The 72089-nt window shown below is 43.6% G+C and overlaps 1 long non-coding RNA gene across 1 annotated transcript; it reads left to right on the forward strand.

Moving 5' to 3' along the window:
• The first annotated feature begins 21462 nt into the window (after positions 1 to 21462).
• Positions 21463 to 50315, forward strand: LOC128349281 (uncharacterized). The gene is made up of 3 exons (XR_008318700.1): positions 21463 to 22861; positions 34760 to 34878; positions 47882 to 50315. It is a non-coding gene; the product is annotated as an uncharacterized LOC128349281 (long non-coding RNA).
• Positions 50316 to 72089: the final 21774 nt, after the last annotated feature.

Raw genomic sequence — 72089 nt, forward strand, 5'->3', positions numbered from 1 at the left:
AAAGTAGAAAAGTCAACAACAAACAGCAAGTGCCGCCTTTGTCAAGAAGCAGATGAAACAGTGGACTACCTCATCAGCTGTTGTAAAAAGATCGCACAGACTGACTACAAACAAAGGCATGACAAGGTAGCAGGGATGATACACTAGAACATCTGCAAAAAATACAAGCTACCTGTAGCCAAAAATTGGTGGTACCATAAAACTGAAAAAGTTGTAGAAAATGAAGATGCAAAAATATTATGGGACTTCCGACTACAAACAGACAAACATCTGCCACACAATACACCAGATATAACTGTAGTCGAGAAGAAAGAAAAACAAGTTAAAATATTCAAGATAGCAATACCAGGGGATAGCAGAATAGAAGAAAAAGAAATAGAAAAAAAATCACAAAATACAAAGATTTACAAAGTGAAATTGAAAGGCTGTGGCAGAAAAAGACCAAAATAATCCCAGTGGTAATTAGCGCCCTGGGTTCAGTTCCAAAAGACCTTGAAGAGCACCTCAACACCATAGGGGCCACAGAATTCACCATCAGCCAATTACAAAATGCAACTTTACTGGTAACAGCCTATATTCTGTGATGATATCTATAACAGCAAGAACATTGATAATAAAATTCAGCCATCCCAGGTCCTTGGGAAGGACTCAGTGTCTGGATAAAACAAACCAGTCAATAACACCTGTCTGACTGTATAAATAAATAAATAAATAAATAAATCTTTTGTTAGGTGGCACATAACAAATTGTTTTCTGGGTAGCTCACAACACAACATTAAAACATCCAATAAAAGCACCTAAAACACAACACACACACACACACACACACACACACACACACACACACACACACAACTTGTTTTTAAAAAATCAATTGAAAAATCAATTTTTAAAAGCCTGAGTGAACAGCAAGGTCTTCACCTGGTACCTATGTGTATCAGATTTCCATATGTGATCTGAGTGTCTATGAATTACTGGTTTGGGATGAATATCGGTGATGGACATTTCTCAGAAAGTCTGATGTCTGCAAGATTACTTTGAGTACCACCTAGTCTAGTTCTGTTGTCAGTCGAATGGAATACTTAATGTCCTTCCAGAAAATGCAGCTTACCATGGATAAGGATGGATGCAAGTTTGCTGTTTAGTTTGGCTCTATAGCAGGAGAGCAAAGCAAGCTTTAAAAGCCTCTGCACCGTATAGCAGTGCAAATGTGCAGAAAGGAGGACTTTATATTTCATTTGCAGGAGGAGGGTTCCTTTTCAGAGTGAACGGCAATACAGTGTATATGACAGCCATGTGGTGTCAATTAAGAGCACCCACCTCCCTATCACTTTTAGTTTTATTATTCCTTTTTATGGCCTCTTATAAGTATAGGGAAATGGGTACTCTCAGAACAAATGATTGCCATATGGATAATATAAAGCACCACAGAGTGTCATATCTTACCTTATATATCATTCAAAAGCCACCATGAAACCAAACTATAAAGCTCCCAAAGGTTTCTTTGCATTAGCTGTCAGAAAGCATCCTCTCAATAACTCTAATTTAATGAAAATTATCTTATTTTTGGAAATTCATTTCCTGCTCAGCAATTAGACCTGCAATGCACAGGCACATGACTTCAGAACAACTAGAGTGACTATTAATTGCAGGTTGTTGTTTTTTTAAAAGGATGTCTTTTGGATAAAACTTTAATGCAATATGATTTAAAACTAGCAGCCTAGACCTATTAATGTGACTTAGCTGTGTAGTTCAAATAATAGGCTGTATTACTGCAGTATAGTGGAATGATTTGCCTAGCAACCAGTGCACCCTTCCCCCACCACACACCCCTGTCAGTGTGCTGAGGGAAGCCAGGTACAGGATTGCCCTTTCATTTGCTAGGAAGCCACATGGAGAACACAGATACCCTTATGCAGTACTGCCCAACTGTGTTGGGTAAGCAGGTAACTACTAGAATAAATGAATCAGTGTTTCTTTGGATTTATAATTGCCGCTCTTTTCTTGGAAAGATTTATATGCTTTTTAACAGCTGTGCAACAGGCAGGTATTTGACAGGTGCAGCTTCGCCAAATATGAAAAACGAGAGGTGGGAAAATGTCTTCTGCTGAATACTTGCTTGTCACACAGTCTCCGTAATGCTATGCATCATGTGGGCCAGTGTCTTTATTGCCTCATGACTTCTGGTTATCCATTTGGTATCAGCCATCTCAACTTACTTACTTATTTACTTACTTAATTAACATATTTGTATATTGCCCACTACCGCCCACTCTCTAGGCAGTTTACAGCAGTAAAACCAAACCAAAACAAACTTATAATAGTTTAAGGAGACTAGGGCAGAAATTTCCAACCTGTGTCCTCCTGATGTTGCTCAACGACAACTCCCATCATCCCCAGCCACAATAAATTGTAGCTAGGGATGATGGGAGTTGTAGTTCAGCCACATCCAGAGTACCACAGGTTGGAAACCCCTGTAGTAGGGATTCAAATCCTGGCTCAGCATTGTTGGCAACTGACTAGGTGTCAAGTCTCCATTCCCACCTGTAAGAAGGAAATCCAATGACATTTTGTTGCACTTCATGAAGAAGATTGGGAACAGGATTGTAAGGAGCTAAGGTCCTATTGTGGCTAATAGTGTAAGCTGGGCATTCCTCAAGGGAGATGGAGAGAAACTACCAGGGCAAATTTCTCCTTGGGAGGAACCCCTGAACCGCACAGAAAATTTTTTCCTTGAAGGAACCCTGAAAACTGACATTTGGAGATAATTTCCACTTGGAAGACATTTCTCGACATCCATCTTGCACTGCAGCCACAAATTCATTAAATGGCTTTAGGAAAGCCACTGTTTCTCAGCCATGTTATCTGCAATATGAGGTTAATAGTTACCTGGAGGATTTTTCTGTCAAAATACAGAAAAATGCATTTTAAAATAAGAATAGTAATAATCTGTTTTACAGGACTGTTATGAGGATCACTGACTCGCACACCATGCAGTGTTTTGCAGACTTTTTGGATACCGTGAACACTGCTGCGTCATCTACGTGCAAATTGGGCTAGAGCGCCCTTGCTCAAGTGCTGAAATTGCATGAGAGAGTTGCACAACTGCATAGCCATTGGAAATAATGGCTGTGTGGTCACAAAACTCCCTTTTGCAATTTCAGCATTTGTCCAAGTGCACCTTAGCTAGCATAACTTGCATGTGGTAGATGCAGCAGTGCCCATGATATGCAACCCCCCTGAACAAAACCTGCCAGTGTGGTGTAGTGGTTAGAGTGCTGGACTAGGACCGGGGAGACCCAAGTTCAAATCCCCATTCAGCCATGAGACTTCCTGGGACTTCTCTCTCAGCCTAACTTACTTCACAGGATTGTTGTGAGCAGAAACTTAAGTATGTAGTAAACCGTTCTGGGCTCCTTGGAGGAAGAGCGGGATAGAAGTGTAATAATAGTAATAGTAATAATAATAACACTGTGAGCCAGTGTGATTAAAAATAGTGGCCCACACGATGTGCAAGGCAATGCTGGTTAGCTGGTGCTGCCACACACATGGAAGCCAGCCCCAGCAGTGTTGTGCAAGAATGCAGTGCCTGCACTTCTGCAGTGGAACTTACACTGTTTCCATTGTAAGTCATGCTGTGCAAATGCGGGCATGCTGTTTTCAGTAGTTGTGCAACTGCTGTGCAACACTGCTGGGGCTGGCTTCCTCATGCACAGCAGTGTCAGCCTCTTGGGAACCCTGGTGTTGCTTTGCACATCATGTGGGTCAATATTTTCATAGCAGTCCTGAATAAATTTCATGGAAATACAGCTCTTGCTCTTGAAACCATATAGGCTGCAATTAACAGCAAATTACAGCTTTGCAAAGGCTATGGGGCACCCCACAGAAGGAAGAGCCTAACAAAGGCACAGAATTCCCCGTGCATCTGCCAAGCTCTTGCTCAAAGGAAAAGCAAACCTCCATTCCAAAAGCCACTGTGTATCCTTTAAGACAGCATTTGGAATTACTTCCATTTATCTTTCTATGAAGAATTCTCTGCCTCGTTGTTTATAAAGGGGGATGTGGTGACATGTGCTGTAAACAGACATACATTTTCCAGGGCAGGAAGAAGAAAATACAAAAGGAAATCAGAATCAGAGCAGAACCCCACAAATCATTTTAAGAAGTTAAATGCCTTAGGGTGGATATATTTGGAGACCTCTTGCCAGACAAGCTTTTATTTATGAACTTGCTTATAACTTTTCTATTGAACTCAATTAAGAACCAAACTAAATCTAACACAGAAAATGTGTTATCAGACTCACACTATTTCTATTTTAAAACACAGCTGGGGGTGCTGACTTGGGGTAGTATCACCGGAGGAAAGAGGGGTATAACTCTCTCCCCTGAACAATTTTCCTGAATTAAACAATTTCTCCTCCCCAAAGCTGGCATTTGTCCTGTGGGTAAAAGATATATAGGTGCCTATATTTATGTTCTATAGGGATAGCAGCAGGTTGGATCAGAAGAACAGGGCAGGGGTAAAAGTTAACCCTTCTCCCCCAGTGTTTCTGCACCATTCGAATCCCCCCATACAGCTGTGTTTAAACTAAAACTAAATATATGAGGAGTTCTGATCACAAATCTCTTGCATCGTTATTTCATGACATATCAATGTGCTTGACCAAAAGAAAAACACAGCTACATAAAGACAACCAGATAGAGGCTGCATATGCGTGTCATGGCAAACTGCGAACAGATGAACCTGAGGTTAATTTTTGTAACCACGAATCACATCACAGACTTTCGTCCAACTGTAGCCTGGCAACCTCCGGTTTCAGAGCAGGGGATCCACTCCCTCTTCCCGGTCCGCCAAGGCTGTATCCCAGCAAGCTCTGTAGTGCTTGACTGTTGGCAAGGTATCAGAACATTGGAAGGGTGGCAGCCATTGACCATAATCTTCAAGTGTGATCGCGCCTTTTCTGAATGGAATGCCTGCCCTTAGGAGGGAAAGGGCATTTCAATCCCTGTAAATCACATTGATGTCCTTCTCATGATAGCATTTGCAGCAGCACCTTAATAAGAGCCCTGCAGCAAAACAGATTCACATAGTACAATTACTGGCAATGGGGGGCAGGGATGCAGAGGAACACTATATATATGGGAGGACAGAGGATCCTGGTGTCTGGTCCACTGTGACCAAGGATGCTCTTGTGATGACAGACCTGGCAAAGCAGTCCAGGAACACCCAAGCACACTCCTGCTCCATGCTGACTTGCCGCTTGGGGATTAGCCTTCTCATGAGATGGCCAGTCCACTGGGGAGGACAAGAGACTCTGAACTTCAGGCCTCTATTGGACTGTGCTCTCATGAGGTAGTCCATCCAAATAAAGGCGGAGGCCCTGCTTGTGTGGGACCCCTGTTCACTCTGGTTAAGAATAGAACTTGTACACTGTTACCTCCTCTTATCCAGGCAACACTTTCATACTCCCAAGGAGTAGTGGCCACACCATGTGTCTAGGCGGTACTGTGTGGGGAGACTAGGGAAACACCAGGACAGGGGATAGATCTTCATATTCATTCAAATTTCCTGGGTTTGGATCAGTGTTGTAGTGTATGCAGATTGGCCGCTGTGGGGAATCCTGGGAGAGGGGAGCCCTTATTATCAGCAATTCCAGGAAAGTAGGGTGGCCCTACTGTGCAAAAATGGATATGTGTGCCAACAGATAACCAGACTGGCAGAGGGACTCATTGGACTACTTCTTCATGGCAGTTTCCAAGGTAGAGAAAGGTGTTATGGGGATACCCGTCCCTGTGGCTTGCTTGTGCTGAGCAACTAGGCTGGGCACCAGATGCCTTCCAGCCTCCATGTGTGTCTCCATGGCCTTTGACTCTCATGAAAGAGCAGTACTTAGGGAGAAGGGGCATCATCACACATTATTAATGAAGGAAACCACAGGTTGCTTTTGCCGTGAAACTGCAGTTTCACGCATTCGGACATACGTGAATTCCAACCTCTGCTCCATAAGTTTGGCATAACTTGCAAATGGGGCCAATGGGATATTAACACTACAGAACTTATGAAAAACCAAGAGAGTGAATCAGTAGACTAAAACAGATTCCACCAAAAGCCTCGTGGAAGAGTAGAATTTGTACTGCTTTATTTATTTATTTGATTGATTGATTGACCACCCCTCCAAAAATGGCTTCAGGCAATTTAGGCCCCGAGCCATTTAGGCCTGGAACTCAGCCTGGTGTTCCATAAGTGTGACATCTTTGCTGAAAAAGCCCTGTCTCTGGTCACCAATAAGTGAAACTGAAATAATGTTGGGCCAGAGTGCAGGGTTTGATTAGCTGCTCTTAAGGCTTGGGCAAGGTCATCTGGACTATGAGCTAGGGTTGCCAACATTCAGTTGCCCAAATAAGGAATACAAGTTGGGAGTGTCTTGGGGGTAGGATGCAGGGATAATCAGGAGTCTGAGTAGCAGTGCTGTATGTGGTATCAAATTATATTATTATTAATAATATGCAATCAAATTATAGTAATAATTAAGCTGTAGGCCTACTCACATATTTTCTCCATAGGTAAAAATAACACAACCCTGTAGTTTCATACACAGCTTCTCCAAAAGCAAATCAACATTAGTACATTTGTTTAAAAAAACAAAAACAAATAAAATACAAACCCCATGGTTTCACACAGCTTCTTGATTAGAAACCAACTTGAACATAGTGCTGGTCTTTAGAAGAAGAAGGAGGAGGAGGAGGAGGAGGAGGAGGAGAAGAAAGCTCCATAGTTTACATAATTTCACACACACACATAGAGAAAGGAAGCCCAAGAAATTAGCATTGAGAAAGCCAGGCTGAATGCCCAAGAAATGAGCAAAAATACATCCACAGTGGATGGAATTGGTGCCCTGAACCCTGGATGCCCTGAAGCCTGGCGGGCAGGCAGACACAGACGCTGCTCAGTACTTTGCCTCAGCTAGCACACCGTCCACCCACAAAACAGCTGATTGTTGGGTTCAGAGCAGCCTGGCTGCCCACGAATGGGAGAGCTTCTGATTGGCAGGTGCTGGGCATATTGGTAGAGGAGGCGGTGGTAGAGGACCACAATGTTGGCAGGGGTGAGCTGGGTAGGGAGACTGCATTGAGTGAGCAAATGCTATGGCTACCACTGCTGTCCCCAAAATATGGGGGGTAATGGTGTACTATATCGGACCAACACCTTTTGCTTCAAATACATGGATCCCTGGCTACTCCAGGATGGATGGCAACCCTAATGCAGACAGATGTATGGTATTGATGGATCAGTGCTCCACATTTTAAAATGCATATCATGGAAACACACTTCTTAAAAAACCTTTTAAAAAGTAAGTTAACAAAATGGTGTGTGGGCGAGGAGAAAGAAATGATGTACCACCAATTGTGCCAAAGGGAATTTCCAGTAGTTGCTTCTCACACTGGCATGACCACATTCCATGCAATCATAACAGTATATTGTTGTTGTTATGTGGAGTAAGTATCACATTTCCCCAGATATAATCTATTGCACTTGGATTACTAAAAAAATTTGACTAACCCTACAACAGAAGCATGGAAAGGTCTATGGGCCAGAATTCTACACAACTGTTTATCACAGAGCAGGGCTGAAGCCACCATTGGGCGAACGGGTTCAAAGAAACTGGGCCGCCACCAATCAGGAGCCGCGAGTGTGGCCCCAGACACACACCCCACGTCTGACATCAGATGTGGGGGCATTATTTCGGACCAAACGGTCCTTAAAGGCAAGGAGAACCGCTCCTGGTCTCACTGCCAATGCAGCGGGGCTGATCGATCTCCCAGTGGGGGCCGCACGGCCCCGTTTAGGAGAGCAATTGGCCCGCGCTGCATTGGCAGTGTGGCCATAATGGCTTTCCCTGCCCTTAAGGCAGGGAGAGTCACTCTGGCCCACTTTTCCGAATGCAGCGTGGGCCGATCTTCCTTCCAAACAAGGCCACGTAGCCCCATTTGGGTGGAAAACCACATCCCCCATTTCTGATGTCAGAAGCGGGGGTGTGGCTAGCCAGGCCCCTGCGCTGATGTCAGACATGGGTGGGGCCAGGGGGCCGTGGCGGTGGCTGCACATGGGCCAGCCTCCCTACGCTGCTGTCGCAGAGAAGAGAGAAGCATGCATGCAGCATTACCTTTTGAATGTTTTCCCTGCTGCCACTCACCTAGTGGAATGGATTATACACCTTTTCGTTGAAAACCACTGTTTAGCTTGGTGACTGCTGTAGAGTGTTTCAAAACATCTTCAGTGCTCATAAATTTTTCTCTTACCTGTACTATATGGTTGTGTAGCATTGTAGCTTCTGAGCTGTTCCTCTTGATCGTTTTTTGGTTCAGTCAATGCACACTTCTTGTTCATTTGCGTGTGTGAAATAGCAGCCCTACAGCATGATTGTGTGCATATTATCCATAACCTTTACGCTCCAGACCCTCTAACATCATATTCTAATTGACAAATGACACTTTTAAGCAAGTCTGCCTAGTATTACAGTCTTTCAGGCTGATACCTCTCCCACAATAGCACTCCTAGACCTTGCATTCCTCATGGTGAAGAGAAGTGCACCATCAGGGCACCATTTAGAAAAGACGGGGGCGGTGGTGGCAGTTTTCAGCCTCGACTCTGAATTTCAAGTCACATGTAATTTTTTTGAGAGCCAGTATTTCAGGTTATTATTAGTTGTTGTTTTTTAAAAGTAACTATAGCAAATGCTCTTAAAATGCACGGATGTACATGTTTTCTTTTCTTCTTCTTCTTGAATATATCCAAGGCCTTTACTCTAACTGCAAATCTCCCCTCACTCCCATTAAAAAAGGCCCCTGAAATAGTTCCCGTCTATGTATTTTTAAAAATTGGATTGGACTATCTGTGCATACATGTATGTGTAGGTCATTAGTTTCTTTCTTAGAAATGACGTTCTGCGTAATTTTTTTCCTTCACTTGTAGCAGATTCCTGACTATTTATTTTTGTAGCCGACTTTCAGCAGATTCAACACACTGCATGCTCCCCAAGTGTCAGGCTGTGGGTGGTCTGCTTCATTTTGAGAATCCCTAGCCAAATGCGAATAGAAAACAGCTTTTTGTTCCACAGACATTTGGACTTTAACCTTAACTACTTACCAGGATATAATCATCCACACATTCCCTATTGCCAGTACATAAGCTATTAGGCTGCCTAGTGTTGCAACTGGAAAGAAACAAGCTTCTCTCCAGTGAATAATTTAATTAGCAACATCATAACAAGAAGGTAGCTCATCTTTTTGATTCAAATTTTGATGACTTGCATCATTTGTGTGGTATAGCAGTTACAGATTGTATTGTAATAAGATTGCTATAGGAAGAGCTGTTTCCTTGCAGCTAGAAAGCCAACTCTTGTTCCATTTTACAGCACATCAAGCAAACAGAAAATAGCTTAGGATTTTTTGGAACACGAGGGTATTATGAAACATTTGCAAATTACAATAATGTAGAAGCAATGCATAGGTAAAATTGAATCATGTATGTACTTATTCTGGAACAGTCCCAGGAGGTAAGAGGTAGGGGAGTGCATGAAAGAGATTTTGCATTTCATTTTGAGCTTGAAAAGAAATGCAAAATCCTCTAAATGATTCGTTGAAAAACTCAAAATGTTTCAAGTCTGTTTCGACTGTTTTGGCCATAGGGAACAATGGGGAACTCAAAGCACCCCATTGTTCTCCATGGGTAGTTCCTAGGGATATCATAAGGCTTGAGTGGTATGGCATGATGGGTGCTACCTAACAGCAAAGCTACAAATAATAATAATTTAAAAAGGGCAAGCAGGTGATTTTTTATCTTTTCCCAAGAACCTTCCCCCCAAACCCCCATAGGGTCCTATGGGGAAAGGATAGAAATGGTTAAAAATTGCCCACTTGCCCATTTCTTTATGGGTTGGGTGATAGGTAATAATGCCACACCACATAACCCACTTTGGTGTCCCTAGGAGCTACCCATGGGGAACAATGGGGTGTTTTGGTTTTCATAGGAACATAAGAAGCTGCCATATACTAAGTCAGACCATTGGTCTAGCTAGCTCAGTATTGTCTTCATAAACTGGCAGTGGCTTTTCCAGGGTTGCAGGCAGGAATCTCTCTCAGCCCTATCTTGGAGATGTCATGGAGGGAAATTGGAACCTTCTGCTCTTCTTAGAGCAGCTCCATCCCCTAAGGGGAATATCTTACAGTGCTCACACTTCTAGTCTTCCATTCATATACAACCCTTTCCTGCTTAGCTAAAGGGACATGTCATGCTTGCTACCACAAGACCAGCTCTCCTCTCCAAAGGTAAAGTGTAAAGTTGGTTTTGACTCCTGGTGCCCACAGAGCCCTGTAATTTTCTTTGGTAGAATACAGGAGGGGTTTACCATTGCCTCCTCCTGCGCAGTATGAGATGATACCTTTCAGCATCTTCCTATATTGCTGCTGCCCGATATAGTACCAGAGGAATTCAAACTGGCAACCTTCTGTTTGTTAGTCAAGCATTTCCCCGCTGTGCCACTTAAGGTGACTAAAGTGGCACATTTCCCCATTGTTTCTTATGGTCAGGACAAGCAGAGTGCACAGTTTTGCAATCCTGCTTTGAAAAACACTGCAAGCACACAGTAAAAGGGAATCTCTGTCCCTCTGGACACAGAACACAGATTTTAAAGACAGTCCAAGAATGGCCAAAAAAGAATCACTGACCCAGAATCCACTGCCAGCCACAGTGCCTGAGCTGCAGTAACATCATTGGCACAAGTTGCTCTCTCACACACAATTATGACTCCTTACTTCAGTATTGCAACAGCTGCCACAGCACAGCAGCACCCTTAGCAGCAGCAAGCATAGTCGTCAACTACAGCAACATCTCCAGCCACATTTTGACTGAGTACTGCTTGTAACGCAGAATGTAGATTTCAGCAGTGACTTCAGTACAAGTTATCATAGGCCAGACATGGAGCTCATCTCACAGCAATCACCAAGAAAATATTACACAGAGAGAGAGAAAGAGCTTAGTTGCCGCTGTCGACTTCTCACACAACACTATCTCACAAACAAAACATACCGCAACACAGACAGGCCCACAAGTTCTGCCTTTGTCAATCTAAGATGCAGCAAAAGATCGTCATGGCAGCACTAGCACAGCAAATCTATTATACTTACTCACTGCTGAGGGGAATAAAAAAATCAAATCTTCCTTCCATCCTGCCTGCCACAGAGAGACAAGAGGATGGAGCAGTCATCGCCTGATGGACCAATGGCCCGACCAGAAACAAAGCTTACCATGAGAAGAACTCTTCTTTCTTCTCTTCTTCTCCAGTGTAAGTGTACATCCCTGCTTGCCTGTTTCTGGATAACACCATGGCCTAAGATTGGTGCTGGGCCCTGACACATGGGTAAGGGCACCCAGGGGCGTAACTATAATAGGGCAAGGGGAAACAGTTGTCTGGAGGCTACTGCCTTGGGGGGGCCCCCAGAGGCAAATCACATGACAGACTCCCCCAGCCGTGCACCCGCCCGGGCTTCCTTCAGTTGTATTCATCCTCCGAAATTAATGTGAGAGTTAACACCTGGAGCTACCAGAACAGCATGTCTTCCTCTAGTACCATGAAATGACTTGCATCGTCTACAATTTAAAAATTAAAAATAATTTAGGATGTTCTATTGTGGCACATAGGTTATATATCTATATCTATCTAAATAAATAAATTTTACTATGCTTTTTGTTACCACTATTCAGCCTCATTTAAGATTTCTTTACTTCATGAGCTGAGCTTCAGTGAGAGGGGGCCCACTTTAAAATTTTGTCTCTGGGCCCACTACAACCTTGCTATGCCCCTGGGGGCACCAGTCTATTATCTCATCATTGGCCATGGTAGTGGTGTGTGTGTCTGCGTGTGTCAGCAGCACTAATGGGCAGACTGTGACACATCTGATGAACTAACACATCTGATGAACCCAAGGGTGTCCTGAGCCAACCCACCACTCCAGTCCTCAGCCAGCCTGCAAAAGCAATTGCTTCTTCAGTGGTCAGCGTGGTCTGGAACTCACCCATTCTCTTCTCGAGGAGAAGCATGGTGGGCAAAGCCTGGGTCAGCGTTGCTGTCTCAGAATACAAGCCATTAGTGGCAACAAAGAACAGTACAAGTGCCAAGAAGACCTTGGAAATGAGCACCCATTCCTGGTTGGATAGGTTGCACACTTCCAAGCCATGTCTTTTTGCCATGATGTGGATATCCAGCTCTTGCTCCTGCATGCACTGGAGCAAAAGAAAGGTGGAATTATACAGGACTGGAACATCCTCAGGGAGCACGTGCTCTGCTGTCATGGAAAGAGCTTCTTTCTCAACAAGGGAGGACCTCCTCGCTGCATGGCACTGCTGCAGTGGGGACGACTTGGGGAGTAGGCCCCTCTCGCTTTCACTAATGATGACTCCCAGCATCACCCCTCCCTCTGTTTGGCACTCTGCTCCTGTTTCTGCTTTGCACCCTCCCGGACATCTTGGGGTTTTAAAAATTGAAGCCCTAACTCTGATGGGGGTTGGGGAAGGAAGTGCCTTTAAGGCGGGTATTTTAAAAGGGGGTGTGGAGTTGGGGGTGGACTGTTTATGCTATATGTGCCACATACAGTGCTATCTATAGCACTATAGTGCACACACAGAAGCTAGAAAAATTAAGTCCCCCGAAATAAAGAAGCATGATTTATTTGGGGGAGGTGTTTGCTTTTTGGGGGAAGGTAGTGCATAACAATGGGGTAAGTCATAGGGAAGGGAAGGGAAGGGAAGGGAAGGGGGGTTACTGTGGCCTCTCCTAAATTAATCCACCCCTCCTATCCTACAGTCCTAGTATTTATCTAATCCCTTCCCCAAACCAGGCTCCATTTAGAGATTAAGAACTCTAAATTCTCTAATAACCTGGGCGGGGGGGGGGGGCGCTTACCTTTTGGCAAGCTCTCTTCTCTTCTGCTGGAGTCTGGCCAGGTGCTGCTCCCTGAGGCACTCGGGATGAGACTTAACAGCTGAGGGAAGATCAGCTGGGCACCAGTCAGGCACCTACCCACCCAAAAAAAAATCACAGAAAGAAAAATCTGGCGTGTGTGTGTGGTGGGGGGACACCAGAGAGAGCCTAGGCAGGATAGACACCAGACAGAAGTCACAGCACACAAGCTTGCAATAAATAAAATAAAATAAAATAAAATGCAGTCCAATCCTGGCACACAGCAGCAGCAAAGAGGTGCATCTTGGGGCTGCAATAGAAAAAGAAAAATAAGATAGTCAACACAGCACCCAGTAATTAAAGCCACAGAGGGCTAGCTTGAGAAGAGGAAGAAGAAGAAAACCCACAGAAGAAGGGGGTGGTTGGGATCAAAAGCATCACCCATTTAAACCCAATGGGGCTGCTGATACTATCTATCTATCTATCTATCTATGAATGAATGAATGAGGGCAGTGGGATAAAAATAGTTGTTGGCACTGCAAATGAAAAGGAGAGAAAAGAGAGAGAGACAGTTAAGCCACAGGCACTCTCTGAGGCGCTTCACACGACACTTGTGAAGCACATGAGGGGGTTCTGCGGGGAGAGCGAGCTTAGCTGTAAGAGCTCTCTGCCTTCCCAGGCCCTTAAATACATTTGAAACTCCTCCCTTTGGTTTTGCCCTCCCTCCTGCCCCTAGCCAATGGGGGCACAGTTGACCATGACAACACTTGATTTGTATGCTAACAAGCCAACCAATAAGCAAGGAGATCATGAGCCAAGGATGTTTCATTTCAAGCTCGAAACACTCGAAATGTCTGTTTTGAGTCTGAATCCTTTCAAGCTTGAATTGTTTTACACATCCCTAGTAAAAGGATTACAATTTATGGAGGAAGAAACAGATTCAACATCAGCAGCAACTGGTGCTTCCCTAAAGTGTGATCCCTCCGGTCCCCTTTCCTCACATTACTCCAGCTCCAGCCCTGCCCTCTCACATCCACCAAGTACCCCCCCTTCCCACGTCTTGTCCCAGGCTCCTCCCACAAAAGTGCCCCAACCCTAGGGGTAAAAAAACCCACATTATTTTTGTAATAATGCTTTGTAAACCAAAGTAACATGTGCTTCTCTATGCAACCATTCAGAAGCAGTGTTAATCTGCATTAGTTTGTATATCTTAACAACTGCAAACCAGTACTCCCAAAAGGTGCACTACTTTGCATGCTACCTTCCACGGACCTCCTGAGGTACACACCATACAAAAACCAGATGTGCAGATGGATTCTGTGCATGCACTAGGGCTTCAGCCAAAAAGATGAAAAGCCTTTTGCACATGCAGAATAAACACTTCTATATGCATGCATGTGTTGCCTACTTTTCCCCACACAGAGAATTTAGAGGTGTGCATGGTCTAAAAGAAATTTGGAGCACCACAAAAACAATTCAGAACAGCAGCATTATTCTGCACTAGGGATGTGTGAATTGATTTGAGTACAAACCTATTTGTACCCAAATCTATCTGTTTGGGGCGATTTGTGGACAAAACAAATTGCCCCTGTGCTAGCTGGCCTTATTCGGACCCAAAAGAAATCGGGGTGATTTGATTCGGGTACAAATCTAATTGAAAAAAATGATTCGTGTACATTCCTATTCAGCACTCTGTATACATCCTGTATAGCAGGGATGCACAACTCAAATGTCCTCGTGGGCTGGAACCATCCACAATTTGGTGTTCAGGGGCTGAGGTAAAATTTTTAGCACATTATTACATAAAATTTAAATATTATTAATTACTAGTGGATCTATTCCCCTTGTCAATGGACCCATAGTTTTAACCAAGGATAGTGGCCAGAGAATAGGTCTTGTCCCTGCTAAATCAGCAGGGGCCCCCAAAAGTGCATGCCAGCCCCTAACCAATGCCAAGTCCTCTCCTCTTCCTAAATAGTTGCTGCTTTCAGGTTGCAATGCTAGGAATGCTTTAGCCTCACTGGGCACACCATGGAGCATATATCTGAGAAACCATGCACAGGATGGTGCTATAAGGCAGTTTCCAGCTGCTGTGTTGCTGCAGGATACCTGGGGGCCAATAAAATAGTCTCTGCAGGCTGAATCCAGCCCCTGGGCCTTATGTTGCAGGCCTGCTGTATAGGAACATAACCTTTTCCAGAAAGCTCCCTTACATAAGAAGCAACGTATAGATTAGATAGGGAATGCATCAAAGAGCTACCAGAATTAACTTAATAGATAGCAGGCTTCCATTCTGTGCAAAACCTTTCTGCACTGCTCCGGTGTTTGTTTCTAATATTATTGGGATCACAGAAAGCAAGAATTAATTTCTTCAATAAAATTTGTTGATTGTTGTTTTTTGAATGGTGCTGCTGCCCCCTTTCTTTTGCCAACTGCTTCTGACAGCAAAGTCTTCCATTTGACTCCATCCACTATCTTCAGTCCTGTGTGACTTTTCTAGCATGTTTGTAATACATCAAGGCACTCCCTTTCTTTGTAATCACAAAGCTTCAATTTGTAGATCCCCAAGGAGCCATCAGTGAAGATGAAGGGCATTGGGTTAAATCCTGTCTTACTAGTCAACCTGGTTTGTGTTATAGAAATTTGATGCACATAAAATTTCAATGGAGATTTGTCTAGTGGCATGGCATCAAACAGCCCCCACCAACTGCTTTGCAACAGACTCACCATGCACAATTCACTTAGATCCCTATAAAGCTTCTGTTTCCCTACCTGAAAATATGTATATAACTATACACACTAAACTCACAAATAGGTTTTTAGCCCTCTCTCTGCATTCTCCAAGAACAAGGAAAAGTGACATTTAAGGCGGTGGGGGTGGGGGATGGGGAGATGCCAAATCAGTTGATTAAAAAATAGATATTAATCAATCTCATGGTTTATCCCACAAAATACTTGTGTGAGGGCAGAACAAGACATTGGGTTGCTTGCTGTTGCTGCAGCAGTAACAAAATGAATGAATGAATGAATGAATGAATGAATGAATGAAGGTGAATAATGCTTGAGGACAAAAAGGAAATGTAAGAAGCAGTTGTCAGGCTTAAATTTGTTTTGGACTTCTGGAAGAAAATAGCTTGAAAGCTCAGCAGTGAATGAGTCTCTAAGCTGTTCCTCCCTACAATTCAGACTTAGCAGAGAGAGGCTACTATATCAGCTGACCACAGAGACCATAGTGTGACACAGGAACTATGCACAATCGCTGAATTCAGACATAACAGGAAATCGGAGGTCCCTTCACCTCTGGTTTCTTTGGACACACGTTCAAATTCAGGAAACTGGAATTGAAGGCGAGAAGGGACCTGTGGTTTCCCTGCGTGAACTCCACTCTGAAGCATAGGTTGAGAATGGAGTTTGGGCACCTCCAACTCTGGTTCTGTGGCAGTTAGGGTTTCAGTGCAGGAGGTGTGGCCATATGCAGAAATGGGCCATGTTGCTCCATTTGCAAGGTGCTTCAGTCAGTGCTGGGTTTCCAGCCTGGCTGAGAGTTCCTTTTCTGCTTCGATAGGCAGAGAGATGCATTCCCAGCCAGGCTGGGAACCCAGCTTCTCACAAACAGGACAGGACTGAGACAGCTTGTTTTGGGGCTGCAAACAGCACCCCTCTATGTGATTTGGATGGCTTGCAACCTCCATCTGGATAATTGAGCTCACAGGATCGTGAACTCTGCACATGCCTATATTTGGCAAACTATGTAATTTGGTCGCTTGACACAAACAAACATGGGGCAACACTGCCGAAAGTCAGAAGAGCAAATGACTGTAGGGAGACCCCCATGACCTTTCTTGCAAAAAGGGAGGAAGCTAGCAAGCAGACCCAGGTCAAAGAGTCCTTCACAAGAGAAAAAGCTAACTCCCTTCACAATGGGATTAACCTTGCCAATCACTCCTACAACAATCTAGATAAGCATGGCACAACCCCAGTCTCCTATCACAACGTTAATGAGCTGGCAAGGACCCAGATGTAGGATTGTTAACAGGAAAAGAAAACCTATCTCTCTCCCAAGAAGGACATCCCAGTCTCAGATAAAGGTTTTGAGTTCACCTATCCTGTACTCCATGCACACCTCTTGACCAGCCATTCCATCTGTTGTTTCTTAAAGATCACACCCACTTGATTGATTCATGCAAACATGAATTTATTTGTTACATGCAAGGTTCAGCCCCTGCTGTCAGGGAGTCTGATCTTTGCATTGCCCCAGAGCATGATGTTGCCTATTGGTAATTCTGACACAAGCATATGTTCAGGAGGAGGAAATACAGATGATGAAGAAGGGAAAACACAACAGAGAACTCGGAGAAGGACCCTGGAGAACAGAACACCCCTGTACCTATCCTGGAACTAAACACTATGCTGGTTCCCCTAGCTGGGTGGCAACTCTGCACCACTCACCCTTTTCTTTTCCTGCCTTTCTGCTTTGCCCCTGTGAGGAAATCTACCTGTGTACCCCAACCTGCAAGTGCATCCAATGGACCAATGGATTGGGACTGGTAATACTAACTTTCTATCCCTTCTAAATCTCATCACTCCCTTCTCTCTCTTTTTAAATTCTACATCTGGGTCCTTTCTCACGCAAAGCCTTAAGCGAATTTATTAACAGTTTGGACCTTAAGCGAAAACCCCTCTATGTGAGACTCTAGGTTTTTTTTTGTTTTTTGCTTCTTAAATTTTTATTAGATTTTACAATAACTTTTACATTCCATTGCGTTCATTTCCTAATTCTACACATAAATAGATATTGACTTCCAGCTCACCTATCTACATGGTTCACAATAACTATACATATAATCTACTGCTATAATAGTTCAAAGTATACAAATTGCATTCGATACTACTCGATTTTACCCAACCCGACTTGCTGCTATTATTGTATTTCAAACCCTACTGAAAAGTCCATATTGGGATATGTGAGACTCTAGTTAATACTGTTAGTGAAGATTTTATTGTCTCCTCAGCTTGCCTATCCAATCTCTTTATTTTCCTGTACCCTGATAATCCCTAAATAAATCAGATTGTACCATATTCCTGTCTTCTCATCATTTCCAGATAAAAATTTGCACAAATTGCTACTGTAAGGAACTGTTCCATATAGTCATGCTGATTCCCCATGTTAGATTAAACGCCCGATTGGAGTGTTCAGCCAGCACCTTGGAACAGTTTCATTAACAGGCCATGTGGCTCTGGTTGTGACTGAGATGCAGGGGGTGTGCCTAGGTTGGATGGGGCAGCTCCACAGGGAGTGGTGGCTGGGTTCTTTGGACCCATCTGTGAAATGGTGGCAACGCCCCTAGGTATAGCTTCAGTTTTCCCATCAAAAGCTTAACTTTTGCTCTGGTTTCTTCCGTCATCTGGGCCTGTACACAGTGGCTGAAAGCCAAACTAAATTAATCATGAGTAGTTCTACTGAAATTAATGGGAGAGGTTAATTACACTTTCAGCCAGTGTCCCTTTTAGAAGTATGTGACTTAAAAGACCAAATTCATAGTTTGCTGAAATTAATTATTTATGTGGGCTTTGAACTGTGCACATGCAAGAGAAATGGAAACATTTTGTAATGGCTGTTCTTGCCATTCTTAATAATCTTCTGGTTCTGCTTTAATTAAAATGGTGGCATGGCACTAGAAGTACACATAATCCACATGCAAAATGATGCATATCTGCACATATCAAGGTTACATTCTTTAGAGCTTTGCCTCACACAGTCATAAAGAATGTTTATTTTTCTCCCATATCTCAATGTTGTTAAGGACAGCAAAAACAAATAGGCATCTATGGAGTTAGTAACAGAAACCTGCAATCTAGAAGCTAGAAATCAATTTCTCAAGCAGAGCACTTAAAAGGGACTATTTCATAGGCACATTTGGACTCTTCTGAACTGTCCCATTGTCTGGGCAAAGCGGTACTGGAAAGTGTCACTCACAGCAGCGTAAATCACCTCTGGATAACTCCATTCCCAGTGAGGTTAAGAAAGCTGTTTATTGTTTTCTAGGGAATGCTGCAAGACCTACCATAGCTAAATCAAAGGAAACGCAGGGCATTCAGTTCAATGTTATCGTTAAACAAAAATTCTGTTTAAAGCAGCACTATACATTTGTGACTGCCTTGCAAGAGGCATTTATATACTTGTGGCCTTATTGCACTTAAAACAATATTAAGATTAGTTTACAGAGGCAGTGAAAGCATGTTATGCATATGCCTGTATGTGTCTCATATGTCCCTCATCTGGGTCTATTTTTAAAACGATCCTGCCTTTCATTGTTGACTTTGAAACATTCCATCTGGTTGTGGCTTTCACTCCTTCACGAAAGAGCTTAGATCTTTTTGCTGAAGGCACTGACAAGAATGTTGCACTCAAAGTTAGGAGAGAAAGGAGATGCTGACACCATCCTTTCATCCATTAAAACCTTTCTCTTGTTGCAGAAGACTATGTCCTCCAAGCCCTGGCTAAGCTTCTGACCAGGGAGCTAATTTGCCAACAAGAGCCCCTATAAGCATGCAAGTAAAGTGCACTGAAGATATATGCATGTTCATGAGGAAGTAAGATCCATTGGCTTAGATACTGTACACAGCACCCTACTGATACAGGAGTGCATGCATGCACTGGCTCTGAAAGTGTAGAAAGCTCATCAACACTGCTTGCACATGTGCAGAGCCTGCATGGCTCTAAAGGATCATATCCACTCTGTCGAATTCTTCTCCCGTTGGGAATGATGAGAAGAATGTTCTACAGTGATGACTGACCCAATCCTTAAGAGCCATGGAGACTCCACTTTTGCAAGCAGCATTAATTGGCTTCCCACACTCATGGACCCAGAGTGCACACCCCACACTTCCATTGGTGGGGTGCTGGATGGTACCTAAGCCACTGTGTCCAATGTAATTTATTCCCAGGTCAGTGTGCATGGGATAGGAGGCTTCGACAATGAAATGGACAAGTTGCTAGAAAGTTTAAAGTCCTGTAAAAACTGATTACATCTACAGAATCAAATATGCACAGTCAGAATAACAACTCTTACTACTGACGACAGCTGTTCTAAAGCAAAGCCAGCTACTGACAGCTAGAATATTTCCCCCCGGAAATGAAGGTGTTCATTTGTGCCCTCTTCACAAGGTAGGAATGATGCTACCTATACCCTGAAACTTATATCGTATAGGAGATTTAGCCCCATGCCTCCCATATTTTACTATGTCTATTACATTAGGGCTGATTACATTTTTGGTCAATTAGCTCTTCTGCATTTAATCAGCTAGTTAACCCATTAAAAAGAAATAAATTAACCTAGGCTGTATAGCTGTTAGCTTCTCTGAACCTGGGGGAGTATTTCAGAACTGGCATCACTCATGATATATATCCTAATTAAAAAGAATTCCCAGCAGTCTCTGTGCAAATGGTTTCTGCAGATTTTAGAAGTGCTTCAGGCTGTATCCTGGAGTGTAGACTGTATCCTAGATGTTGCGTTAAGCACATTCTATGCAGTTGTGTGCTAACTGAGCAAAGAGGTGCCTTTTTAAAGTGGTAGTTCTCTTTATTTATCAGGGGGAGAGCAACTGACCCTATCCATCCTCAGCACAGTGATCTCCCCAGTACAGTGATCAGCACAGAGATCTCCAGTGGCTGTTACTGGTATCTATCTTATTTTTCTTTTTAGATTGTGAGCCCTTTGTGGACTGGGAGCCATCTTTATTTATTTTTACTTCTCTTTGTTAACGGCTTTGGAAACTTTTGTTGAAAAGCGGTATATAAAAATTTATTGGATTCGCCATGAACTAGGTTGGTCCATCCAGTTTGATTGCAAACTGGCCTGGCCCTCAGGAAAGGCAGCCAGTCCATGATCAAACCAAATTGAACCTGGTTTGATGCAAACTGGTTCAAACTATTTTTAAGGTTTGAGTGTCTATGGTGGCTGCCATTTTGTCTGCTTGTGTATTTGTTTTTCTGCCTTGCTGATTGGTTTTCTGCTACTGCCTTCTGATTGGCTTGCAATCTCCTTCCCTCTGATCGGCTTATTATCATTCCAAATCAAGTGTTGTCAGGGCAACTCCCCATTTTTTGGAGAGGGGGAAGGGATGAAGGAGGGGGAGCAAAATGGAGAGTGTAAAAGATTATTTTAAGCCCAGGCAGGCAGTGCCTAGCTCAGGATCTGGAGGAAGAGAGCTATCTGCCTTGCTGCTTTGCTGTACCTGCTGTCTTGCTTTTGCTGGGCCTCCTTCCCTGCTGGGTCTCTTACCCTGTTGGACCTGCTGTTCTGCCGGACATGCTGGGCCTGCTTCCTTAGTGGACCTGCTGTCTTGCTGTGCCCTCTGCCCGTTATGCCTGCTGCCTGCTGTGACCGCTGCCTGCTGCTGAATCACTGAGCTGAATAACATTGCAGCAGACACTGCTCTGCTGGTCCTCTACTGGTGGGGAGAGAGAGGGAGGGAGGGAGGGAGGCTTATATGTCCCTCTCTGTTTTATTTTTATTTTGCAATACCAACTGCTTCTCCCCTGGCCCCCAAGTTACCAGCACTCTAGTGAATGAACTGGTTGCTGTCCTGCCTGCCCCGCCCCACTGCTCTTTTCTGATTTGGGGGGTTGGTGGCCGGCCCACCTGCTGGCCCCTATCTGCCCTTCTCCCAGCTGTTGAGTGCCAGAGTGTGCTTGGCTTGGCCAGATTGCCCGGAGAGCCTGGTCAGAAAGACTCCAGCTGAAGATGCTGAAAGAAGAAGATACCAGATTGATGACCCCCAGAGTTCTAAATAGGGCCTAGTTTGGGGGAAGAGATTTATGTAGGTAGGCAGGAAGGTACTAGGCCTGGGTAGAAGAGGTAGGAGCTTGGGCCACATAATCCTCCCTTCCCTTAGACTTACCCCATTGTTGCTTGCTTACCCCCCAGACAAGTCTTCTCCCCAAATAAAGCCTGCTCCTTTATTTGGGGGGGATTTAATTTTTCTAGCTTCCTTTTGTGTGCTACAGTGCTATAGATAGCACTGTGTGTGACATACAAAGCATAATAAGTAGACCACCCCCAGCCTCACACTTCCTAAAGGCATTTCCTTCTCCCACCCAGCAGAGCTTGGGCTTTAATTTAGCACTCACAAGATGTCCCTGAGGATGCAGAGTAGAGCTAGGAGCAGAGTGGCAGGCAGAGGAAGGGGTGATGCTGCTGGTTGCAGCGGGCGAAGGTGGTGAGAGAGGCCTACTCCCCAAGTAGCTGCCGTCCCCCTAGAGATGCGCAGCTCACCTATCTGGCGGTGTCACCTGCTCATGCAACATAGCCACCTGGGTGGCGGAGGTAGATATGAGGGGGGGTCCCCTGTCACTGAAGAAGCTCTTCTCATAGCAGCGGAGGAGGAGGTATCATTGGCTGCTAGCCCAGCAGCCAGATTGCTCTCTCCATCTTCCTCCCCATCCCTGTTGACGGTACCTCACCTGAGGCTGAGGAAGACCAGGGGGAAGTCATTCTGGTTCTTCCTGGGTCTTAGCTCCAGACTGAGGGCAGTGGTGGTGGTGACCACCACTGCCCTATGTTTGTTTGAAGGATCCCTAACAACTGGGCAGTGTGTGGCTCCATTCTGCACCAAACCCATCCATGGAAAGATAGGTGACCACTATTGCAGCCTGACTGAAATAAGCTGGGAAAGGGGAGGAAATTTTACTAAGTTAACCAAATGCTTTATTCTCTCTCTCTCTCTACCCACAGCAAATCAGCTAAATTCCCTATGTATAGCTTGCTTGCTGCTCTTTGGACTAATATGCACAATTATTCTGAACACAGACATGTCATTTCTAATTTGCTTTATAGGAGCCTACTGATGTTTAATGTAGAATGAGAAATTCCAATGGACAAAGTAAAGATTATAAGATGGTAACTATTTATTTGTTTGTTTGTTTTATAAAACACATTTTTATTTCACCCCATATGCAAGTCTCTTGGTGGTTCACAATCTAAAAACACAATGATTAAAACATGAACACAATTAAAACAGTTTAAAGTACAGATAAAAACTCTAAAACCTGAATGTTAAAATTATAAACTAAAAGCCTGACTAAACAGATATGTCTTCAGGTCCTTCTTAAAAACACCCAGAGAAGGGAAGGCTCTAATTTCATTAGAAAGCGTGTTCTAAAGTCCTGGGGAAAACCTAGAAAAGGCCCGGTTTTGAGTCAATATCAACCAAACTGGTGCCAACTGCAAACTGACCTCCGCAGATGATCTTAATAGGTGGTGGGGCTCATGAAGAAGAAGGCATTCTCTTAAATACGTTGGACCTAAGCCATTCAGGGTAAGTAATAACTACCCTGGGGTGTAATAACTAGTGTTGTGCATGAATCAGATTCTGCAATTTGATTTGAGTTTGAATTGAATTGCAGAATCGTCAAATTGATTCATCGAAAACAGCTGGCTTGGTCGACTGTCTCTACAAATTGTCCTCAAATCCCTGAATTGATTTGGGTGATTTGAGTGCTATTTTGAGGCCCATTTTGCTGGAAAACCAGGCTTCAAAATGGTGCTTTTTTCTGGGGACAGCTGGTCTACCAATTGGGATGGGTGGGTAGACCAGCCCTCTGCTCCATATTTCACCTGCCTTGGAGAACTGGTCTATTGGGTAGACCAATCCTCTGAGGTGGGCAGACACACACAAAGTTTGGAGCAGAGGGCTGGTCTACCTGCCAACCCCAATTGGTAGACCAACCCTCTCCTGAAAAATGGCCCTAAAAATGGCACTGTTTTCCCAGGGAGAGCTGGTCTCCCAATTGGGGTCAGCAGGTAGACCAGTCCTCCACTCTGGACGTAACACATCATCCTGCCTCAGAGAATTGGTCTACTGGGTAGACTGGTTCTCAGAGGTGGGCAGATGCACCAAGTCCAGACTGGAGGGCTGGTCTACCCACAAACCCCTCTCGTAGAGCAGCTCTCCCCTGAAAAAGGTGCCATTTTGAGACCTTTCCCCCCAGCAAAAATGGCCTCAAAATGGCGCTCAAATAATCTGAACTTATTCAGGTCAAATCGGGGGTGATTCTCTTTGACCCCAAATTGTGCTATCTATTTTGAGGGCAATTCAATTTGAGGTCAAATCTGTGAATTGCCTCGGATTGAATCTGAATTGATTCGAGGTTGAATTGAATTGCACATCCCTAGTAATAACCAGCACTTTGTATTTCACCCAGGAACTTATTGGCCACCAATGTAGTTCTTTTAAAATGGGTGTAATATGATCTTTTTGGGTAATCCCTGAGACCAACCTGGCTGCTGCATTCTGTACCAACTGCAGTTTCCAGACTATGTACAGTACAAAGGCAGCCCAGTGTAGAGTGCACTGCAGTAGTCAAATCTGGATGTTACCAGCATATGCACCACTGTTTTAAGCTAATTTATCTCCAGAAATGGACATAGCTGGCATATCAACCAAAGTTGATAGAAAACCCTCCTGGCCACTGCCTCAACCTGAGAAATGAGGGAGAGGTTTGGGTACAAAGGTACTCCCTGACTACATACCTGCTCTTTCTGGGGAAGTGTAACTGCATCCAATACAGGCAGATTTAAGCCACTTCCTCAGTTTCAAACTCCCACAATGAGTACCTCCATTTTGCTTGAGTTCAGCTTCAGTTTGTTCTTCCTCATCCATCCCATTACTTCATCCATCTCCAGGCCAGCATTTGGGGAAGTTGGGCCATTTCCTGTTGAAGAAAATGGAGACATGGAGAAATAGATTTGGGTGTCATCAGCATATTGATAACACCCTGCACCAAATCCCCTGATGACCTCTCCTAGCAGTTCCATGTAGATAATAAAAAGCATTGGAGATAGAATGGAGCTCTGTAGGACCCCATACAATACGACTCATTTTGAAGAGCAACAATCCCCAAGTGACACCATCTGGAATCTACCCAAGAGGTGGGATCGGAACAACAGCAAAGCAGTGTCTGACACTCTCAAGCCCTTTAGGCGCTCCAGAAGGTTAGCATGGTCAATGGTATCAAATGCTGCAGAGAGATCCAATAGGATCAACAGAGTCACATTCCTTGTCTGAACTGGTTTGGCACTGAACCATTGCTCGAACCATGGTTCGTGCACAGGCCTACAGAGCATAGATATTCAAATGCACTCTGTGTGGTAATGTCAGATTCAAACTCAAGTCTTTCTCCACTTGCTCTCTAGCCATCTACCTTGCTTTTTCAGCCCCTGTAGTACTTCTGTAAATCAAGGGGCTAATTTAGAATCAATCTGGAGAGGGTGCTTAGGGACAATCATATCTACCACTCTAGCAAGTTCAATATTCCAAGTCTGAACCAGGGCATTGACAGAATCATTGGCAGAATCATCCTTAAAGCCTCCCAAGTCTTCTTGGAAACCTTTGGATCCAATAGCCTTTTCAGGCGGACCATCCTAATAGCTCCTTCACCTCTGTAGAGGAGGGTTGTGGCTGTAAGTCCAACATGAACCAAATGTTGGTCTGTTCATGACAGCGGGGAAATTACAGGGGTCTCCCCCCATGGAACACCATCCTGGTCAGAGCTAAAATCTAAATCAAGGGTGTGACCAGCAACATGTGTTGGTCCCAAGACAACTAAGCCCATAGATGTCATGGGCACTATATGAACTCCTGAGCTGATCCTGACAAGTTGGTTCCAAAGTGAACGTTAAAGTTGCCCAGAACTGTCAGTCTGGGAGATTCCAATGCCAACTCTACAACCAAGTCAGTCAGCTCAGTTAGGGACTTTTCTCTTTCTCCGGTGCCTTCAGGAGCAAGAGTCGGCCATCCACACCCTGACAAGGAGTTGTGGCTTCCACATGTGTGACCTGTCCAACATGGACTGGAAGCTTCTTTACAGATGTAGACAAACTGAGGTTCATGCACTGGGTTGGCACTGAACTGCTTCAGACGAGGTCCGAACCAGTTCAGTGCCACAGGAAGCAGGGAATGTGATCCTTTAAAAACAGGAGAGAAAGTCCTTACTTGCTCTCTGCTGCTGCATGTAACTTCCTGCCATGTGTGGCACCTGGGATGCACATGGTGTCCATGCATGTGCGGGCACTATTTGTGTGGTCAGAAACACCATGATGACCATGCAGATGGCGCCCATACATGGTCTGGTATCCCCAAGCACTGAGCCTGTGCACGAAACTCACTTTGTAAACATCCCTATGCTCCTGTCCAAGATTGTCTTGCACTCAAGCTGGTCTTTGTTGCCATGAATGGCTTCTGTGCCAAGGCAGCAACCCTGAGCCAGACTTTGCCCACTGCTCTTCTCCTCAGGAAGATGATGGGTGAGCTCCAGACCATGCTGAGCACTGAGGAAGGAATCGCCTTGGCAAGTAGGCTGAGGACTGGAGTGGTGGATCATCTCAGGACACCCTTGGTAACTCAGAAAAGCATATTTTGTCCTGCCTATCTGATCCAAGGATGAAGGGCAAAGCCCTGGTCACCGTGACCAGCTGACCTGGTGGAGGGACCTCCTATTTGGAGAAGTTAGCCAAGCAGTGGAGGGCTGGGGTGCAACCAGGAGGAGAGTACCGCTAGTGCCCCTGTCCACCCCTAGCAGCACCATTACCACCACTTCCCAATTCAGCAGTGTGGTGTCCCTGGCAGGGCCAGGTCAGCCAGAGGTTTTGCCTCTGCATTCCACCCGGTAGTTCATGGAGGGGTGCCTTGGTGCCTTGCCAGGGGTACATAAGGAGCCCACCAAACCCTGCAGCAGCGCTGAGTAGTGTGTGCTGCAGTGCCTGCAGGAGGTGCTGACAGAGCCTATCCAGTTGCGGGCAACGCATTGCCAAGTCTGACCGGACTTGTTGGCAGTTGTCTGATGGTTCTTATTGTGCCCACCAACCAGCTTCCAGAGAATGAGGGTGTTGTCCATGGCCAGTGGTGTGGTGACACCCCATAGCTCATGCTTGGATGCTGACATGGTGGAGAGACTGGAATTTCTGAAGGCCAGCCTCCACCTGCTGGGCTGTCCCAAGCGGGCCATGGAGGTTGAGTGACATATGGTCACGCCCAATACACTGCACACCACTGGCAGCTCGCCCCACCATGGCCAACCCCAAACCCAGATGTGTCACAGTCTGCCTGTTAGTGCTGCTGACACATGCAGACACACAGACATGCCACCGCCATGGCTGATAATAAGATATGGACTGGTGCCCTGACCCATGTGTCAGGCTGTCAGCCAGGGCCCAGCACCAGGGCCATGGTGTTATAGAGACATTGGCAGGTAGGGATTTTATGCTTATGTTGGAGGAAAAGAGAAGAAAGAAGAGTTCTTCTCATGGTAAGCTTTGTTTTTTGTTGAACCTTTGGTCCATCAGGCCATGACTACTACTCTGGCAGTGTATTCACTCAGTCAAAATGTGGCAGAAGATGTTATTCTGGTTGAGCTTATGGCTATGCTTGCTGGCTGCTAAGAGTGTTGCTGTTGCAAGTAAGGATGGAGTCATAATTGTGGAAGAGAGAGCAAAGAGTGCCAATGATGTTGCTGCAATGCAGGCACTGTGGCTGGCAGTGGATTCTCCGTCAGTGATTCTTTTTCTTTCTTTTCTTTTTTTTTGCCATCTTTGGACTGTGTGTTTAGCAAAATGTGTGTTTTTCCTGTGTTGGGAGGGACTGTGTGTGCTTCTGTTCTGCGATGCTGGTTTTTAAGGCAGGGTTTCAAAATGTGTGCACTCTGCTTGTTTCACCCATAGGGAACAATTGGGATCTCAAATCACCCCATTGTTCCCCATGGGTAGGTGCTAGGGACACCAAAGTGGGTTAGGTGGTACGGTGTAGTGGGTGCTACCTGCCACCCAATCCACAAAATAAATGGGCAGGTCGGTGATTTTTTAAAAGAAAAAAATTAACCTTTCCCCGAAACTCCCACATGATCCTATGAGAATTTCTGGGAAAGGTTAAATTTTTTTTTTTTGGTAATTGTCTGCTTGCCCATTTTGTGGGTTGGGTAGTAGTACCCATTATGTCCTGCCACACAACTCACTTTGGTGTCCCTAGGACCTACCAATGGGGAGCAATGGTGTGATTCGAGTTCCCTATTGCTTCTTATGTGTGAATTGTGGTGGTTTGGTTTTTTAAAAATTGATTTGATTTGAGCCAGAAATGGCCAGCTGTTTTGATGAATCAATTTGAATTTTTGCAATTCAATGCGAGGTCGAATCTAATAGCAAAAACTGATTCATGCGCATCTCTAGTTTCCTGTCATTTGAAAAGAATTCTTCATCTCCTTTTCAGCATATGTTTTCATTCCTGTACTTGTAAGAATGGCAGTGAGGGTGAAGGGAATTAGGGGATTATAAATTCATTACGAGACTTGCAACTCCAACCTGGTAAGACTCTTCAAGAAATGAAAGGAATAAAGTTTCTCCACAGATTCAGAATAAAAAATGCTAACAGAAACGAGCTGGCACAGTTTAATTATAGTTGTTAAGATAACTGCAGATCAATAATATGCTGCTAGATATATGAAATATTTTCTCTCATCCCACATGAGAAGGCTGAACTGCAGAGGTGACAAGACTATGCAGGCCTACCAAAGGCATTACATTTTATATGCATCAGAAATGAAAGCTTTTTAAAAGAAACCTTACCTACTTCTTCTGAACAAGGAAACAGAGCAATAAAAGGGTTTGTCCAAACAAGCTTGAAATAATGAGATACTGCTCCACAAATCTTTCAACAGCACTGTAATGCGAGTGAAAATATGAAGCCATTTGGCGCAAAGCACTAGTTCAGAGCTAACCACAAACAGTTCCTAAGAATTCTAATATCACAAGAATGTGCTTGCATGGCTGAAGTGGATCAGAAAACTTCTTGATCCAGCTGAAATGACAGTTCTGAAAACGCTACAAAGTGATTCAGTGTGTCTGAGTGAACCATGTCACTAAAAATAAATAACAACAACCTTTTGAAAAGGCATGAAGGATTACACTCTGATGTTCCTATGAGTGAAGATGAGATGTGACCAGAGTACTGGGAAGGCATCATGTGGATTCTGGAGCACAAAGGATCAGAAAAGAGTAGGGTTGCCAACTTTTCAAGCCGCCCTTGCAGCAATACTTCTACTAGAATCCAGCAGACATGGACAGGTGATTTATTTGTTCACATGTGAAAAGCTTTACTTGCTGATTTCTGCTAATCACATTTCTGTAAAACTGCTAATCAAACTGCTGTGATAAGAGCAGGCTGGATCACTTTGTTTGGTCAGTTGACAATTCTGGAGAACCAATGGTTTAAGTGGAGTACAGGGAGAAACCTGTTAGGGTTGCACAGGCATATCCTATTTCTTGCTATACTTGCTTCCTTCTCCTGAAGTATGGGATGGGGCTCTAGCTCAGAGGAAGAGCATCTGCCTTGCATGCAGAAGGTCCCAGGTTCAATCCCTGGCATCTCCAGATAGGGCTGGGAAAGACTTTTGCCTGAAAACTTGGAGAACTGCTGCCAGCTGGATGGACCAGTGGTCCACCGGGTAAGGCAGCTTCCAATGTTCCTATGGGATATAGAGCATAGCAACATAGGAACATAGGAAGCTGCCATATATGAGTCAGACCATAGGTCCATCTCACTGAGTATTGTCTACACAGACTGGCAGTGGCTTCTCCAAGGTTGCAGGCAGGAATATCTTTCAGCCCTATCTTGGATATGCCGGGGAGGGAACTTGGAACCTAGATGCTCTTCCCAGAGTGGCTCCATCCCCTGAGAGGGATATCTTACAGTGCTCACCCATCAAGTCTCCCATTCATATGCAACCAGGGCAGACCCTGCTTAGCTAAGGGGACAAGTTATGCTTGCTACCACAAGACCAGCTCTCCTCTCCATGGAGCAATGTCCTAACACACTTTATAGTGCTGATCCAAATATCAAGATATCTGCAGAGGTTACTACATTCTCCTGCTGCCCAAGGGGATCAACTAATCTGGGCTATTAGTTCCACCCTCATTCTTTCTAATACTTTCATGTTTCTAATACTCTGATCCATCAACTATTTCATTCTCAGGCCCTCCTACTCCCCAAGAATGGGGAGTCCAAGAATGAAAGATAGTCAGTTTTTCCCTGTGGCAAGTGCATAAGAGCTGTGGTTGTATAACTCACAGAAGGGCCCTGCTGGGTCAGACTGAAAATCTCCTTAACAGCATTCTGTCTATTCCCAGCAGTGACCAGCTGTGTTTGCACCCCTGCACTTAAAGGCCACCCTTAAGACTAGAACCACGACTGGAGTGCTAGAAAGCCGAGGCTACTGTGACTGGCCTTGATGAAAATGAATGAAAAGGCTTCTTTTACACAAGAAACGCTTCATGGAAGATTTGTGATAAACGGTTACAATATTTTGGAATAAAACAAGTTTGATTCTAGTGTTCAAAACATGCTCCATCTTCTCTTTCCAACCACAAAAGACGTGTTGTTTATGTAAACTGTGTAGATTCTGGAGCTTAGAATGTAATTCTTAGAAAAACTGGTCATTTCCAGTGGTTAATGACCTGCTAGTCTGCTAACCATCAGGAGGGGAAGCCAAAGGTAGTTAACACTTTACGTAGCACAGCCGATCCTAATAACCGTAACCAGCCATATCTAAGACTTCTTGTTGCAAATTGTAGATTTAGGCAACATAGTGGATTCATTTGTCCTTGGATGGACAATTGAAACAGAATAAAGAAGTAATGCCAGAGGGATACACTACAGTGCATAGGTTCCAGAGATGCCAGATGCCTCATATATAGGAGGTAAGCAAACTTTCATTATGATATTAGACACATAGGAAGGAAAAGTGGTAAGAAAATGCTACTGCGACTTGTGCATTCCCATCCCAAACTGAGAAAAAACAGAACATTTAGTATAGAGACCACCAACTTCTGTATTCTTGAAGATTGCTCTGTTCTTCAAGCAGTGGTCTAGAGACTGCAAGGATGTATTTTATCACACAAGCTGAGCCTCTAATGAGTAGCCAAGCACAATAATAATCCAGTCAGTAGTGCTTTCCAGCTAAAACGCAAAGGGGATTAAGCATAGCATTCTATAGAAATATTAGCCAAAATTATAGATGGAATGATAGTTTTCTGTTTTATGTGTCACCTTTCTCCCTATTTGGTTATGTTGGTCTCTTTTCCCTCCCTCCCACCTTCCATTATTTCTCTTTCTTTCATTGTGGCTGGAAAAGTATTCTCCTCCTGTTTCTGCACACCTGTTTTCTTTCCTTCCACATAATATTTCCAAGCTCTTTGGCTATTGGTGACAGTTTTTGGTTTTTGGGGAGTGGGGGTGGGGTGGGCTGGGGTGGGGGTATGAAAGCAATGGAGCCTCATTTCAAATGAGGACTCAGTGTTGGAACCCCTGGCCTTTAGTGAGGTAATGGCACTAGTGTGCAATCTTTGACTTTTCACTTGCCTTCAGTCTCTGTTCTTTTATCACTGGTAAACATCAATTCCCCTTCATTAACCTGAAGCCCAGTTTTCAACTCTTTTTCTTCTTTGTGTACCTCCTCCACATTGTTTTTGGGTTGTTGTTTCTTTTGCTGTTTTTTTTTAAATTTTTTAAACAAATGGTGCATTCACACCATTGTACCTGTGCAATGATTATTGTACCTGTGTACTAATACACAGAGACATTTTGTTCATTTTGTCTGCTAATTAGTTAAAGTTAAACCTGTCCAGCTCATAAATCTAGATACCAGCTCTTTCACATGGTTTCCTCAGGGCCAACTCACATGCTTATGTAAACAAATCTGTAGGTGTGGTGGGAGGGCAGAATGCATGGGTGCCCACACCACACCTACAATTTGATATGCTCCCCTCAGGACAGGTGGGAAAGGTCATGTACATCATCCACACATATGTCCATGTCAAGTTATTTTGTTGGTGCAGCTGGAGTTCATACTTCCCTACCATGCCTATAGAGGGCTTCTAGGATAAGAATGATTTCCTTCTCCCCATTTTTGGGGACAAATGCCATCAAATTTATGGAAATATGCTTGGATATGGTGCATGGGTGCAATTGTATAGTTTCAGTGTTTATGAAAGGGGAAAACATGCTAAAAGCAGAGCCTACAATTCTAGGAGAAGCAAGTGCAGGAAATGCATGAAGGTTAGCATGGAGACAGTGGGGGAATCAAAGTTAAATGAGATGCAGAGAGAGGATTAGCCTGCATGAACCCCAATCTGTAATTTGGAGGATGTTTTGATTAACTGCATGGAGAGGCCAAGCAGCTTGCTGTTTTGTTAGCTCCTACAAATGCTAACTCTTCTAATGATCATGGTTATCTAATTACCACATTTTTCCCTTGGGAGAACATATATATATATATAGAGAGAGAGAGAGAGAGAGAGAGGGAGAGTGTTAAGCACAAGCAGGAGCACCAAGCTTCTATTGCTATATTTATTCTGTTATCTAGGATTCCCACCCCCATCACCTAAATGGCTTCTTGTCCCCCAGACTCCCCTTGTGCATAAAAACAGCAATGTCCTTGAAGTGACTGTTATTAATTTTCACTCTACGATCTGAAAGTCAGTCACTGCCCACTGATTAAAATCAGCATTACCCACTTCCTCATGGTCAACCCACAGTCTACTTTTTATCTTTTGTTGACACAAGTTCCTGACACCTTTGTAATGAATCTCTACACCGTTTGTCTTAGGAACTCCTCTTCAGCAGTTTATATAATGTAGCACCCCCCCATATAACTATCTCAAACGTAGGGGAGGGAACATGAAAGCCTACTTCTAACACAGAGGATTGTAACTAGAGTACGTAGGGTTCAGCCTATATAGAACAGTTAACAATTTTATTTATTTATTTATTTATCCAATGTATATACCGCTCTTCCAAATATGGCTCAGGGCAGTTTACACAGAGAAATAAATGAGTAAGATGGATCCCTGTCCCCAAAGGGCTCACAATCTAAAAGAAACATGATAGACACCAGCAACAGTCACTGGAAGTACTGTGTTGGGGATGGATAGTTACTCTCTCCCTGCTAAATAAAGAGAATCACCACATTAAAAGTTCCTCTTTGCCAAGTTTGCAGGGGTAATAGGGTACATAAAGACTGTCAATAATAAGAGAGAGGTGGAGACTTTTTGAGGGATTTCTGCCTTCCCGTCCAGCACTTTCCAGACCTTCCACAACGGATGATCTGCACTGTCAAAGCTGACTGTTCTTGCGACCCTGTAATGGGAACCGCACACACATACATCCTTGGGTCCTTGGTATGAGAATCCAGCAAGGGGAAATTATGCGTGCACTACCCTCTTGAAAGGGGGGATTACTTCAGAAGGGAATCTGAAGTCTGCTGTGCATGCTGCCCTCATTGAATTGCCCTCTAATTGTTTTAGAATTTCCTAAGTAACCTTTAGACAGTGTAAACATGTTTAGAAAAGAATCTGGTTATCTGACCATTTTTTATTTGCCCCAGACGTTCAGAAAAAAAAGGTTTTATTTTGCTTGCATGTAGTGTTGGATATTCATCTTTTGCTATGTATTGTGAAACTATAGTTTTATGGTAATTATCTATCTATCTTTCTATCTGTCTATCCACACACACACACCAAGTATGTGTGTGTGTGTGTGTGTGTGTGAGAGAGAGAGAGAGAGAGAGAGAGAGAGAGCAGATATTTGTCTTCCCTTTGTTATTCACTGTTTTGTGTTTTTGTGTTCTTTTTCTAAAAATTCAAGGTCAGCCCATAGAAGAGCTCTGCTGGTTTGCTGATAAATTACTGTCTTTGAAGTTCCCCCATCCCCCATTTCCTTTCCTTTCCTTTTCTTCTTTTCATAGTAATCAGACTTCATGCCTTGCTTTAATTTGAGTACTACCCAAAATTATTCTCCAACAAGTACAAAATAGATTGTCTCTTGATAGCAGCCAACACTTTTAAAAAGCGAGGCTGCAAAAGATAATTTTTAGATTTAAAAATCATTTACAATTGGTAGCTGTAAAAATAGGATTTTCAGGATTTTTTCAGCACACACTAAACTGTTTTGGAAAACAGTGTTTTTGTGCTGTACTGTAGCAACCAGTAGTCATCATTTAGCTGAGAATAAAGCATATTTTTTCCTGACTGCATCTTTGAGGTTTGTATAACTACATAGTTCTCCATTTTTCATTCTTTTATTGTGGAAAACTACTGCGCCAGACATGGAAAAAGCTACAATATTTAGAATTTTCAGAACTTGTTCCAGCTTTATTGCTACTGCTTTTGTTATAAAAGGATTATGCACCATGTAAAAAATAAATAACAGATCATTGAATATAATATAAAGAATTACAGTATTTTATTGATATTCATAAGTCACACCTTATTCAGCCACAAGATGCATGCATACACCAGCCACTGAAACCAGCATGGAATCAATAAGAGTGCATTACATGCCATAATAAAAGGCAATATTATCCAGCATTAGGATTCAGAAATGTTACTGAAATGTCCAAAATGTGTTTTCCCCATACATAAACTATCCAGCTTCTGACAAGGAAGCTGAGGTTATTTAAGTACAGGTTGACTTATTTTCTTCTCTTCTCCTTTTAATAAATCCACAGAGAAGATTCAGTACTTTTATAGGGGAGAAGTTTGACTTATTTCATGACCCCACACTTGTGGGAGTCTGCAGTGAGAACAAAATATCTGATGCATGTTGTCTGGCTTTGATATGCTCAGGTTAGGTCGCTTGCACCAGTTCTTGCTGCTGCTGATCTGTATGCTGTTTTTTATTTGTTTTTCTGGTGTACATGCTTACTTTCAAGTTGATTTGTATTTTAAAAATATCTCTATATTTAATTCTCTAAGGCATACGCTTGGCTAATCCTGTGTGTGGCAGCTCTCACGAGAGTTCGTAAGCAGAAGCACCTGATTGGGCAGTGGGGATTTGATATGCAGATAGGGAGGAGAAGCCTGTGATGATTAAGGTCAGTTGGAATGCAACTGTTACTGGTTGGAAGATGTTCTTGATTGTAGAGGAGAGGAATCTATATATAATAGCTGGGCCAGGTGCAGAGCCTGCTTCTCCCCACGCCTACTTCTCCCCCCTTATGCCTGGCCTGCTCCCCCCCTCCTGGTGCTTTCTGGCTGGCAGGCTGGCCCGCTCGCCACCTCCTCCCACCTGCCCACCAATTCCCGGTGGCTGGGCTGGCATGCCGCCACCTCTTCCTCCTGGCAGCTGAGCCAGGCCAGCCCGCCACCTCCTGCTCCTGGTGGCTGGCCCGCTGCCACCTCCTCTTGGTGGCTGGACCAGGCCGGCCTGCCACCTCCTGTTCCTGTTCCTGGCAGCCTGCAGTCTCCTGTTCACGGCGGGCCTGGCCCACCACTGCCACCACCACCATTGTCTCTCCATCCCTGTCACTATCCCCTAGGCAGCTGCTCTCACGAGAGCTGCCACACATGAGATTAGTGATGGGTACTCCTAGGAGAAATAAATATATAGAAGATATATAGATATGGTCTGCAAAGAGAGGGGTTGTGAGGAAGGAAAGAGCCCCTTCAGGAGAAGGAGGCTGCCATTGTGTGAATTAGATGAAGAAACAAGATGAACAAGATCTGTTAACTCAGGAAGGGAGAGAGAGAGAGAGAGAGAGGAGAGAGAGAGAGAGAGAGAGAGAGAGAGAGAGAGAGAGAGAGAAGAAAGACAGAGGGGAAGAGTGAGTAGAGGAGAAAGAAAGAGAGAAAAAGAAGGGAGGGGAGGAGAGACAGAAGGAAGGGCAAGGGATGGGCCTGAGCCTGTCAGTGGCCTGAGGGGAACGAGCGGCCATGGCAGTGGCAGCAGCGAGGAAGGGCCCGGTCAACTGCTGCTGTTGCTCCTGTGGGGAGGAGCAGAAGTGGGACTCAGGTGAAGGTGGGACGGTCTCTGGGGATAGTAGGGCTGCAGCCTGTCCAATAAGCGCCAGCAATGCTGTAGCCACGACCAAGAGAGATGAAGCGGATGGAGTAAAGGGATGGAGGAGTGGCCAAGAGGGGTGAGGGGGATGGAGGAGCAGGAGTGCAGCTCAGGTGAGGGTGGGGTGATCTCTGAGGTGAGGGGGAACTTGGCAGGGGATGAAGGGAACAATTAAGTACTAGTACACAGATGCTCTGTGCAGGTTAAGCTAGTTTAAAATTAATATTTGTATTGTTTTAATGGTCTAATTGATTTGTATTGTTTTTAACTATATTGTAAACTGCTTTGAGATTGTCTTAGTGAAAGGCAGCATACAAATCTAACAATAAGCAAGCAAACAAATAAATTTGATATTCCCATATCTCCCCTTCAGACTGTGCCTTCTTCAGGTGTTCTAAATCTGGGTTCATCATACCCAGGTAGATGAAGAATGGGAGTATGCTGACTAGCCATGTCCCAAGCACCAGTGCACTTCATGGCCACATCAGCTGGGTCCCCAAGTCCAGCATTTTTTTTTTTGAGGAGGCCTGTACTAAACTCAGGGACACTTCCTTCACTTTTTGTACCCTGGGTATTCCAGGGTTCTAATTCACATTAAGAAAATGTCTCTAGATTCAGTGCTGCCCTCTATCCTGTTTGCTGGATGCCAGGTCAGTAGTGCAAGGGGCCTGGATCAGGCCAGCAGGCCAGCAGGGGAACAGGACCAAGGATAGTTCTCAAAGCAGGATCAGGACTTGGAGAGTTCAAAGTCTAGCAGCTATAAAGCTGTATACCAGGCATCGACCAGAGGATAGGAAGATATTGCTTCAGGGAAGAATAGTCACAACTGAGCCCTGAAGAGCCCTGTTCTCTAACTCTTGTCTCTAGCTCCAGTGGGTCCTTTCTGTTGACTTAGGGCTGCCTGTTATGTGATTGATTGATTGATTGATTGATTAAATGCCGTCAAGTTGGTGTCAACTCTTAGTGAGAGCCAGCGTGGTGTAGTGGTTTGAGTGCTGGACTAGGACTGGGGAGACCCGAGTTTAAATCCCCATTCAGCCATGATACTTGCTGGGTGGCTCTGGGCTAGACACTTCTCTTTCAGCCTAACCTACTTCACAGGGTTGTTGTGAGGAGAAACCTAAGTATGTAGTACACCACTCTGGGCTCCTTGGAGGAGGAGCAAGATATAAAATGTGACAACAACAACAATAATAATAAGAAGCCTGGAGTATGCCCAAGTATTTGTAATGGAAGAGAAAGAACATTACAAATACTTGGACATACTCCAGGCTGATAACATCGCACACACTGAAGTTAAAAGAAAAATTGGAAGTGAATACATTAGGAGAGTTAGAATCCTCAAGTCCAAACTCAATGGCGGGAACACCATACAAGGTATAAACACCGGGGCTATACCTGTTATCAGATACACTGCAGGAATAATAGACTGGACCCAGGCAGAGCTAGAGACACTAGATCATAAGACCAGGAAAATAATGACCATCAATCATGCTCTGCACCCCCGCAGTGATGTAGATAGGCTCTACCTCCCTCGCAGCTCAGGTGGAAGAGGAATGCTGCAAGTCCATCAAACAGTAGAGGAGGAGAAAAGAGGCCTTGAAGAATATATCAAGGACAGTAAAGAAGATGCACTGAAAATGGTCAATAACGAGAAACTATTCAATACCAATGAAACAGAGCAGGCCTACAAGAAAGAACAAGTCAAGAACTGAGCAGAAAAATGGAAAAAGAAGCCACTGCATGGTCAATATTTGTACAATATAAGTGGAAAATCAGACATCACCAAGACCTGGCAATGGCTTAAGAATGGCAACTTGAAGAAAGAAACAGGGGGTTTAATACTGGCTGCACAAGAACAGGCACTAAGAACAAATGCAATAAGAGCAAAAGTAGAAAAGTCAACAACAAACAGCAAGTGCCGCCTTTGTCAAGAAGCAGATGAAACCGTGGACCACCTAATCAGCTGTTGTAAAAAGATCGCACAGACTGACTACAAACAAAGGCATGACAAGGTAGCAGGGATGATACACTGGAACATCTGCAAAAAATACAAGCTACCTGTAGCCAAAAATTGGTGGTACCATAAAACTGAAAAAGTTGTAGAAAATGAAGATGCAAAAATATTATGGGACTTCTGACTACAAACAGACAAACATCTGCCACACAATACACCAGATATAACTGTAGTTGAGAAGAAAGAAAAACAAGTTAAAATAATCGACATAGCAATACCAGGGGATAGAAGAATAGAAGAAAAAGAAATAGAAAAAAATCACAAAATACAAAGATCTACAAATTGAAATTGAAAGGCTGTGGCAGAATAAGACCAAAATAATCCCAGTGGTAATTGGCACCCTGGGTGCAGTTCCAAAACAACTTGAAGAGCACCTCAACACCATAGGGGCCACAGAAATCACCATCAGCCAATTACAAAAAGCAACTTTACTGGGAACAGCCTATATTCTGCGACAATATCTGTAAAGAACATCAACAGCAAGAACATTGATAATAAAATTCAGCCATCCCAGGTCCTTGGGAAGGACTCGATGTCTGGATAAAACAAACCAGTCAATAACACCTATCTGACTGTGTAAATAAATAAATAAATAAATAAATAAATAAATAAGTTTTTGGACTAACTCCCATAATCCCCAGCCACGGTGGCCAATAGGATTATGGGAGTTGTAGGCCAACATCTGCAGGGAGTTGTAGGAGGGCTGAAGTTGAGCAGTTGTAGGCCAACATCTGCAGGAGGGCCGAAGCTGAGCAGCCCTGCTCTAGAGGAAATTAATTCTTATGGTGCTGTTAAATGTAACCATATTGGGAATGATCTTCCATTTTAACATTTGTCTGTCATCACAAGCAGTGGGAATTTCAGCTTCAAATTAAAAGTTGTTCCGAGCTTTCCAATGGAGCACCCAAGCACTTAGAGTTTTATTAATGTGATTCCAAATGTGGCGTGAAAGCCAAGTCTGCATGTTTGAAATAAGTTGCTTCATTAGTTTTCATGGCTTTTCTCTCCCCTCCCTCCTTCTGCTGAGAGTTAACAATTCTAATGCTAGACTGGAATTATATTCAGGTTAAGCAAGATTCCAGAATTAGTTCCACTGCATGTCATACGTTTTTTAAAAAATGGGAAAACAGAGCATGCAGCATTGTGTATGTGTTTGCTTGAAAACCGAGAAGAACAAAGTAAATTTGAGTTTCAGCCATTATGCCTGCATGGTTCCCCTCCCCCTCCGCCGCCCCTGCTTCATGTTTCTGCCAGGCAAGGGGGAAAAAATGCTGCCCGAGAAATTGTAAGTCTGATTTGTACCTCAAAATAATCCATAAAACACCAGGAGGGAGTCTATGCACATAGATGGAAAACACAATATTATGAAAGAAGGTCAGTCTTTCATATTGTAACCTGAAGCGTTCTTTGTTTGGGCTGTGTCATGGACATTGCGGCCTCAGCTCTGGTATTTTCTGGTTATGACCTTCAAGTTAGTTTAAATTTATGGCTCACCAGGAACAGTTAATACAATGCTGTTATAGTTTGACTTGGGACCGCTATTGCTGACTCAAAAGGAACTCCTCCTCCAACCTATCTACTCCCATGCTTAGCTAAACTACCTCCTTTATTCTTGCAAGCGTTTGGGGAGTTTTATAAGGACAAAAGCAAATGTCAACAGTGTAAAGTTTCTTTAATAAAAACTGACCAAGATTGAGTTTCCTCCTTGGCTGCTTGCCACTGGGAATCCCTTTGTTAGTGCTGTAAAATTTCCTGTGACAAATAGGACTCCTTTTATTTCTCTCTCCCTGACTGAGCACAGTTTAATTAAAAGGTGAAGAGTGTGATAGCAAATGCTGAAATCGAAAAACTACGCAGTGTAGAATACAGTCACGTGGGCTTTGCAGAGGCTTTTGCAGGGTAAGCTGTGAGTTGCAGGTGTGGCTGTCTGACTCAGAAGCAGTAGCAGGAAAGGCAGAGCACCTGCAGTTTGATTCTCATCAAGCTGTGGACATCATTTATCTCCATGAAACAGAGATACAAAGAGCCTCTTCAATATGTGTAAAGAATCGAGAAAGAGAAAACGTTATGATTGTCTGTATTATTAAAGGCAGAGGAGAGCTGATCTTGTGGTTAAGCAAGCTTTGCTAAGCAGGGTCCACCATGGTTTACATTTGGATGGGAGATTATGTGTGAGCATGGTCTGCTGTAAGATATTCCCTGTAGGGGATGGGGCATAGTTCAGAGTAGGGCATCTGCTTGCATGCAGAAAGTCCCATCTCAAAAAGGTCTGGGAGAGACTCCTGCCTGAATCTTTGGAGAGCAGCTGTTGGTCAGTGTAGACCAGAGCTGCTCAGCTTCAGCCCTCCTGCAGATGTTGGCCTACAACTCCCATAATCCCAGGCTATGGGCTGCTGTGGCTGGGGATTATGGGAGTTGTAGTCCAAAAACAGCTGGCAGGCCAAAGTTGAACAGGCCTGGTGTAGATTATACTGATCTAGATGAAGCAATGGTCTGAGGCACCTTCCTATGTTATAAGGCACCTTCCTATGTTCCTATTACCTCTGCAAACAGAACAAGAGTAAATTCTTTAAGCAGTAGCTCTCATATTTAGGAGCTGCTCCAATTCATCCCAGTGTAACACCCCTTCGAGGGGCTATTTGTTGGTGTCTCATGTGTGTCTTTTATTATTCTGAGGCCCTTTGGTACAAAAAACTATCTCCTTATATCTAGTCATTTACTACATAAACCACATTGAGAACCTTTTGTTTACTAACCACACATACATATCCTGAATGATACAGGCTGATATCCAGACTAAATAGAATACAGGCTGATACCCAGACTACAGGATACAGGCTGTTATCCAGACTAAATTACTCAGTTGTACTACTCAGATGTTACTCTGAAGGACTACTTAATGTCAGTAGGACTACTCAGGAATAATTTCATCTGGATGTCTGATGATGATAGCTAACAGCTTGACAACTCTTCAGAAGAAATTATGGGGAGGACAGGTAATGAAATACACAAGACTTACCCCCCTGGTCCCCCCCACCCAGTTTAACCAAATGATGCCCCCCCGGTAAATTTCTAAAAACAGTAAGTAAGGGGGCTGTCACCTGTAATTTGATCACTGATCAATCTTTGTTTTGGGGAGATGACATAACTCAGTGGTAGAACCACCTGCAAAAGGCCCCTAGTTCAATTTCTGGAATTTCCAGGTAGGGCTAGGAAGGATCCCTGCCTGAAATTCTGGAGAGCTACTGCCTGTCACTGCAGACCTGACTGCACAACCTTGGCTCTCCTGCTGATGTTGGACTGCAGCTCCCAACATCCCTGACTATTGGCTACTGTGGTTAGGGAGGGTGGGAGCTGCTGTCCAACAGTAGCTGAATGGCCGAAGTTGTGCAGTCCTGGTGTAGACAATAGTGAGCTAGGTGGAACAATGGCCTAAGTCAGGAAGAGGCTGCATCAACTGCTGTTTTAGAAAGTTTATTTGAAGAAATAGTTTGATCTCCCTCTCTCTCTCTCTCTGTGAGATGTTCAAAATAAATTATTTCTGGAGTACAGTCTATTAGTACAAGGCTGCTAAAGTATTAGTATAGGCTGCTAAAAGGAAAGGAAAGTAATTTTGAAAATTAAAGCACAATGAACTGATTAAGCAAATGAAAGGAATGCAGTACAGCTGGCATAAACAATTGCAACATTGTGGATCTGTTGGCTCCAGTACATGCTAACTTTCCTCTAGCTGCTCTATGTACATAAAGATAACAAGGAAGGGTGTTTTTTTTGTTTTTTAAGTGATGCTTTAGAAACCTTAGTTAATGGAGTTGTACCTTCTCAATACAAAAACTGCAAGAATTCATCCCAGAGTTATTTTTTGATGAGGGAAGTCCTTATTCACACCACGATTTCTATTGAACTCTGTATCCAAACTCCTCTGGAATTCCCCAAGCCCAACATAATTTCCTTGGAAATCCTTGCTAAGTGCTACTGCTGGCCAGGAACATTATCCAATGGGCACCTTCAGATGTTCATTGACAGTATTAAAGCTAATCCAACACATGTTTCCAGGCTTTTATGGTACTGAGCATAAAAATAGACAAACAACCTTGCATTTGAGAGATGTGGTATCTTTCTTTTATCAAAGCAAGTAAATGTGTATCTGTATTAGTCGATTTAAGTTTCTATTATAAACATGATCTGTCAATGAGGTCAAATGTTCATACAAAGACAAAGGTTGTGCATTAGTATTATTTTCTTCCTTTGGATATTTTTGAATAAGAATATAAAATGTGAAACAGTGATCATTTGCTGATATTTGAACCCAGAATCCTTGTTCCTCTACTAGTATGTAATTTTTGGCAATCCACTCTTGTTTAAAAGATACCAAGCATAGTTCAGTAAGGATATCAATGAATCTAATAGGGTGATATTTGGCTACATTGCTTTTATCTCCTTTCTTAAATAAGGAAATCACTGTGCTCACTGACTAGCCAAGCACAAATTTACCTGTTTGATTAGTGTAGTGACTAGAGTGTGGACTGGAACTATGGAGACCCAAGTTCAAATCCCCATCAGCCATTGCACACACAGGGTGACTCTGGGCTAGTCACTTATCTCTCAGCCTAACCTCACTGGGTTGTTGTGAGGATAAACATAAACTATGTACATCACTCTGGACTCTACGGAGGAAGAGTGGGACATTAGATAGATAGATAGATAGATAGATAGATAGATAGATAGATAGATAGATAGATAGATAGACATTTAAAAGGCTGCCAAAAGTAGCATGATGCTCAGATAAAATTGACCAATATGTAAATGTTGTCTTGAAATGCAAGGAAGAACTTTTTTAAAATATGAAGATGACGAATACTTATATACCGCTTTTCAACAGAAGTTCCCAAAGAGGTTTACATAGATATAAATAAGTAAATAAATAATGGCTCCATGTCCCCAAAGGGATCACAATCTAAAAAAGAAACGTAAGATAGACAACAGCTACAGCCACTGGAGGACTGCTGTGTTGAGGATAGATAGGGCGAATAGAATCTTTTTGCTAAGTATCTGTATTTTGATGTATTCTGCACAACAGTGGTACTGATATTCTTCAGGCCAGCTTGCTGCCTGTCAGGTAGCAGTGCCCTTAGGAGGGGGTCATAGCCACCCATGGGCATCAGAATGGGGAGTGGGGCAGGCCAGGGAGCACTACAGTAACGTGCCATCACATTTCTCAGCAGCAAGTAAGGCATGACCAGCTGTGTCTTCCCAGCAGGAATACCAAAATGTGCCAGCGTTTTGGATGGACGAAGTCCCGCAATATGTCAGTTCCTTCACTTGAGTTCTGAAGGTGCTGATGCAAGATTGCCAGGGAGTGTCTGCAGGTAATTAAGGGTCAATATGAGGATGCCAAGGAAGAATTAAAGCAACTGACCAGATGGCTGAAACTCTTGGGAGAAAAGCCTGGGAGAAAAGCCTAGAAGTAGTTGTGGTGGGGCGAAGGATAGTGGTGAATGAATCCTCACAATACTGAGGCCTCAAAGGGGTGAAGCAGAATGTGGAAATAACGGGAAAAGGATGGGAATGCTGGAGGATGGGAACCCATGTTTATGCTTGGGGATGGGGACCCAAGCATAAACACTTGCTTTATTTGTATGCATGGTGCTTCATTTTGTGACACATGTACAGATATATACTCAAAAAGCTATTTATAGATAGGGATGTGCACGAACCATTTTGAAGGCCCCTTTATGGGCCTCCGAACCAGTTCAAACCCTGGCCGGTTCAAAGGTTTGATGGCGGGGGTGGGGGGATGGCCTTAAGGGCAGGGGAGGATGCACTTACCCCTCCGGCGCGTTTCCCTGGCTGGCACACAATTCCCTAAAAGCCCATCAGGACGGCAGCATACTTCCCTGCTGCCCTGTCCCAACATTGACCGGATATAACCAGAAGTACTAGTTGCGGCTGCACGCATTGTGCGTGCACACATCGCACTCACACTTGCACATGTTGGGTGTGCACGCGCAATATGCGTGCGTGACATGTGCAGGTGCAGCTAGTACTTCTGGTTATATCCGGTCAATGTCGGGATGGGACGGAAGGGAGGTACGCTGCCACCCCGGCGGGCTTTTAGGGAATCGCATGCTGATGGGGGAAACACACGGGGGAAAGTGCATCCTCCCCCGCCCTTAAAGCCATCCGCCCCCCGCCATCAAAGCAGCCCCCGCCAATTCCATGCACATCTCTATTTATAGCTAGCGATAACAAGGCCACCACAAGCAGTATGCTATTTGTTTTCAGAATCTTGGATATGTATTACCCGAAGTTACTTTTGGGTGTGCACCTGTATAAAAGCAACATGGCACATATACACCCAAATCCATCATCTCAGCATGAAAGCTCTTAGTGTTTGCATCCCTGCAGATGCCTAAAATAAGAGTGTTCAAAACAGGCTGGGTACTTCACTATTTTCATTTTCCCAATTTTCACTGATGACCTGCCAAAGAAACATCATTTTTTAAGTATTTATTTTGTCTAGGCCATGTTTTGACAATTTATTTTTTTTCTTGCTCCAGACTAAGGCCCTCCTGTCATTTCAAGACACTTTACTGAGACATCTGTTCACCTTGTATGTTTCACACAGAAAACGCAAACCTCTTGCAGTTGTATGGCAAAAGCCCGCCAAGTTTCTTGGCGCACTCCCACAGGACAGAGCTGCTAATACTGACTACAAGAAATTCAGCAAGGCTCCTAGAATATAGGACTTCCCTGACACATATATAATGCATAGACACTAAGAGAATACAAAGCCATAATTCTGTTGAAAAGTGCCTTTTCTGGTGTTCTGAACAGTAGGGAAACAGCATGAATAGCTGGTAATATAAACCATCTATTCACTTATCTGTTTACAGGACCAAAGGCTATAAGAGCTTATGCACTACTGGCGACTGTAAATATACATGCTGTAAATATGTGGAATTGGTTAGAAAGAACAGGACCTCTGGCTAGTTAGTTCTTTCAGTTCCTTAGAGTTGTGTCTTAATTCTCATGTTACAATTTCCCTTTTCTGTCGGACTATCTAAAATAATAGAATTTTTGTGGAATACAGGAATAAATGGAACAAATATACTACCAAACACTGAATTCACAATAAAGCATTTCTATCTATTTAATTTAGCCATTCGCTGATTTTTTAATTCCCATTTAGTTTTTGAAAAGGTAGCCATTCAAATAAATAGATAAATACAACAGTTTCATTTTCCTTAGTATGGGCCAGCTGGATTCCGATTTGTATGAATTAAGTCTTACATTTAAAATATAATTAAATCACCCTTCCCCCAAGGCCAAGACAATCAGACCAGTATTGTTACATTTGCTCTAACAGATAAGGAAGTGGGGTTTTTTGAAGTGTGCAATCCTCCTACACACCAGTTGGGGGCAAGAAATGAGAAGGAAGATTGTGCATCCAATCATAAATCTGAAGATTACTTAGCAGGACAGAAGTTACTTTTCCAAACTGGAATAGAACCAAAATGCAGATTAACACTCCTACGCTTGTGAGATGTGGCACACAGCCTTTCATTTTCCCATTCTTTTTCCATCCATGACCATAAGTGGTTTTGAGATTTTCCATCATAGTCAAGGCATATTTCTTTACAAACTGCCAAGTCATTGGTTTGACACAGTTTCAGGAGCAAGAGTGTGGCCACATATTGGTCCAACACACTTCGCCAATAGCGACCATCCAAGTGCCTGAACCTTGTTAATCAAAGCCTGGATCATATAACAGCCCAGGAAAAGGTTTTGTTGGGAACTGCTTCAGTATAGGATGCAAGTGCTTCAGTGTTGTGGGTCTGATGTAAATTGTAGGAAACATATGAGCAGGAAAAAAACATGATCCAACTTTGTTTTTTACCAAAAAAAAGTGGATTTCTTGTGATTTCCATCAATTCACAGAGGTAGTAAAATGGTAAAATCAACACAACATGGCATATTTTTGGCATAGAACTGGGAATGATACACCATCTATCAAGATCACAGTTCACCACATCCTGGCTCAACCCCATGTTCAAACATTTTCCTGGACCGGATCAACTGTAACATCAATTCACATCAGAACATTCACATAAATAGTTGGTATGCCAAAAATGGCAGCTCGTGCCCCCAGTTAATAAGTTATTGGGACCGTATTCCACTTTGCCTGGGGAACGTTGAGGTACACCCCTCCCCACACATGCAGATTATCTACATGAGCCAGTCTTGTAGATGCCTGATTGCATAGGGTCCAGACCACGTGATTTATTTCATTCAAAAAAGGGAGAACTATGTGAGTGGTGTACAGAACTCAGCTCATGTGTTGCACCATCTGCAGGATGGAGGGGAATAGACATTCCTGCATGTCCACTAGGGAATGAGGTGCATTCTCCCGGGTAACATATGAATTGGGGCATGAGAGCTGCTTGATCACCACCACCACTTCAACATTGTTTAATGAAAGGTCTGTGTGACACTCAACAGTGGCTCACATACTGCACAGCATCCTGTGGGAACTGCTGCATATCCCAAACACACCATCCACACAGCTGTGCAAGAGCACGCTTGTGCAAAACTTGGTAATTGCACAAATGCAATTTGGAAATATTAGATGTACCATCGCACAACAGCACTCATGCAACTTCCAACATTTGTGCAAGAGCACAACTGTGTAGATAGTGTGTTCTGGAGCAGTTCCCATGCAGCAGTCCCCATGGTGCACAAAATGCCATGTGATACTATGCAGTAGGTGGGCCACTGTGTGGATTTTCATTTTCACATCAGTTTGAACAGCCTAGACGATCAAATCAGGGGATCCAGAGAAGATGCTGTTATATTAACCTTTCCAGCTTTGCTCTCCCTTCCTCCCTCCCTTCTTTAAAATTACTGAGCTCTCCTTTATGCATGCTTCGCCTTCAAATATCTCAGCTGCCCAAGCTTCCTTTCTGTACCCAACATTTTCACTGATTTGCTTTCTCTGTCTCATAAGAGAATAATTTGAAATGAATGTGGGATATGAACAAATGTTGGACCTGGACCTGGGTTCAAATCTCCCATCAGCCATGAACTTAATGTGTGGCCTTGGCTAAGTCACTCTCAAATTCCCTGCTTCCTCGATTTATTATATGAATGTCTTGAACTTTAATACAGACTCTTACTGGCACTTGTGGTTCAGGTCATATCTTGGCATATATCTCTTGAGTGAGGATATTTGTTGCTATTAAAGTAGTTAGGAAGTGGTGAGGTCTGAAGTCCAAGAAAGTAGGTTTTCATATTAAGTCTGGATCCACATCCAGATTTTAACAAAATTTGGGGCTAGGAGTGGCCTTGAATCATATGTTCCAATAAAAATGTCAGAGCAAAACAAGATACAATCATCTTCTGACAATATAAATTCCATGGCAAGTAATAAGCTAAGACATAATGTTTGAAGCGGAAAGTAAAGTTGAGTGAATTTGGTGTGATGGGGAAAGAGTACTTTCTGCTTAATGCAGGGTTCAAAGAATTATAGAAAATGTGCTAAAAATTAGGGGCGATATTTTGCAGCAAAATGAAATCTGTATATGAACGTCTTATTTGCCAAATGCTGTGTTTAATCAAGGCAGCCCACATAGAAAGGCTTTTTTTATTTTTCAAATTAGAGGTTAGTGGTTGTTTCTATACAGAATCTAAAATTGAAGTGTTATAGCTTGCAGGATAATTGCTGCTGTTTAATTTAAAGGACGACCCAATTGATCAACTCTCTATGCAGGGTTAAAAGATGATCAATTGATGTCCCAGGGTCTGTTCCAACCAAAAAGTATTAAGGTCACCCGTGTCCAGAGTATTAAGGTCACTCAATGTTCCATTTGATCATGAACCAAAGCCTGGTTTGCTTTCAGTAAACAGTCACATATTAAAGTGAAATAGTTATGACTAAATAGTTGCATGGAAAATGAGAGAGTAATTGTAATTAAGATTGTAATTAAGAGAGTAATTGTGTGCTCTTTCTAATTTCTGCTAGGGCTGAGCAACAACACTCAACATTTTCCACATACATCTTCAGCAGTATCTAAAATGCCTTCCATTTTCAGCATTTTTTGGGCATTCTTTGTGAAATATTTGCTGTTCATTTGCAATGCCCTCTTTTGCTCTCTCATTTAACCTGTGGTCTCAGAGACATCATCAAAAATGTGGCTGGATGGATTTAGTACTGTCAGAACATCTAACACATGATCCCTGACTGGCTGGAATAACTCATAAATGTCTAATAAAGTTTCTGATCTTCCATGGCTGGGCAAGGTGATTGAGCAGGTGATGCCCTCTCAGCTCCAGGAAGATTTTACTGATTATCTAGATCCATTTCAAACCAACTTCTGAGTGGGCTATGGGGTTGAGACTGCCTTGGTCGGCCTGATGGATGATCTCCAATTAGCTATCAACAGAGGGAGTGTGAGTCTGCTGATCCTTTTGGATCTCTCAGTGGTTTTCTATACTATCGACCCTGGTATCCTTCTGAGTCACCTACATGAGGTGGGATTGGGTGGCATTGTTTTACAGTGGTTCCATTCCTACCTCTCTGGCAGATTCCAGATGGTGTCATTTGGAATCTGTTGCTTTGCAAAGAAAGAAATAAAGGATGGAGTTCCACAAGGCTCCATACTGAGGATCTCCACACAAACAGTGTGGAGAGCCTAACCGGGCTCTGAGGGGAGAGCGGTCTTAGCTCGCTCTCCCTGCAGATGAGCAGGGAGCTTGCCCTGGGTGGCCGGACTGGCCGCCCACATGACTACCAGCTCCATCATGGAACCAGTAGGGGCGGTGGGGATCGGGGGCCACCTGGCCCCCCGAAGTCGCAGAATGCCCCACATGAGTGCATGGGGCATTCTGGGGAGACCCCCAAGGCTGGGAGGCTTGTTGGAGCCTTCCAGTCGGGGGTCTCTATGTGAGTCGCCGCAGCACGGAGCTGCGCCATGGCGACTCACGGTTACTTCTAACCTCGTTTAAGGGGGGGAACTTAAGCGGGCTGCCAGGAGCTGCATGGCTCCCGGCGGTTCCCCTGACAGCAGGAAAGCAAGCTGGGCTCCCTTAGCCCGCTTTCCTGTGGTTGTTAGAATAACCTTACTGTCTCCAATGGTCTAACATTAACCCCTGCTAACTGGGCAGAGAGGCACCTTTTACCTTTATTCTCTTTATTTAGCAGGGGGAGAGTAACTGGCCCTATCCACCCCCAGCACAGTACTTCCAGTGATTGTTGCTGGTGTGTGTCTTAGGTTTCTTTTTAGAATGTGAGCCCTTTGGGGACAGGGAGCCATCTTATTTGTTTTATTTCTCTTTGTAAACTGCCCTGAGCCATTTTTGGAAGGGCGGTATAGAAATTGAATTAATAATAATAATAACAATAACAATAACATCTACATGCCACTTGCAGAGATCATCAGGAGATATGGTATAATGTGCTACCAGTATGCTGATAAACCCACATCTATTTCTCCTTATCAACTTCATCAGGAAATGACACAATTTCCCTAAATGCCTGCCTGGATGCAGTAATGGGCTGGATGAGGGATAACAAACTCAAGTTGAATCAAAATAAGATGGAGGTACTGATTGTGGGGGTCAAAACCTGAGAGATGGTTAAACCCCATCTGCCTGTTCTGGATGTGGTTACACTCCCCCTGAAAGATCAGGTATGTAACTTGGGAGTGTTCCTTGATCCAAAACTCTCTCTGGTTTCTCAGGTTGAGGCAGTTGCCAGGAAGGCTTTTTATTAGCTTCAGCTGATATGTCAGCCACGTCTACTTCTAAAGGTAAATGACCTTAAAAGAACAGTACATATGTTGGTAACCTCCAGGCTTGACTTCTGTAATGCAGTCTACTTGGGGCTGCCTTTGTATGTTGTCCAGAAACTACAACTGGTATAGAATGCCAGAATGTGGTAGCTACGTTGGTCTTTGGGACAACTGGAAGGGACCATATAACACTGGTTCTGAAAGAATTGCACTGGCTGCCAATATGTTTCTGAACAAAATACAAAGTGCTGGTCATTATCTATAAAGCCCTAAATGGCTTAGGTCCAGGGTATTTAAGAGACCTCCTTCTTTGTCATACACCCTGCTGCCTATTAAGATCATCTGGGGAGGTACGGTTATGATTGCCGCCAGCTCGTCTGGTGGTGACATGTAGCTGGGCCTTCTCTGAGGCTGCTCTAGGGCTTTGGAATGCACTCCCTGTCCAAATAAGAGCTTCTCCATCTCTGACTGCTTTTAAAAAATACCATTAAGACACACCCACACTTTTAATTAAAATTAATTTTAAATGGTTTAATTCGATGAAATTGTTTGAATTGTTTCACTCTGTGAATTGTTTTTAATCTGTGAAACTGTTTTGTTTGTTATTATTTTACATTGTAATTTGGACTGTGTGCATCGCCTAGAGATGTATATATCAACAGTATATAAATGTGAGTAATAAATAAAATAAAAGATGAGACTCATCATGGGTAAGATAAACCCCACGGACATATTTTTGGGAGTCACAGCGAGCTACGGAAGGAAGGGGAAATTAATGAAAATCTCCCTTTACCATAGTGCATGCTACACATTTGCTTTGTTATTGGGGATGTCAGCCATTAACTATGTAAAGGTAAAGTGTGCTGTCGAGTCAGTGTCGACTCCTGGCACCCACAAAGCCCTGTGGTTTTCTTTGGTAGAATACAGGAGGGGTTTACCATTGCCTCCTCCTGTGCAGTATGAAATGATGCCTTTCAGCAGCTTCCTATATCACTGCTGCCCGATATAGTACCAGCAGGGATTCGAACCAGCAACCTTCTGCTTGTTAGTCAAGCATTTCCGCACTGCACCACTTAAGGCAAAATTATTCCACCACTACATTATCCTGAACTGAATGTGGTCCCCCATGTGATGAAACCAGGGAGCATTAAAAAAAAGCAGCAGGCAAGTGGGGTGGGGGGGAAGGATAATGCAGAGCAACAACAGCTAGAGAAGAGGAAGTGAAATCAACACAGAGTATATGGGGGGAAATATTTGTATACAACTAAAATCACTGGCCCATGTGAAGCACAGTGAAACATGGGCAGTAGAACACTCGCCTTTGCTGCTGTGGGCTGTAAACACCATCAGTGGTGTTATGGAATAGGGCAGTTCTGCTCAGGTGCATGATGTAACACTCATTATTTCCAACAGGTGTCTCATCACACAACTGTGTTTGTGCAACTTAAAGTCAGAGTGCAACTGCCCTGTTCTGCAACACTGCTGGTAGTGTTTACACACATCCAGCAGGCAGGTACTCAATAGTAGTGTTTACACACTAGTGTGGGCAGGTGCTCAACAGCCCACATTTTCTTGTGCTTTATGTGAGCCACTTGTTTTAAACTTCAAATCAAAGTTTCAAAACTTTTAAAAAAAAATCAAACTGATAAACATCGGCACAGTCCTAATTTTTATTATTAACATTACAAATGTAAATTCATTTGAGGCTTTAAAATCATCATTGGTTCCTCAGACAATCAAGTAATACCATGTTAAGAATTCTCTCTTAAAAGTTCCTGTCACAATTTCTACAGACTATAGGGGAAAGAAAATTATGCTGGAGTTTTTGCCTTGCGCCTAGGCATAAACACATAGGTCCAGTTCAGACATAACACAGAACCGTGGGTCAAATGGAACCGTGGTTCCGCACCCCAGCCAATGCTCTCCTGTCTGCATTTGGATGTTGGGGAGAGCTGTCTCACTGCAGTCAGCTAGACTGCTGAGAGGCGGGGGAGCTAGCTGTGCAAGTTTTCTTCTTTCCTGAATGGCAACCCCCACAGCCAATTGGGTGGGTGTGAAGGAGAAGCTTCCTCCCTTAACTCCAGTTCCGTGAGGCCCAAACTGTGGTGCCAGCATTCAGATGTAATGCTGGCACCACAGAAATTGAGTTTGTGGTTGCAAAACTCCACTCTGATTGAAGGTTCAGAGTGGAGTTTGGCAAGGGATACCGCGGGTTGCTTTCCCCCTGAAATCATTTTCCTGAATTAGGACATTCAGGTTAGGAAACCGGAGGTGAAGTTTCATGTTACATCTGAACCGGGCCATATTCTGTTAATTACTTTGAGCCAAGATCACCTGTCTAGGTCACAGTGGCATGAGAATCCACCAAACCTAGAGTCTATAGGGAAATTTCCTGTAAATATCTCTTGGAGGAGGAAGAGGAGAGGTTATCTGTCTTATAGTCTAGGAATGGCAGCGCAGACTTTTCAGATCAGGTGTTTGAATCAACCCACTCTCTATCCAAAGCTGAATAAAGGTGTAGGAAAACAAAGGTTGTACAATGGCACAACAGTGTATTGCCCTGCACCAGAATCCATTCTTTTAGATTTCCTGCACTTTATTTGAGGGGTGTAGATCTTCCAGTCCTAAGGATCTGCTTAGGGATGTAAAAGCTCAACTGAGCGGTACACCTTGAGAAACCAGTGTCTGGCTTGCTCTATAAGATCTTGCAGCAGCTGGCCCAAAACTTCAGTCAGTCAGTCTTTATTTCAGTCTTTGACCAATACCAGAACATCTAAAACAATTGTATAATTTAAACACATCCAAATTAATAACATATCTGTACTTTGGTTCTAACCATTAGTGGACATCAATTTATCATCTTTGTCTCGCATAGAGAGTTGGTCCTGCTATCTGGTTTCAATTTCAACAAATTGAGCCCAGTCTAATCAAGCCAAAATTACCTGAGGCAAAACTGCTTCCAAGTCAAACTTAGGAGATATCATCCATCACTAATTAAACCACCACAATAGGATAAAATACCTTAATCGCCAACTTCTTCTTGCCTCTGAGAAAAACCCAAATTGAAAGTGCTGCAGTGTTCATGAGTACACTGAGGACAGATCCATGTGCACTCTACTGAGATGGTAATAATCAAATGACAAACTGTGATAGAAATGGGCCTATCAGTGCAAAGACTCCTTAGTGTTACAGGTTTGAGAGATGGAATTGTTATATTACAGTTCAGGCTAAATTAAGGATACTCTTTATATACGATGGAGTTTTGATACTCTGAGACAAGGACTTCTTACTTTAGATGGAATCTTACTTTTAAAACAAATTGTTCTCTTCAGCAAACCGATCTTGTTATCACACTTCAAAATGCAGTGTTATGTATATAGATGGAATGGAGCCATCCATGCAAATAAGAATAGAATAGTTTGAGATTTAGATAAAGCAGTTTGTTCTCCAAGCATGAAGCTAGAGAAGATATCAGGGCTAGTTCTGATGTGAATCATTTCCCCCTCCAGATGCATGCAATTGATATATGCCCCAGTGCTCACTGGAGGAATGCTCTGCAGCACTGATGAATTGGTGAAAACTGGTGTCAGCACATCAGTAGCATAAAACAGAGATGTGTCAATGGAAGCAGAGGTTGAACAAAAGAATATATTTCAGGTTTGAGGTTGGTTGTGCTCTGGTATACCTCCAGAACTTTTAAGCCATGACATAGCTATTTTGCTGTAATCAAAAGTATATTATTGAAAAGTATTGCAAATACAATGAGCCGGGTCTCACGATCAGTGAAACCCAGTTTTGGAGAGTGCGCGGGGAGAGCGGGCTAAGCCCACTCTCCCCGCACACGAGCAGGGAGGGAGCTGGCAGGGGCTGGGGAGCTTGGGGGCCGCGTGGCCCCTGGAAGCTACAGTATGCCCTGCGCGAGTGCACAGGGCATACTGGGGAAACCTCTGGAGCCGGGAGGCGGCTTTTCGCCTCCCCTCTGGGGGTATACTCATGAGTAATAATGGCATGGAGCTACTCACAATCTTTAAAACCAGGTTTGCAGAGCGCTTGCTCTAAAACCTGGTTTTAGGGCAGGGGTAGTTAGGCGGGTTACCTGCCTAGGAACCACTGGGCTCGCAGCTGAGCCTGGTGGTTCACACAATGGGGCAAAATCGGGCTAGGCTCTGCTAGCCCGATTTCACCCCACCATGTGAATAGCCTCATTGTGGTATAGTTGTTAGGAGAGCCAGTGTGGTGTAGTGGTGAGAATGTTGGACTAGGACAGGGGAGACCTGAGTTCAAATCCCCATTCAACCATGAAACTCACTGAGGCTATTCTCATGACCAGTAAAAATTGGGCTAGGAAAGCCTAGCCCAATTTTCGCTGGTTGTATAAACCACCAGGCTTGCAGGCGAGCCCGGTGGTTTACAATTGGGTAACCCACTGAATTTCCCCTACCCTTAAACTGGGTTTGTGGAACGAGTGCTCTGCAAACTAGGTTTTTTAAATCGTGTGTTGCTGTGGCACAGCAACTCATGAGTAGACCCCCGATCAGGAGGCTAAAAAGCAGCCTCTTGGCTCGGGGGTCTCTCCAGCATGCCCTGCGTGCTTACGCAGGGCATGCTGGATCTTCCAGGGGCTGCACGGCCCCTGAACTCCCGAGCCCCCATCAGCTCCGTGACGGAACCGGCAATCGTGTGGGCGGCCACTGTGGCCGCCCAGGGAGGGCTTACGGATAATCTGCGGGGAGAGCGGGCTTAGCCTGCTCTCCCTGCAAACCCGATTTGGCTCTTCTCACTTGATCATGAGAAGAGCCTCACTGGGTTACTCTGGGCCAGTCGCTTATCTCTCAGCTTAACCTACCTCAAAGGGTTGTTGTGAGGATAAACATAGGGATGTGCGAACAAGTTTGACATCAAACCTGTCCGATTCAATAGTCCAATATAAAACAGAACCCCGGAGGTTCTGAGCCCAGTTCAGTTTGAGTCCAGATCAGACGTCAACCGAATCAGGTATGTTTGGTTCTGCCACCCCTCGAACTCCCCTGGTTCAGTACACACTGGGTGGGGTTGCAAGGTGTGTGTGTGTGTTTTTTTATGGGCCTCTGTGTGGCCTCCAAAATGGCCACTGCCATGGGGGTGAGGACGAAGACAGGACGAAGACCACCTGAACCGGGCAATTTGGCACATAATGGAGGCTGGCAGGTGGAGGGGGGACTTCTGGGGACACACACTCTGTGGCCGAATCTAAGCCCCTGGACCAGGTGGCAGTGAGTGGGGGGTGGGAATTAACTAATTTTTTAAAAAAATATTTTTAAATAGTTTGGCCCCAGAATGGGCCAAAAATGGTCCAGAAGAGCAGAGGCGCTCTTACCCTCAGATTTTGGGGCCCCGGTCCATGGGTTCCAAGGTCCAGGGGGGCATCCAATGGCCCAGGGGGGCCTCCTGCCACCACCCCACCCCACGTCTGCCCTGCTGCTACCCTGTGGCACTGAACTGCGGTGCCGCCATGTGTGTGGGTAGGGGGTGGGTGGTGAGCCAAGCAGGCCTCCCCCACCCCTGTGGTGGTGGTGGCAGTGGGGTGGGGTGGGGTGGAGGAGCGAGAACAGATTTTGCAGAGAAACAAGGGAAATTATATATGTTTGTGCTGTGTATGTGTGTGTAAATCTGATTTATCTTGTAACAGAAGTGCTGAAAATGGTATCCTTAACCTTAGCTGCTACCAGCCAAAATGGTGAATTGACCACATTCTCATTTATACATTGTATTTTCACACCATTGAAAACAAATCCACTAGGATGACATGTGAGCCTTGTTAACATCCTGTTGTGCTTGCAAAAATGAACATTCACATTCATGCAGAAGAAAATCAATGGCAACACAAATGATATATTTTAAAAATGGTTGATTCTGCCACACATATGAGCATTCATGATTTCTTCCCCTCCAGGCCAACATTGTACCAGTGGTAGGAAATCAAGAAGTCTATCTTTTCCAAGGGCACTGTTGTAAGGATGCCCTTTGTTCAAGTTTGGCATTATGCTAATTTTCTATCATCTTGTTGTCATTATATAATATGCGGAAGTGGTTTATCCTCCCCATAATATCTTGGGATGATCTGCTCCCCTGAAGGCTGTTCTGTGGTTCCCAGAGTGGAAGCATTCACTCCTCCATATCATCCTTGCCAAGATGTGGATTGCAGTGAGATAACTGCTTTGTTAGTTGGAGGGGGGAACAAAACCAGCAAAGAAAACCCCATTCAGTAAACAGCCATTTTCTGATGGATTGGGACATTTGTGGATTGGAAGGCAAATATGGTAAAAAATAGTCTTGAAAGCTGAGTATTCTCTTCCTTTAATAAAAGGAAAACAGAGTTACAAGCTTTGGATAGCAACTCAGATTCCACTGGATGCTGAAGCCTTTGTTTTTCTTAACTTTTCAGCTGCTGAAGGTACTTGAAACCGGTGTGCTGCAGTTTCTAAGTAAATGACTTGGGGGGAGAATAACATGATTTCAGACCTCAACTATTGTAGTTCCATTTAAGAGATTCTTGGCAATATACAAGTTGCTTTTCTTGGAACACCTTGAAGTTCTTTGATTGGCTCCAAGACTCTCCATTTATCTGCAGCATCTGTGGAGTTGTGTGAATTTACATGCAATGAACCTCAACCATGGCCAAACGTGGGCTGGATTTGGTTTGGTACTTAGTACAAATGTAAACCTCAGCCTGGGCTGGAAGCAAAGTTTATAAGCTTATGCTGAATGTACAAGTTTGTGCAGCCTTTTCTGTCCTGCCAGTCAATTCTACGGGGCCCACATTCACCAAAAGTCCCAATTCTTTTTAAATATCATTTGGTAATATCATGAAAACAGTAGCCCAGATTCTTTTTATCTATGCCTTTATTTCCTAGAGCTATAGAATCTGCAATCAGATTCTATAAAGGTAATTTAGGAGAGCTAATTTCTCTAGTACTATGAGAGAAGTCAATTCCTTAGTGGGAATACACATGGACATTCACAGTGCCAAGGTGCTGGCCTAGTGGCTACCTTGAGCAACATGTTTTCTTCCCTGTTTTCCCCGAGGCCTCCATAGTAGAATTTCCTCTAGCCTTCCAGTTCCTCATCATCTTATGGCCTCACTTACTTCCATTGGCCTAATGAGCCCACCACTCACCTTGTGAGAGTTCATCTTGCCCCTCACCCTTGTGAGGATTCCCCTTCCCAGTCCCAGCTGCAGCTCATCATATTGCTGGTTCCTTCATGCACAGACTTTGGTAACACTTCCAGGTTTCCCTGGCAGATGCCACCAGTGGCTTGTGAAGTTGTGTTGGAGGCTACTGTCAGGAGTTGGCTCAGAGATGAGTCATCAGGAGCCTGTTGACTGACTGGCAGGAGCATCACCTAGGTCTGGATATCCCAACATGCAGCAATTATCTTCTTCCAACTCATGTGTCCATTTAATGCAGTTTTCTACAGGCATATAGGATTGGACCAGTTTCATACAGCATTTACCAGTTCTTTGGTCTCCTTAAGGGTTAACTGCTCTTTCTTCAATGTAGGTGTCAGGAATCCTGAATTAGTTCATTGTATGTCCAGCCACAAGGAGATACCCAAGTCCTTTCATGCCCCTTTCAATTCTCATCACAAGATGCATGGGCTTCACCGTATCCCATTTTGTTTACAACCCTGTGACTAGTTAGCACCAGCAGTGAAGTGAATGGATGGCACCATCAGTGAAACAAATATATTTCATGCTGTCAACACACTCATTTGGGGGTCTTTTAGATTCCCTAAACTATGGGTACATAGGAACATAGGCAGCTGCCTTTTCCAAGTCAGACCATTGGTCCATCCAGCACAGTATTGCCTACACAGACTGGCAGCAGCTTCTCCGAGGTTGTAGGCAGGAGCCTCCCTCAGCCGTATCTTGGAGATGCCAGGCGGAACTTGGAACCTTCTGCATGCAAGCATGCAAGCATGAAGATAAACAATCTGAGTGATATCTGACCCCTTGTGGAGTTATGCCAGTTCCCATAGTTTCCTACTAAGGCCCTAAATTATGGGTACATAGGAACATAGGCTTCTATGGGTTTTGCTGAAGGCTCTCTTTGTTGGGTGGCTCATTGCCATCTCCAAATGTCTTTGCAAAGTAGCCTTCCAGCAAGATTAAATGACAACCAGGCCCCTAAATCCTTTCCTAACTTTTGATTGCATTCCTCTTTTTCTTTATATCCTTTATAAAAATTTTGTGCTATTGCAACCTTCATCTCAAAGCACCTGGACTTTATAACCCGGCATAGGTGGCTGGGGTTATTAACAACTTGTCATAGGTGGTTGAGGTTATTTCTGAACAGTTGCAAAAACCCTTTGCCACACTCTAAAAGAGATGGTGTGATATAGCATCATGTGGTCTGATTGTGTCCCCCAACACCATCCCACCAAAGGTGCACAACCCAGAATACTTTGAAAAGGCAGTAAAACACCAGGCTTAACACTGTCAAAGCCTGCTGCAGAGTATTTTTAGCCTTTCTGGTTTTGATATATTAGCTGCTGCTTGTGCGAGTGGAGAAAGATTAATCAGTTTCGTTCTACAGTACATGCTTTTAAAACATTTAAAAAGCTTTTTGGATTCATACTGAGAACAGTCATGACTTCTACAGCTTGTCACAAAAGGTGACACTCTTGCTTCATTATAGCCCCCTTTTTAGAAGATACTCCTCCAAGAACACAGGATGAATGGCTTCCTTTAGTGATCAGTAATTCAACAGAGGTTCACCATGGAGCAGATCAAAGGTAAGTCACTGCATGCACCCCATCTTACTATCCACAATAAGCTGTATAATTTTCAAATGAGAGCACTGTTCAGATTGACTCGTGTACTTACCCGTGAGTCTCAGTGGTGATATGAAAAGCAACTTAATGGATCTTTAGACAGGAAGTAAGCCATGGACAATGTGTTCTGTGACTCTCAGAGGTTTTAGAAAGCACTTCTGTTGAAAGAGGCAGGTTTGGGGATGGGTTTTGGCTAGACATTTGACTTAACTTTAATCAAGCACATAACATATGGAATTCCTTGACTTGGATAAAATGGGAGGTGTTGAGGCATGGAGATTGTAATCAAGTGCATGTGAGTTGCAGAAAAAATTCCTCTCCCATACAACATAGGAGTCCTTTAAAGAATAATGAAAGCATTGAGAAACATGGGCCTTTCAGCCACATGATCAATCTGGCTTAATTATCAATTTGGTATGTGAGAGCAGTAGTTTTTGCCCAGTTGCTTGGTTCATCAGTCCCTCGGTGAGGCACTTAAGTGCCTGTCACTTTAATGCACTGAGTTCAGATTGATGCATCACCTCAATAGTTGGGTTTTTTTTTAGTATTGTTGGTGGTGGGACAATTGCTGCCTGTCTGGGTATGACAGCTGAGTAAGTGCTGTTGAAAGTGTACATTGGGGTGAGTTTAGGGGATGGGTTGGTCAGCTGAGAATTCTTCTCTGTTTGCATTTTAATCCAAGTCGGAAAAGAATTGGGGGGCTTCCCAGTGTTTGCCTCATCTTTGATATATTATGAGACCTAAGACTCATAGCAAGAAACAAGCCTGGTGAGCTTCAGTGGTATCTCTACTCATGAGGTGATGCTTTGGATGGCCTCATATGACTCTCAAGAAATCTTTTGGGGAATGTTTGGGGCTAAGATAAGAAAGCTGAACCTGCCCCCACAATCCACTTGGGATTTTGACTTTTGACCCTCATCATCCCTTTTGAAATACCTCCCCGTCACTCTGCCTATGATCAAGCAGCAGGAGAATAAAGGAGAAATAAAAATAAATCTGCAATTAATGTTGGTGTAACTGTATCCCGTTTAGTAACTCAATGGTTCAACCTACACTATGTGTTGTCTTTGGATCTTGTAGCACTTCCCTTTGCAGAAAAAGAGCCAAAGTGAGCATTTAAACCTGAACGTTGGTGGGTTTTTTTTTAAAAAAAGCCTTTCATTTAAATTGATTGGAAATGTCTTCCGCAAGTATTTTAGTTTGTTAAAAGGGGGGGTGGGAGTGGAGTATGGCAAGTTTCCAATGCATCGTACTTTCCAAGACTTTCTTTTCTTTTAAAGACTGGATAATTAAGTATTCTCTGACTAACCTATGAATAACAGCGGAGTGGCCTAAAAAGAAAGAACACAAGTCCTGGAGGATATACTAACCACTGAGATAATCAAGGTTCTGAATAAAATAGGCATTTAAATCAACAGAGTTGCATTAATAAGGTTACAATGAGAGAGAGAGAGAGAGAGAGAGAGAGAGAGAGAGAGAGAGAGAGAATGAATGATCTTATCCTGAGAATTGCCATGTGTCATCATATATGGCTAAGATGAGGGGTCACTAGCCACTACACCAGTACAACACAACCAAATTACTGTTCTAATGCGATGGCAAGGAAAGTCCAATGACCCCACAGACATGCAAGTGGGTACAAATGTACAGGAACAATGTGCAAATAGGTTTGTACCCTGTCCAAACTGGCAGTGATCAATTCCACTTTTAACTTACTGGCAAAAAGTCTAAGAACTGAGCCAGGAAATCCCTGTCAAACCTCACCTCAGCTGTGAATTTATTAGCTTAAACTTATGTTTCTCCCTTATAAGCAAAAGAAACCTTTATATTCAGAGGCAGTAGTACATCTATGTAGAGGAAGCTGAAGATAAACAACAGAGGATAACCATTATTATGACATGTTAATGCACTTCCAGAGACATCTTAATGCTGAAAGAGGACTGGAAGGTTGCAGTTGCTGTTGTAGCAATACTTCAGTAATTCAGAGGGACAGGTGGTGGCGGCAGCAGCAAGGAGGCAATATATGAAAAAGGAACAGGCCATGAAGATGAAACAGAACCATTTTGGTATGTTTGAGAAGGAGGCACAGGAGCTGTTGCTCCCCTGCCACTGGTATTTAGAGACATCTTGAGTCTGAGGCTGGAGGTGGCTTATAGACATCAGACGAGTATCCATTTAAAGAGCTGTCATCCATGAATTTATTTAAGTCCCTTTTAAAGCCATCCAAGCTAGTGGCCTTCACCACATCCTGTGCCAGAGAATTCCATAGATTAATTATACGCTGTGTGAAAAAGTACTTTCTTTTGTTTGTCCTAAATTTCTGGTAATCAGTTTAATGGGATGACCCCTGGTTCTAGTGTTGTGAGAGAGGGAGAAAATTTTCTCTCTGCCCATTCTCTCTACTCCATGCATAATTTTATAAATCTCTACCATGTCTCCCCGCAGTCATCTTTTTTTCTAAACTAAAAAGCCACAGATGTTGTAGCCTTGCCTCATAAGGAAGGTGTTCTAGGCCCCTGATCATCTTGATTGCTCTCTTCTGCACCTTTTCCTGTTCTCCAATATCCTTCTTAAGATATAGTAACCAAAACATTGACCAAGAGAATGGGCATAGTCTGGAGTCAGATGCAATGCTTCAGCAGCCAAACCTCAGGTCTTGGCGACGAGCTTTTGTGCTAACTGAAGGTTCAAAGTGGAGTTTGGTGAGATCCCTTTTGCTGAGAAACTGCAGTTTCATGCGTTCAGATGTACTGGAGTTCCAACCTCTGCCCTGTTTAACTTTGGTTTGGAGTTACATATGAACTGGGCCATATACTTCACAGCAAAACTCAGAGGCCCTCCACCACCCTTGCTTACTCTAGAGATGATCCAGAAGTTAGTGTTGAGTCATATAGAGAGAGCAAACCTAGCCATCTGTCTCTACTTGTGCCAGAGAAAGGATAAGAATATAGAACTTTTAAACATTGACACCATGTAGATACAATGCCATGTAGGAGCACCAGAGAACTGGGTAAAAGTTGTTAAAGCAATCTTCCCACTCAGATTCCTGGACATTTCATATCCAGAATGACACTTTCCTACATACTGGACAGGATGTCCATTTCCTGGACTGTCCAGGCCAACCTTGGACACGATACAGCCTACTTGTGAATAAAGCTATGCCATGACATAGCAGTAATAAGGACAGATGGAGTGTGGCATGGAGGGACTGAGGCTTCCAACACAGCTGGATTTCAACACAAACAGCCTAGCACAGACATGGAAACAAGAATTCAATCTGTTTACAGAACTGGCTAGGGCTGATAAAGAGGAGAAAATGAAGGTGAAGTTGTTTTACTATCTAATTGAGGGAAATGGTCAGGAAGTGAGTGCAACATTGATAGCAGAGAACCCAGGAGCACTAAAACAGCTAATGGAGGTATTTGATGCATATTATGACCTCGGGAAAATATGAGACTATAGAAATATATCAGTTTTTCAACTGAAACTAAAGCCTTTGGCATCGCCATGTCATTTTGGGGACATAAAATTATCCTTAATCAGGGGTAGGCTTGTGAGTGGCACATGAGATCCTGCCTTGAGAAAGGGACTACTATGCAAGGTAGATCTAATCCTAGGGGGGAAAGTCATCAAATTACAAGAACAGCAGAATTGTCTAAGCAAAGGATAAGAACAAGGACAGCAGCCACAGGTACAAAACATGGACGCAAGCTCAAATTCAAGGTCTTTGGGAAGCAGGAACCTGAGAAGAGCAGCTGTGAATGCATGCAATATGATTCACTGCACAGTATGTGTAGTGAGGATATGTAAGGAGGAAGGATCAACACCCAGCCTATGCAAAAAAGCACCAGGAAGCAGAACCATTTCACGGCTCAGGGTTTGACACCCAAATAAGGGGGGGGAACCCACCCACAAATAGTTCATGCAGTAATGAAGGATGAGGAGATCATAGACAAGGCTGAGGTCATTAGTATAACTTTGACATATTCACAGACTTACAGAAAAAAGCTGTCACCTACTCAACAGCTATATTTTCAACCATGATACTAGAGCAACTTGCAGAGGGACTGTGTAAATAGAGTAGTAGCAGGGAGGCAAAGAACAGGAAGTGAGGAAGAGACCAGGGCCGGTGCCAGATTACTTTGCGCCCTAGGCAAGGCTATGCACTTGCACGCCCCGCCCTAACCCTAACCCTAACCCCCCGCAAAAATTTCAACTTAAAATTTCAAAAACAGATGTTTTGTAGAAAAAATGAAAAGCACAACACTCGAAACTGCTAAACTTATTTTAAATTGCAAGAAAAGGTAATACATCATTTTTTGAATATCTTTCTCAAATACAAAAGAAAATATTATTCTGGTTTCTCACACTCTCAACACATTGTCACTCTACACTCTGTGCCCCTCTAAGGTCTGCACTCTAGGCGGCTGCTTAGTTGGCCTGATAGTAGCACTGGCCCTGGAAGAGACAGAGGGAAGTGTTTTGATGAGTATGGGCACAGAGAGAGAGCTGCAGGGACTGCAGTTGTTCTGGATGCAGATACTTTACTAAGGATATTGGCTTACATGATACAGTGTTACGTCTCCATAGCTCTGTGTCCTGGGATTGCTGCAGACTCATTAAGGCAGTCCTGACATGATTAAAAATGACTGGCTGCACAAGCAGAACTACCATAGTTTCCCTCATTGTCAGGAAAGGGGGAAGCTGTGGTAGCACTGCTTGTACAACCACTGGTTCTTAACAGCGTGGCGGCTCCCTTAATAAGTCTGCAGCATTACAGAGATATAACACTGTGCACCATGTAAGCCACTGCTTACGTTAAAACTCTCTCTCTCTCTCTCTCCCACACACACACACATTTTGTCCTCTCTTTCTCCCACTTTGTCCCCATTCACACATAATGGCAGACAGTGGGTAGATGAATCTGAGATTAATTTTTAAAACTGTGAATCACATCCTAGACATTTGTCCAACCCATAGCCCAACAACTTCCCGTTTCAAGCAGGGGAGCCACTCCCTCTTCCTGGTCCACTGAGTCCACATCCCAACAAGTTCTGTAGCGCTCGCGTTACCAGACTGTAGGCCTGGGGTCAGAATGTCTGCAGGGAGGCAGCCATTGGCCATGATCTTCAAGGAGGCATGCCAAGAGCAATCGTGCCTTTTTGGAATGGACCACCCACCCTAGGCAGGGAAAGGGCATTTAAACCCCCTTAAATGGCATGCAAGCCCTTAATCTGACAGCAATTGCATCGCTGCCCTCCTAAGCCTTGGACCAAAATAGTCTCGCACAAATGCAATTTCTGTCAATGGGGGATGCTGAGGGGCATTTTTTTTTGTTACTCTTGGAAAGGATCATGATGACTTCCTAGGAGGGAATATGTATATGAGAGAAGGCTAAGATGGAAGCCCAGATGTGGTTTTCCGTTCTCAGCTTCTGGTTAAGATTGTCTTTCTTTCCTACAGGTCTTGCTCACCTAATTTTTATTGATAAATTTAATTCTAGTTGGAAGCAGTCAATATCTCGCCAAATAAGTTTATATGGCTTTAGTCTGGATGGTTTACTAGAAATGGGTTTTTGTCACGCAAGGCTGATATTAAAGCAGCGGATCTATGATATGGAAATGCAGACTGATCGATCTTTAATCTCTAAAGAAGTTTTCCTAGGTCTACAAATGTATAACACTAAACCTGCGAATTATCTGGGTAAGATTACCATTACTAAGTATCGCAGGATGTTTACACTGGCCAGATTTAATGTGTTACCTTCAGCTGAACTAGAAAGTAAATTTAGAGGGATCCCAAAAGAACAGAGACTATGCCCTTGTGGCTCTGGAGAACAGGAGTCTATCTTTCACATTTTACTCCGCTGTCTCTTCTATAGGGACTTACGAACTTGTTATATTTCCTCATTACTGACTGATTTCCCGGGTCATACAGATGCATTTTACGTCAACTATTTGATCTCAGATCAGAAGGAGGAAGTAACATTTAAAGTTGCTAAGTTCTGTGAGGCAGCTAAGAAGGCTAGACAACAGATGGTAAACCAGATCATTCAAACGGGAAACTGCTGATTAGGATGAGTCCATGTTCCTGATTGTATTATGTATATATTGCTACTGTATTATGTGTATTATTATGTATGTAAATTTTGGTCTATGACCGTAAATAAACATGATTGATTGATTGATATATGAGAGAAGGCAAAGGATCCTGGGGTCTCGTCCACTGTGACCAAGGATGCTCCTGTGATGGCAGACCCTGACAAAGCAGTTCAGGAACACCCAAGCGCACTCCTGCCCTCATGTTGGCTTGCTAGTCCACTGGGGAGGACCAGAGGCTCCAAGCCATTTGGTCCCCCATTAGATTGTGCTCTCATTAGTTAGGCCATCCAAATCAAGGGGGCCCTGTTTGTGTGGGCCTCCTGTTCCCTCTGGTAAATAATAGAACTTGCACACAATGACCCCCCTCTTCTCCAGGCAACCCTTTCATATTCCCAAGCAGTAGTGGCCACTAAATGTGTTTAGGTGGTACCGGCTGGGCAGAGTAGGGAAACACCAGCACCGGGGATAGATCTTTACTCTCACTCAAATTTCCTGGGTTTGGACCAGCATCATGGCGTTTGCAGATCATCTGCCTTGGGGAATTGTGGGAGAGGAGAGCCCCAATTATCAGTGATCCCAGGAAAGTAAGGTTGCTGTACAGAGCAAAAACAAACATGGATGTGTACCAATGGATGGCCAGACCAGATCATGTCTGCTTGGAGGCAGTGATGGGCTGGATAAGAGATAACAAACTGAGACTGAATCCAGATAAATAGAGGTACTTATTGTGCAGGGTTGGAACTCGGGAGATGATTTTGCTCTCCCGGTTCTGGATGGGGTCACACTTCCCCAGAAGGAACAGGTATGCAGTTTGAGAGAGCTTCTGGATCCAAATCTCTTCCTGGTGTCTCAGGTTGAGGCAGTGCCCAGAGGTGCTTTCTATCAGCTTTGGCTGTTGTTCCAGCTGCATCCGTTTCTTGAGATAAACGATAAACGTTTTGACATCTGTTTGAATTCAGGCCCTTCCAGCGAAAGCATGGGCTGATCTGCTGGCAATTGCCTCTTTATTCCTTTTAAGGAAATTTAAGGGTAAAATTTATCATCATTGGCCAGTGGGGCAGTGTGTACACTGCATGGGGCAGTGTGCATTGCATTGTTGTTATTTCACACTGTTGTGTATAGATCAATTGCATTTCTGGGGTGGGGGATGTGGATGTGCATGACATTTGGAAATCTGCCTGGCTCTTTGCAAAGCTCTGCTGTTATTGATGATGTGCGATGTTGATGTTATTTGGGGTGGATTCGGGGCAGAAAGGGGGCTTTGGGGGAAGAAGAGTGGGTCAGGTGGTAGTGCCCCAATGGTTGCCTGCTGCCACCCAGATTCCAAAGGAATTGGGAAAAGGGCTGATTTTTAAAGAATTTCTGAATTTTATATGACTTTGGGGCAGATTTGGAGCAGAATGGGGGCCTGAGGGGTAAAACAGTGGGTTGGGTGGCAGTGCCCCAAGGGGTGCCTGTCACAACCCAGATTCCAAAGGAATAGGGCAAAGGGCTGATTTCTTAGGAATTGTCTTTAAGGTTTCTCCGCCTAGGGAATAATGGAGGTTTCAGCAGACTCATAACTCCATCTGTGGGGCACTGTCTGGGGTGGCCAGGAGTGAGTGGTGGTGTAGTGCACATAGGGTGCCAACCACCTCCATGGATTGCTAACCCATGGGCTGCTGTGTTCTGTTGTTTCTGAGGTGTTCTGAGTGTAGATTCTCTGGCAGCATATGAGATTTCCAATGACAAACCATGAATCCACTCTCATAAGCTACCAGATAATCTACACTCAAAAATCTCAGAAACAACAGAACCCAGTGCCCCACGGGTTAGCAACCCATGGGGGTGGTTGGCACTCTATGTGCTCTACACCACCACTTGCTCTGGGCCACACCGATGCCCCCCAAGGGGCTGCTGAAACCTCCCTCCATCATTCCCTATGGGTATTCCCTATTCCCTCTAAAGATGCGTAAACTCAATTAAATCTTTAAAAATCAGCCCTCTGCCCAATTCCTTTGAAATAATTCTGGCAGCTTCCTTGCCCCACTGGGCACTACCAGCCACCTGACTCTGCTCTGAGCCACCCCTTTCCCCCTGACATGAAACCATACTTTTGCTGAAACCTTCATTATTCCCTATGGGGAAAATCTCAATTCACCAAAAATCAGCCCTTTGCCCAATTCCTCTGAAATTTGAGTGGTAGCTCCCATCCATTGGGCACTACCACCCACGACCACTAGTTTTGCCCCGGGGCCATTTTTAAAAATCCAAAATGTTTTGGATTTGGATTTTGCTATTTTGAACAAAGAACAAAATGGGGGTGTTTCAGATTTGGGCCAAAAACAAAACAGAAAAAAACAAAAAACAAAATGCACAACTCTACTAAATAGCTTAGGGTTAGGGTATTTAAGAGAATGTCTTCTTCACTATAATCCCAATCGCCCATTGAGATCTTCTGGAGAGGTTGGTCTGCAGTTGCCACCAGATCATCTGGTGGCTACACAGGGACAGGCCTTCTTTGTTGCTGCCCTTAGACTCTGGAATGTGCTCCGTGCTGAAATAAGAGCCTCCCCATCTCTGACAACTTTTAAGAAGTCTTTAAAGACACAGTTTTTCATCCAAGCCAGACTTGTGGCATTAAATAATTTAAGGTTTAAACCACTCAGAGATGGCAGTTTGGGGCGGTGTACAAATATAATATCTATCTATCTATCTATCTATCTATCTATCTATCTATCTATCTAACTAGATACATAGTAGTACATGGGTGTCTCCATGGTTTTTCACTCTTATGAGAGTGGTCCGCTCTGAAGCAGCATCTGTCATCATCACATAGGAGGAATCTCTCCAGTGACTGGAGGCAATACTGCGCCTGCTGTATGGTTTTTCTCAAGAGCAATGCCAGAGACTGCATGCTTTTACTTAAGGGGAAGGGGCTGGCCCCCCCTTCTTCAATTTTATTGTAGTAAAGTTGAGCAGAGCCATTTAAGAATTCCTGGGTGTGGCTGCTTTTTAAAGCCGAACCTGTATATCGCTGCCCTGCCGTAAGTTATCCTTGCCGCAATCTCATCAGGTAGCTCAGTTTATGGTAAACACAACATAAAAAGGGTGTATTGCTGATCAAAAAAAGAATGTAGATGCCGAAAAGAAAAGAAAAAAGACCAGATCAAGAAACGAATGTAATAGGCTGCTATCAATTCAGAATGTACCTGAAAATGGGTATATTAATATAATTTGCAAGTTTTACATAGAACAACTACACACATTTAAAATCATAGCATAAAAACATTCCTGTGCAGACAACAATATAATACAAAAGCACATAAAGGAATGTATAAAAATGTCCCTGAATTAGTCAAAGTAGGCTCACAGTGAGCTAAAATCCTTATGAATAAAAAATGCCTTTCCACCATGTTTTTTGGCATGCCCAGTTTATGCTGCTACCACAATTGCATGTGTTTGTGACCATACTTCTTCATTGATTTATTCTGATTTATTTTTGGTGAACAAAACACAGTGTCCATCTTGCCATCCCATCCCTTGAATGCTGGGGGTGGGGGTGGGGGCAAGAGACACAGTGGAGAGCAGGCATTTTCCAATGTGACTTTTCACTTTGATGCACATAGAAGCTTGGGATGGGCCATGCACAAGCAAGGCAAAAGCCTTGGTTCAAATGCAAAGGCAGCTTGGGCAAAGTGCAAGCTTACAAGAGGGCTAGGTGGCAAAAGCATGATTTGAGGGACTGGTAGTTTCTGCATATCCGCCCTGAGCCTTTTGGAAGGGCGGTATAAAAGTTTTAATAATAAATAAATAATAAATAAATATCCCCAGGGTTGGTATTGGACTTCATATTTCAGGTTTCCCCCCAGGGCAACTCATTTTCAAGGGAGAATTCTCAAGGGAAACCAAATCAGTGGCTGACATACTGTGTAAGGGTATGTCAGCCTAGTAATGTTGCATTTGCACAACTTGTGTTACACAAGAGTATGCCCACCAAAAATGTACTTATTTACTTACTTATTTTTAAAAAATGTTTCTATACCACCCAAAACTTGCATCTCTGGGTGGTTTACAATGAAAATAATTTAAAACATCAAATCAATTAACAGTTAAAATCATTTAAAACATTAAAACACATTTAAAACCCAGTATTAAACATTTTAAAACTATCAATCTATTTAAAGCTTGTGTGAATGAATGTGTCTTCAGTGCCTTTTTAAAATAATGGACTTACTCTTGTATAACATAATTTATATTATGTTACATTATAGTAATTTTTGTTATATGTTATATTATAGTAATTTTTGTGTTACTGGCTGGCATGCTCTTGTGCGGTATGTCAGCCCATTTCTTTAAGACAACTGACATTTCCCAGAGGGCTTCTGAACATCACTTAATCAGCAGACAACATAACAATGAATGGCTTCAAGTTATTGCCTCTTGAACACATTGCATATTTAGCCAGTGTGTGCCTACTCAGTTGATGTGGCTTAATGATGGAGATCATTGGAGGAAAGAATCTGAATGAGACTGCAGGCCCTTCTCCATGATTTCCACGAGAAACAGACCACTTCTGTGAGCAGAACTTGTGAGAATCTAACTGGTTCAATATTAGTTGAACTGATTCTATGTCCCATTGTTGTCAAGAGAATTTCACTATATATATTTTTAGAACTAGGATGTTAAATGATATCAAATAATGAAAATTGGATTATGGGGGTTGCCCATCCAATAAAATCATCAACTGATGCCCTCCTTTGTGTCCCTCTGGCATCAAAGGCCTAGTTGGCAGGGACATGTGACAGGGCCTTTTTGATCAGGGCACCTCACCTTTGGAACTGACCATCTGTTGAAATCCTAGGAACACACAGGTAAATGCACACTGGAAGCAGTCTAAAGCTGTGTAAATGTCTCTCTGAACTGGGGCTCCTATTTCTCTGTTGAAATGACTCACTGCATTGAAGTAAAAATAAATCCAGTTCAAAACTCTACAACTCCCCCCTCCCAATCAAAATATGACAAATCAAAGCTTCCAAAAGTGTGACAAATCAAGCATTTAATAATGCATAAACTTTGCTTTGAAGCAACTACATGATCTTCCCCTCAAGGTTCAGTTCTGATTTCTAACACCACTCAGATCATAATTTTTGGAGCTGCCAATATGTTCTTCAACATATTTAATTAGACTTCACAATAATTATATCCATAACATGTTTGTAGCATTCTTCAAAGGGTGGCATGTACAGGCAACCTCCCCCGCCCCCCGCCAAACTATCCACATAGTTGGTTCAGTTATCATTTTTTCAGGACCAAACCAGATAACATGGCCCCAGACTCCTTTCTTTAAAGGTAGGTATATGCCACAATCATATAGAAAGTTGGAATTTGATTTTGAAAACAAAAGGTTGGGGTGGTGGGGGTGGGGGTAGAGTTCCCTCTTTCACAGTTTGCCTCTCCAGGATCTGTTCTCTGATTGTACTTTTCCTCAGTTGGGTTGTTATACTGGAAATGAGCCCAGCTGGAGGGAAAGTATCTGACATGGGAAAGTGTTTGCAAAGAGATAGGCAGAGGGTAGAGGGATGGTTCAGCACATTCCATCACTCCTCCCCTTTGGCTCTGTAAACCAAGTTCTCACCACCTACTTTATTTGGACACATCTGCATTTTCAAGAGATGATCTGCCGCCATCATGTCTGACCACCATCATGTTTGGCCCTCAGACATCTGGCCCTCAGAAACAGGCAAGAGAAGTCCAAGTATACTTTTGTTATTTTTAGCCTTTAAAAGGAAAAGCATGTTCTTAAGGGCTGCTAATGTCATTTTCATCTATGTATGCATTTTTGAATAATTGAGTGCATTGGATTCTAGTTTTTCTTTAAAACCTTGGGGAACATGTAGCTGAGATAAAAGTTTTAAAAACAGGTAGGATTCCCCCCCGCCCCGTATGACCCTATTTATAGGCTTGTGAAGAAATAAAAGTTTACAAAGAAAACAATCTCCAGTCATACTGCCTCCACCTGGCAATTCCTGAGACACGTTTATGTTCCTGTTCACACATTATTTTTGTTGTACATGAATAAACTGTCCCAAAGAGATATCTTTTAAAGTGGCGATTCTCTTATATTTAGCAGGTGCAGAGCAACTGGCCCTAATCCAACCCCAGCACAACATTCCTTCAGGGGCTGTTGTTTTATGTTTTAGATTGTGAGCCCTTTGGGGACAGGGGACCATCTTATTTAAGTATTATTTTTTACATAAAGCACTTTGAGAACTTTGGTATTTGTATTAGTAGTAGTAGCAGAAGCAGTACTAGTAGTATAGTACTGTGGCATTTTTCTGAAGAGGCAGACACCGTAACCATAATATCAGGCATTTCCATCTGACTTAGCTCGCAGGTGGAAAGGACTATTTCCATCTGGATTTTGATGTAAATCCATATTCTTACCACCATCCCACATACAGTAGACTTGCAACGTCTAAGTCCATTCCCTAAAATACTATTTTAATTTGCATAGAGGCAATTCCCACAATCGACAGAAAGTGGGCTAAGAGAGCTTGGCTTGCTTTCCATCGAACATGGGAACCACTGGACTCACGGGCGAATCTGATGCTCCCAAGGCGGCTAGCCCGCCTAGAACACCCTCCCCTTAAATGAGGTTAAATGCTCTGTTAACCTCATTTCTTTGCTCATGTGTCACTGCGGTGTGCGGTGATACAAGAGTAGACCCTTGACTGGGAGACTGCAGCCAGCCTCCCATGCTCAGAGGTCTTGTCAGGATGCCACACGCACTCACGCAGGGGCATCCTGGAACTTCAGAGGGACGCATGGCCCCCTATCCCTGCAGCCCCCACCGGCTCCATGATTGAACCGAGAGTCATGTGGGCAGCCGATCTGGCTGCCCCAGGACTGCCCTTTGATCATCTGTGTGGAGAGTGGGCTAAGCCCTGCAGACCCGACAGGAGCTCTTCTCACGAATTTTAGATTGTGAGCCTTTTGGGGACAGGGATCCATTTTATTTATTTGTTATTTCTCTGTGTGAACCACCCTGAGCCATTTTTGGAAGTGACAAATGTATGTTTTCCTGTTCTGTGTAAAGGACACCTCTATAACCACTTCCCATAAAACCCCATACAATTGTTCCATCATGTCATTGGTGGGGACCTTCTGCAATCAGTCTCCAATGATTCAGAGTAGATCATCAAAACCAATAGTGCAAAAAATGTAATAAATATATAAAATGTAATTTTTAGGATTGAGAATCTTCATAAGGTTTGTTGCATTGTAACAATGGAGGAGGGAGGAGAAAAAGGAAGAAAGCATCCTTTAGTCTCCACTTTACTACTGCTGCTGCTGCTACTACTACTGCTACTACTACTAGTAGTAGTAGTAGCAGTCTCCACTCCATCCTTTAGTCTCCACAGGTGCTGCTTCTGCTTTTCCAGTACACTGAAGTGTGCTGCAGAAATGGGGTAAAGGGACTGGAGAAGAGAAAGAAGCCCTATTCAAACATTATGTTCACCATTTGTATGAGTGTACAGTGTGC

This window comes from Hemicordylus capensis, chromosome 3 (genome assembly GCF_027244095.1).
Source record: "Hemicordylus capensis ecotype Gifberg chromosome 3, rHemCap1.1.pri, whole genome shotgun sequence".
Taxonomy (NCBI): domain Eukaryota; kingdom Metazoa; phylum Chordata; class Lepidosauria; order Squamata; family Cordylidae; genus Hemicordylus; species Hemicordylus capensis.